Genomic DNA, 61,433 nt, shown 5'->3' with positions numbered 1-61,433 from the left:
AAAAGAACTAAAAAAAATTCAATCAAGTAAGTTTGCAGATCTAATTGGCTTTCTTCAGTGATTCATGAATGGGGCCGCACCCCATCCGGCAACTAAAGGGATTTGCAAAATGGAAGGTTTTTATAGGAGGGGGGGGTGGCGGCAAGGGCTCTTAAGGTTTAATTTTAGGCAAGGACTTCTGACGTTGGGGGTGGGGAAGAGAGTGGCAATGGTTTTATCATGTAGATACCTCTTCTTCCTCTGGGGATTGGAGAGGGCCCAGGGGACAGACGATGACCTCACTGGTGCTGACCAGAACATTCCAGAGCAGCGGATTAAGATTGCATTTCTGAGAAAGGTTGAAACTGCGATTAGGTCAAACTGAGTCTAGGTTTGGTATCATGGGATTTAGCACAAATGACACCATATTGGGCCTGTGGATTTCTCTTTAAAAGACCCTGGTCTTTGGAGAAACAGCATCCTGGTCCCCTCTCTTTAGAGACTCTGACCCCCTCCTCCTGTGCGCTATGCTCCCCTGCCCAGGGACACTGAATCTGCCACCCCCCTCCTTATGGTTTTATCTGGATGCCCTCCCACCACTCCCAACTTGCATTAAGCTCAGGCTTCCCTCTCCACAGCTGGGATTGGTGAACTTTTTCTTTTTCTCTCTTTCTCTTTTTTTTTTTGGTGAACTTTTTCTGTAGAGGCTCAGATAACAAGTATTTTAGGCTTTGTGAGCCAAGAGGCACACTTTGTGGATATTATGTGGGTAGTTAATATAATGAGAGGAAATACATGTTCACAAATGCTTTATTGTTTATTGACAAATTCTAAAATAATAATAATTGGGTAGTTTTGTTTTCTGTTTTTTTTTTTTTAGTAACACAGGTCTACCAATGTACAGAATGAAATATGAAATTCCTTGGGGGAGGGAACATGCTGCTTACCTGAGGTTCAAATATAAAAACTACTCTTTTTTTTTTTTTTGGCTGTGCCCACAGCGTGTAAAAGTTTCTGGGGCAGGGATCAAACCCAAGCCACAACATTGACTGCTGTGACAATGCTGGATCTTTAACCCACTAAGCCACCAGGGAACTCCTTTTTTACTCTGATTTATTTATATATGTATGTATGTATTTTTCAACTGCACCCAAGGCATATGGAAGTTCCTAGGCTGGGGATCAAATCCAAGCCAGAGCTGCCACCTATATCACAGCTACAGCAATGCCGTATTCTTAACCCACAACACCGCAGTAGGAACTCCTTACACTATTTTATTTTATTTTATTTTATTTATTTATTTATTTATTGTCTTTTTAGGGCCACACTTGCGTTATATGGAAGTTCCCAGGCCAGGGGTCAAATCGGAGCTGTTGCTGCCGGCCTATGCCAGAGTCACAGCAACCCCAGATCCCAGCCATGTCTGTGACCTACACCACAGTTCATGGCAACACCAGATCCTTAACCCACTGAGCAAGGGCAGGGACCGAACCCGCAACCTCATTGTTCCTCATTCATTTCCTCTGAGCCACGACGGGAACTCCTCCTTCCACTATTTTAAATATAGTAGTTTGTATCTGCCAGCCCCACTGGCAGTTCTATTTTGCCCCCGCCCCACCCCTTTCCCTTTGGTAATCATGAATCTGTTTTTAAAAAAAAGCTTTTTTTGGAGTTCCTGTCGTGGCGCAGTGGTTAACGAATCCGACTAGGAACCATGAGGTTGCGGGTTCGGTCCCTGCCCTTGCTCAGTGGGTTAAGGATCCGGCATTGCCGTGAGCCGTGGTGTAGGTTGCAGACACGGCTCAGATCCCGTGTTGCTGTGGCTCTGGCGTAGGCTGGCGGCTACAGCTCCGATTCGACCCCTAGCCTGGGAACCTCCATATGCTGCAGGAGCGGCCCAAAGAAATAGCAAAAAGACAAAAAATAAATAAATAAATAAATTTTAAAAAGCTTTTTTTTCTTTTTTTTCTTTTTAGGACCCCACCCATAGTATATGGAGGTTACCAGGCTAGGGGTCGAATTGGAGCCATAGCCCTTGGCCTACACCACAGCCACAGCAACGCCAGAGCCAAGCCGCATCCAAGACCTACATACACCGCAGGTTGTGGCAACACCAGATCCTTTAACCCACTGAGCAAGGCCCATGGTTGAACGTGCATCCTCATGGATACCAGTTGGATTCTTAACCTGCTGAGCCTGGAAACTCCTAAAAAACATTCTTAACGCCCAGGCTGAATTTGGTCTCTCTTGCTCTCTCTTCTTTTTCTGAGGGTACATTTATCACAAACTCCTTCCTGTCACGTGTTATTTGCTGGATCTTGGAGAAGGAGAACTGCCAGGATGGTTCATGCAGCTGTTTTCCTGATTAGCTTTAGCATCTTGAGCATTACTCTGCTCACTTTCCTGAGCAACTACTAGGTTCTGGAAGCTGTGCTTGGACACAGAAGTGAGCGAGGCAAGCCTGAGCCCTCTCTCCCCAAGCTTCGAAGGTCTAGTGGATAGAAGTTAAAAGGCAAGCCACAATTTCCCCTTCTATAAAGTGGGCGTAATAATCTGTGCCCCATGCCTTCGCCAGTTTGTTGAGACGCAAGAGAGAAGACCAACATGCTTTGCGAATTTGTTTGTTTGTTTTTCGGCTGCACCCCCGGCATGTGAAAGTTCCCAGTCCAGGGATCAAAGCTCCATCACAGGAGCAACCCCAGTCTCTGAAGTGGCAATGCCGGATCCTTAACCTTCTGTGCCACAAGAGAACTCCATGTTTTGCGAACTTTAATGCATCCTACTGATGTGAGCAGGGACCTTCCACCTGTACTATTTTTAGCTGCTTTTTCTTCTGTAAAACATTTTGACAAGTGACCTTCAAGGTCGACCTTCAACTGGTAAGGGTGGCAGTGAGGGGGTAGAGAGAGCCCCTAGTTACCAGGGGAGTTCTGGGAGTCTGGGCAGCTCCTGATAGGAAGTTAATCCCCAGATGCATCTACTTGTATTGGGGCGGGGTGGGGCGGGGCGGGGGGAAGTGGTGCAGGGGGAAGTGTTCTGCAGGCCCCTTCAGCCTCAGACCTGGGGCCTCTTTTTTTCTTTCTTTCTTTTTCTTTTTTTTTTTTTTTTTTTTTTTGTGGCCACACCCCGCGGCCTGCGGAAGTTCCTGGGCCAGGGATCAAACTGGAGCCACAGCAATGACAACACTGTGGCTGCTGAGACAATGCTGGATCCTTACCCTCCTGCACCAGCAGGGGAACTCCGCAACTGAGACCTTGAGTGGCTGCCATTCTTTCCCAACATCAAAGAGCCGGTGGGTGGGGGCAAGTATTTAAATTCTGATTATGAAGCCCCACTTCCAAATCCTCCAGGCTGGGTCTTCACCCTTGATCTCCACCCCCTCACCTAAGCTGCCAGCTCTTAATTGCTCCTCAGAAAGGGGCTACCTGCCTCCCTGCAGGCCCAGGCTCCAGGCCAGAGATGCCATTTATCCACTAATTCTCCCAGTCAGAGAACCTGCTCCTTCTGGAGAAATAAGCTGCAGCTGGTGAGAAGAGGGTTCCAGAGAAGGCCTGGGACCCAGGAATCCCTCTACTGGGGGATTTTCATAGAGCACCTCTTGTATCACCGAAGGCTAATTCGCTTAGAACTAACGAATGAGATATTTAGAGCCAGGGGAACATTGGTATCTTCTAGTTCAACCATTTTCGAACTATGTAAGCAGTATAATTTTTTCTTCAAGTAAAATCCTGCAAGGAGGAGTTCCCGTCGTGGCTCAGTGGTTAACAAACCCAACTAGGAACCATGAGGTTGCGAGTTCGATCCCTGGCCTCGCTCAGTGGGTTAAGGATCTGGCGTTGCTGTGAGCTGTGGTGTAGGTCACAGACGCAGCTCAGATCTGGCGGTGCTGTGGCTCTGGCATAGGCTGGCGGCTACATCTCCGATTAGACCCCTAGCCTGGGAACTTCCGTATGCCATGGGTGCGGCCCTAGAAAAGACAAAAAAAAAGAAAAAGAAAAAAAAAAAATCCTGCAAGGAACATGGATACATAAAGACCGGAGGTGGCAGTGTCGTGGCTTTATGTCCAACCTCAAAAGAGGAGGGATAGACTTTTCAACAAATGGTGCTGCAGCAATTACACAGCAACACTAAAAATGAATTTGACCTTGGAGTTCCCTGATGGCTCAGCAGGCTAAGGATCTGGCTTTGTCACCACTGTGGCACAGGTTCAGTCCCTGGCCTGGGAATTTCTGCATGCCACAAGTGTGGCCAAAGAAAGCAAGTGTTCTTTTCCATTTATATAACACTATCGAAATGACAAAATTACACAGATGGAGAACGGATTAGTGGTTGCAGGGATCAAGGCTGGCAGGTGGGGGGCGGTCTTGGGTATGTCGATAAAGGGTCATCACGAAACAGTCTTCTGTCTTTTTATTTTTGGCCACACCCATGGCATATGGAAGTTCCTGGGCTGGGGATCGAACCTGAGCCACAGCAGTGACAACACCACCAGATCCTTAACCCACTGAGCCACCAGGGAAGTGCCAGTTTTCTATCTTGATTTCTGTGATGGTTCACAACTCTGCCCTTGTTACATAAGCTGGCACAGAACTATACAATGCTTGTCTATACCAATGTCAGTTTCCTGGTTTGTTTGTTTGTTTTTGTCTTTTCATCTTTTCTAGGGCCACACTTGCAGCATATGGAGGTTCCCAGGCTAGGGGTCTAATCAGAGCTGTAGCCACTGGCCTGCACCAGAGCCACAGCAACGCGGGATCTGAGCCTCATCTGTGACCTACACCACAGCTCACGGCAATGGCAGATCCTTAACCCACTGAGTGAGGCCAGGGATCGAACCTGTGACCCCATGGTTCCTAGTCGGGTTTGTTAACCACTGCGCCAAGACGGGAACTCTGGTTTCCTGGTTTTGATATTATACCTTAGCTGTGTGAGATGTAAGCATTGGGGAAAACTGGGTGTAAGGGTACAAAGAACCACTCTATACTCTCCTTTTTATTTTATTTTTTGTCTTCTTAGGGCCGTACTCTCTGCATATGGAGGTTCCCAGGCTAGAGGTCTAATTGAAGCTGTTGCCGCTGGCCTCTGCCACAGCCACAGCATCGCCAGATCCAAGCTGCATCTGTGACCTACACCACAGCTCACGGCAATGCCAGATCCTTAACCCCCTGAGTGAGGCCAGGGATCAAGAACCCGCAACCTCATGGTTCCTAGTCGGATTTGTTTCTACTGGGCCATGACAGGAACGCCAAGAACCACTATACTCTCGATGCAACTTCCTATGACGCTAGAAGCAAATCCACCTATCAATCAATAATCAGGCTCAGAGATTACTCAGAATTGAGTTTTTAAATTTTTACTTATTTATTTATTTATTTTTGTCTTTTGTCTTTTTAGGGCTGCACCTGCAGCATATGGATGTTCCCAGGCTAGGGGTCCAATTGGAGCTGTAGCTGCGGGCCTATGCCACAGCCCCAGCAACACCGGATCCTTAACTCACTGAGCGAGGCCAGGGATTGAGTCCGAGTCCTCATGGATACTGGGTGAAGGGTACAAAGAACCACTCTATACTCTCGATGCAACTTCCTGTGAGGCTATAATGAGTTCACAATGAAAAGCAAATCCATCGATCAATCAATCAATAATCAGGCTCAGAGATTACTCAGGATTGAGTTCTTTATTTTTGTTTATTTATTTTTGTCTTTTGTCTTTTTAGGGCCACACCCGCGGTACATGGAGATTCCCAGGCTAGGGGTTGAATTGGAGCTGCGGCTGAGAGCCTACACCACAGCTCACAGCAACACTGGATCCTTAACCCACTGAGCAAGGCCAGGGATCAAACCCACGTCCTCGTGGATACTAGTTGGGTTTGTTAACCATTGAACCATGATGGGAACAGAAATGAGTTTAAATCCCAGCTCCACCATGAACTCGCTGTGTGACCTCAGGCAGGCTGCACCCCCTCTCTGTGCTTCACGGGGAACTAGCTCAGGAGTATGTAAGGGTTAACTGCATGCATGTAAAGCACCTGCCGCTTAGTCAGGACCCAACAGATGTTTGTTGTTATTATAAAAAGGAATGTGCCCTCCTTGGAGTGAGGCTGGGGGAGCTGGGGTACAGGTGCCTCCGAGGAATCCCCCACCACCGCCCCGATGGAAGACCTCTCCTTTTGGTACCTTGGGTGCAGCTGGGGACCTGGAAGACGCCCAGGGTCATCAAGAGCCCATGGCACTGGGAGCCTCAGACCTGGTGCCCCTGGCTCCTGACCTGGGCTCTTCCCACTTTACTGCCCAGCCACGTAGCCAGAGCCAGTCACTCCTGAGGGTCATCTGAGCACTCCTAGTGTGAGGCCCACAAGAGTCCAGGGATCAGTGGACAGGAGTCTTAGCTCACGCAATTCCTCTTTCTTGGGAGCTCCCTCTGCGCCAAGCTCTGGGTTTGAGTCCTTGACTCCTAAGAACAATCCTAGGAATTAGGCTCCGTCATCCCCCTGATCTTACACATGAGATAACTGAGGTCCAGAGATGTTCGGCAAGTGGCCCAAGGTCATGGTGCCAGTAGGGCTGGAGCTTTGGCTCTGAGTATCCAGGGGCCACCCTCCAAAGGTCTAGGTTAAGAGCAACTCAATAGCCCTTGCTCCCTGCTAGCATCATCCTAAGACTAGCTCACTTAGGTCACAGAATGGGGCTCCAAGGTAGCTTCTGTTGTCCTCGTTCCCACTTACAGAGGAGGGACAAGAGGCACAGAGAGGCTATTTAACTCGTCCAAGATCACACAGCAAGGGGCAGAGCTGGAGTTTGAAGCCGGACAGTTCCAGGGTCTGAACTCTCCATTTCCTGCCCATGCTGTCTCTCACCCCAGGCCCCTCTTTTTCAGCCTCCCCCAGAAGGCCCTGCCTGTGTTCCTGGGGTCACCTGTGCTCACTGCTGTCTTCAGGGTCACTGGAAACCCCCTTCCTGTCAGACTGGCCGCCCAGAGGTCCCCAGCGCCCTATTTTGGACACAGCGTTAGGTAATGAGGACGTGGGAGGGGAATGCTTCTGTGTCCAGCCAAATTCCTTCCTTGCCTCCGAGGCAGAGAAGGGGACCCAGCCCAAGACTCGGGCAACTTAATGAGGTTTGGTAATAAATGTACTCTTTTGAGAAACGTGCCCCTAATGATAGTCATTTAAACTACCCAGAAGATAAAAGTAATGAGTGGTTTAGGTATCAGGATGGCTCCTGGCGGAGCAGTGAGGAGTCCAGGCAGGGTCCTTCATCCCGCTCAGACTCCAGGCAGCTCAGCTCCCCTGGGTCTTCGTTTTCTCATCCCTCAAGGGAGGGGACTAGATTCCAGCTGATAGTTTCCAGAGCAACCCGGCGAACACAGAAATGACAGTATTTCCTACCTACACACTAGACAGGACAGGTGGCCATCAGGCTCCCACCCATGAGGTTCTCACCCTCCTTGGTGCCAGCTTCCTGCTTCCTAAGCCCCATAATCACACTGGTATTTGATGGCAGGTTGCACACCTGGTCGCATGTTCAAAGCCAAGAGGTTTTCCATGGATCGGGCCCAGACCTGTGTGATCCCATGTGTTCTTTTAAATAGGCCTACTTTATTTTTCTTTTTTCTTTTTCTTTCTTTTTCTTTTCTCTCTTTCTCTTTTTTTGGGGGGGAGCTGCACTCGCGGCATGTGGAGGTTCCCAGGCTAGGAGTCAGATCAGAGCCGCAGCTTCTGGCCTATACCACAGCCACAGCAATGTGGGATCTGAGCCGCCTATGTGACCTATACCACAGCTCACGGCAATGCCAGGTCCTTAACCCACTAAGCGAGGCCAGGGATCAAACCTTCATCCTCATGGATGCTAATCAGATTCATTTCCACCGAGCCACAACGGGAACTCCTGCCTTTTTTTTTAGGGCCGCATAGTGGCACAGGGGAAACGAATCCAACTAGTATCCATGAGGATTCGGGTTTATTCCTTGGCCTTGCTCAGTGGGTCAGGGATCTGGCGTTGCCATGAACTGTGGCAGCTGTGGCTGTGGCTTAGGCTGGCAGCTGCAGCTCCCATTCAACCCCTAGCCTGGGAACCTCCATATTCCGAGGGTTCGGTACTAAAAAGACAAGCAAAAAAAGAGGGAATTAAAAGAAGGGGTCAGAGAAAGAGGGTGTATTTAAGAAATGAAGGGGTGGGGGACAACAGCAAGGCAAGGGCTTGTCGGGGACCATGGGGTAAGTGCAGGAATAGGTCCAGTGCAGGCCCTGAGGTCAGCCTCTTTGAAAATAGACAGAAGTTATGGAAATATTATATCATTATTCCTTATATTACTATAGTTTATATTTGCAGTGTTATATCTCATCTTGAATCCTAGTGAACAATAAAGCATTAAGTAACTGTCAACTCACTAGAAGATACTCTGCTTATAAAACAAGGTCCTAGAGTTCCCTGGTGCACAGAGAATTAAGGATCCAGTGTTGTCACTGCTGAGGTTTGGGTTCGATCCCTGGCCCACGAACTTCTGCATGCTGTGAGTATGGCCAAAACAAATTTTTTTCCTCCCTCCACAACCTTTTTTTTTCAAATGGCCGCACCTGCAGCATATGGAGGTTCCCAGGCTGGGGGTCAAATCAGCGCTGGAGCTGCCAGTCTCTGCCACAGCCATAGCAACACCGGATCCCAGCTGCATCTGTGACCCATACTGTAGCCAGCAGTAACACGGGATCCTTAACACATCGAGCAAGGCCAGGGATTGAACCCTCATCCTCATGGATAGTAGTCTGGTTCTTACCCAATAAGCCACAATGGGAACTCCGCCCAAAAATTCTTTAAATAAAAGAAAAGTAAGAAAATAAAAACCAAGCTCCTGCGTATAGCACAGGGAACCATTTTCAATACCCTGTAATAATCTATAATGGAAATAATCTGAAAAAAAATATGTATATATACAACTGGATCACTTTGCTGTACACCAGAAACTAATAGAACATTATAAATAAACTATATATATATATATATATATATATATATATATATTTTTTTTTTTTTTTTGCTTTTTAGGGCCACACCAGCAACATGCAACATATGGAAGTTTTCAGGCTAGGGATCGAATCAGAGCTACAACTGCCAGCCTGAGCCACAGCCACAGCATCACAAGATCCAAGCCACACCTGCAACCTACACCACAGCTCATGCAACGCCAGATCTTCCACCCACTGAGCAAGGCCAGGGATCAAACCCACATCCTCATGGATACTAGTAGGATTCGTTTCCACTGCGCCACAACAGGAACTCCCTATACTTCAATTTTTTTAAAAAAAAGAAAGTACTCAGCTACAATGTTCTAATAACTGTGCATTAGGGAAACGAAGGCAGGAAGAGGTGGGCTCTGCCTGGCTCTGTGGACACTTGAGCAGATGACTTCCTGGTTGGGCCTCACCAGGGAGGGTCCAAGGGGAAACAGATGGTTTTAGATGCTGCGCTAACCTGTTGCCAGGGTTTCCTTACCTGGGAACACCCCTTTACAGTTTAAGAAGCCCTCTCACAGTGCCTTCCATGTGCCACATCTGGGAGCAGGCAAGGCAGGAATGGCTGGCCCCCCTGAGAGCCTAGGAGCCCAGGCCCCAGAGAGGTGAGTGGGAAGGGCCCGGATCAACTTCTCCACACACTCTCTGTGCCAGGGGGCATGGGCTTGCGGGATCTACAGCCATGAGTGGAACTCTCTCTCCTTTGGTGAGGTGGCTGTTCCCATATCCATTTTCTTGTGATAAGAATCTTTTTTTTTTTTTTTTTTTTTTTTTCCTGGGCTGTGCCGGCAGCATGTAGAAGTTCCCAGGCAGGGATCCAACTTGTTTCACAGCAGCAGCAACCTGAGCTGCCACAGTGACAATGCTGGACCTTTAACTGCTGTGCCACGAGGGAGCTCTCTAAATAGGCTTTTCTTTGCAGAGCACATGACTCAGTCTCTGGCACACCATAGGTGCTCAATAAATGCCAGAGCTTGTTTCATTTGAAGACTTCTTTTCCTTCATCTGGCTGACTCAGTCCATTCAGTGAAAGTGAAAATCAGACAGCCTAGGTAGTTGGCACCGTGGGGGCCTCGCTTAGTTTGGTTTGTTCATTTTCCAAAGGGCTGTTAGAGTTTTGGATGACATGACATGACCTGAAATGCAGTGCTTCCCAGCCATCAGGGCCACCTGACACATTAAACAGGCAGAACTCCTTCTTGCTTTCTCACTCACCTCCCAGGCACATGACCTAATTCTGTAGCTGAGCCCAAAGCCTTGTTTTTTCTTGTCCATTCAAACTCCATCTCTTGACCTCACTGGAAGGTGGCCTGGCTCCTCGGCTCCATTACACAGTCAATGCTGGGCAGATGTGCAATGTCTGTACATCTCTGATCTCAAAACCATATATCCATCTTGCCCACAGCCACAGGAAAATGGAATCTCTGCAATAGATGGCTTTTCTTTGCAAACTTGGATGAGGGATAGTCTTAAAAAATGACTAGAGGAGTTCGCTTGTGGCGAAGTGGGTTAAGGATCTGGCATGGTCACTGCAGTGGCCCGGGGTGCTGCTGTGGTGCGGGTTCAATCCCTGGCCTGGGAACTTCCACGTGCCAAGGGCACGGCCAACAAAAAGACTAGAGAAGTATTGACTAGAGATCAATTCTGCCAGCTGGGGTTCTATCCCAGGCCAGGACAGCGCTATGAATCGCAAACACCGGTACAGAAGCAGAGATGGGAGAGTCTGGTGGATACAAACGACATACAGACATTGATGAAATTGATTTTGATCCTGTTTTTCCTTGGTCTAAATAATTAGATTGAACTCCCAAGGTGTGCCTGTTTTCCTTTCACATTTCTCCTGAATGCTCTCTTGTGTAAGAGCAGGAATAGGGGGGCCGGCTGGTGGGGAGGGGGCAAAACTTGTGAAGGGCTGCTTGCTCCCTGTGGTACAGGTGGCTGGGAGTCCGCAAAAGTGTGAGCCCCTCAAGGTCTCAGGAAGAGAAGTTGGGGCACTAGCTCCAGGAATTGGGCAAATTCTTGGCTTTATTCTTGCAACTTTCCCTAAGTCTGAAATTATTATTTTTGGGGTGGCTGCGCCTATGGCATAAGAAGTTCCTGGGCCAGGGATCGAACTCTTCTGTGTTTCTAACAAACATCAAGTGATGCAGCTGCTGCTGGCCCAGGGAACACATCAAGGGTTTCCCCAACTGGTTCAAGGGGCTTATGGTTTTCCCGGCTCTCCTATCAGCTAGCTGTGTGGCCCTAGGTAGTTTCAGTGCCTCTCTGGGCTTTGGTTCTTTTTTGGGGGGTGGGCGGTTTTGGTTCTTTGTCTGGGTATTATACAGGTCAACAAACTATATTGACAGCTGACTACATGCCAGGCTGCCTGAGTGGCTGCTAGAAAAACAAAGATGAATGAAATCCCAGCCCACGAGGGACTTACAGACGAGGGAGTTTAAAGATTCAACAATAATATTTAAAGATCATTTGGGTTCTAAACTTTCATGGCTCACTGGTTGAAAGGGCTTAAAAGGTCTTGTTCTCCTAGAAAACATCTTTCCAAACACAATGACAGGGATTCCTTGCCAACTACAACTCTTAGAATCAGGGAATATTCAAATGTTCAATCAAGTACCCCCACCCACAAACTTAGCCCAAATTCTTTTTTTTTTTCCTTCATTTTAATTTTTTTTTTTTTTTTTTTTTTTTTTTTTTTTCTTTTGCCATGTCTTGGGCCGCTCCCGCGGCATATGGAGGTTCCCAGGCTAGGGGTCGAATCGGAGCTGTAGCCACCAGCCTATGCCAGAGCCACAGCAACGCGGGATCCGAGCCATGTCTGCAACCTACACCACAGCTCACGGCAACGCCGGATCCTTAACCCACTGAGCAAGGCCAGGGATCGAACCCGCAAGCTCATGGTTCCCAGTCGGATTCGTTAACCACTGCGCCACGACGGGAACTCCTCTTCATTTTTAAAAAGTTTTTTGAAGTATAGTTGATTTACAATATTAGGATCATTTCTGCTGTCCAGACTCTATAATGTCATTTAGCTGACGGGGGAAAGAAGAGAACAGAGGCAGAAGGTGTTGGGTCCAGAGCAAATTACTGCTTTCTAGCTATGCTTTTGGAGGTTGTACTCTCCAATAGAAATAAAATGTGAACCACAAAATTTTAAATACATAATTAAAAAACCTGTGCTGGCCGCATCGAAAAGGTTAAAAGGAAACAGGTGATACTCATTTTAATACGACACTTACCTAATATGTCAAAAATATTGTCATTTCAACATGTGATCAACATAAGAGGGGTTTTTTTGGTTTGTTTTGCTTTTTGGGGGGCCAAGCCCACTGCATGCAAAGTTCCCAGGCCAGGAATCAAACCTGAGCCACGACAGTGACAATGTCAGATCTTTAACCTGCTAGGCCACATGGAACTCCATAGAATTTTTAAATTTTTATTGAGGTATAGTTAATTTACAATGTGCTATTAGTTTCAAAGGTACAGCAAGGTGATTCGGTTATACATACATACATTCTTTTTCATATTATTTTCCATTATAGGTTCTTACAAGCGATTAAGTCTAATTCTCTGTGCTTACAGTAGGTCCTTGCTGTTTGCCTATTCTTTAAATACAACGTGTGTAATGTTAATCCCAAACTCCTAATTTACCTCCCCCCCATAAAAGTATGAATGACAGAGTTCCCTTGTGGCACAGTGATTAGGGATCTGATGTTGTTCCTGCAGCAGCCTGGGTCACTGCTATGGCGTGGGAACTTCCACATGCGCGGGTGTGGCAGAAAAAATTATGAGTTATTCCATCCTCTTTTTTTATGGCACTAAGACTTAAAAGTCCAGTGCAATTATACTGACAATACATCTCAATTGACACTGGCCATATTTCCAGCATGGCTACCATGTTGGATGGTGAAGATCCAAGTTGCATCATCCTACCCTAATCCAAATGTACAAACACAGGCCCATTTTCCACTGGGCAGGAGCATCATTCCCCTGATGAGTGATGATTTTTTATAGAGCCTGGACCAGAAAATTCATCTTCCGACAGGAGGGGGAGCTTTCTGTGACTAAGTTGAATGAATTGCATTTCTGGGAGGGACCTTAAAAGTAGCCTAATCTAACTTGACATATGACTTTATGAACACGAGGGGAGGAGGCAAAACAGCCTGCTGTGAGTCTTGGTGATGGCAGGCTGGCTGTTGGAACCCCCACCGCCGCAGTTCTGTGCCAGCCATGCAGCAAGTACCCGAGAAACCTCAGCCACCTTCTTTCCCTTCTCCTCTTCAGTTTTGCACCAAACTGCTCTGTCCTAGAGAAGTCGTTCCATTCAAGTGAGATACAACTCAGAGTACCATCTTGGAGGCAGAAGTGCTGCTTCCAGCCTGCCTGGTAGGTGCATCTCCCTAGGTGACATTCATTACATAAGCTGCAGCATGACACACCCAACGGATCAGTGTCGGAAGCACACCCATTTCAGCCAGGAAAGCCACACCGGCTTTCCCCAGGAGTGGAATTGAGGCATGTAGTTGCAAAAATTACTTGTGCCATCTGACAAGTAGGGCCAGTTCTCGGGTGTTCTACCCAAAGCGCTTTTCTACGGCAGCACGACCTGGAGAAAAACCAGTTTCAGGGGCACCACACCTAGGATCATATGATGCAATCTGATATTAGCGTCTCATTGCATCAGTGTTTCTGACGCATGTGTCTTTTGCGCCGGGAAAAAGCTTTATAATGGGGAAGAAGAAAAAAAAAGAAAAAGACGCGCAGGCTGACATCTAAAGGTCTTGTCAGTACTGCTAATTGGCCACACAGGGTGTTTGGAGAATCAACACCCACCCAAGCACAGGCAGCCTGACAAGCATCAGCATGTCATTTCCTGGAGGGGACTTGATGGCATATTGAGGCGAAATTCTTGTCTGGTTGGCTCCTCTTATGTTTTATATAAAAATATCAAGGTTTAAACTCCTAAATCTTTTTTAATGCAGGATTATTAAGAAGAGCCTTTCCGAGGGTGCTCCTATTTCCTGTCTTGACCTTTCTGAAAATCTCTGAAATGTACCCGCTGATTTCTCATTTCTAAAGTTCTTTTACATAAGTGCCCTTGGCTCCCTGGACACACAGATTTTGGCTCTGATCAAATACCTTAGATTTAGGTCTCTTGGTTTCTTTGTCTTTCTTGAAACATTTGTTTCAATCCTGCCTCTTGCTCTAATGGTTAAGGAATGAATTGATTGCAAAAATCCTAGAACTTGTAAAATGATCTTCAGGAAGCTGCCTGAAGAAGGCACTTCTTTGTGAAGAATGCCTAAAGGAAAAGGAACCAGGTAAACATCCTTGGTAGGAGACCAAGTGATGTTGAGATCATAACGTGGACGGGGAGACCAGTAGGAAGAAAGCCCCCATCCCGATCCCTGCTTTTTTTCCAGGACCAGCCAACAAGATCTTCTAGCAAAGAGCAATCTTAACTCTTGCCTGCCTCTTCGGCCATAGCGCTCTTCTTCCCAACCCCACGGGGCACATCTCCCAGGAAGAATGTCTCTCGAGATCCCTGGACTTTTGTGTGTACTGTTCCCTCCACCCGCCCCGGAATAGTCTTCTCAACCCTGCTATCTGGTGAGTCTTGCCCACCCTGTCAGTTAGTTAGCTCTGCTCAGTTGATCTTTCAACGGGGATGAGTTCCCTGACCCCAGAACAGGATGAAGTCCCTTGCCATGACAGCCCTACATAGGTCTTTCTTTGCAAAGCTTAGGTAGGGGAGAAAAAAAGCTTCCCCCCTCCACGTTCTCTCTTGGCTCAGCCGGTTAAGGATGTGGCATTGTCACTGCTGTGGCTCTGGTTACAGCTATAGCACATAGCACCAGTTCAATCCCTGGCTGGGAAACTTCCATATGGCACGGAAGTGGCAAAAAACCCCCCAAAAAACAAAAAACCAAACTTTACCTCAAGCCTCTTTTCTGGCTGTGTTTGAAAGTTATGCTGACAATGACTTTTTTTTTTTTGGCCACACCCACAGCAATAAGTTTCTGGGGCCAGGGATCAAGCCCGCACCACAGCAGTGATACCAGGTCCTTAACCCACTAGGCCACCAGGGAACTCCTTAAACAGATTAACAGGAGCAAAGCATACACATTTATTTTAACCTAAGCTTTACAAGACAAAGGCAACTTCATAAGGAAATGAAGACCCAAAGAAAGAGATCTGTGTATTTGTCTGCTAGGTCTGATAAAAGAGTGGACAGTCTAGCTGACTCGGAGAGGTTAAGGAGCTTGAGGTGAATTGTAATAGACTGGAGGAAACGTAGCAAGGCTTGTTTATCAGGATTCTTCCTGGTGTTCCTTTGTCTTCAAAGATAAAGGTGTTTCTGTCCTCCTGGTATGGGGAGGGCACCTCTCACCTGAGGGTTTTAGGACTGGTTTGGGGAAGAAGGGTGGGGGGAGGGGGAGGTTAGAGTGTCCTTCCTGCTCCTGCGGGTTTTGCCAGCACTCTTTCAGTTGAAAATATTCAATATGCCAAGGTGGCGTACTTTGGGGTAGGATGTCTTGAACCCCATCACTTACCACACTTGGAATTACTTGTTTAATTATCTCCCTTTCCCATTAGACTGTGCATGCCACTAGGACAGAAATCTTATTCTCAAGCTTTGTGTCCCCAGACCTAGCACTGTGTACCTTGCATGTACTGAGGGCTCAGTAAATATGTGTCCAAAAATGAAGAATTTCCATCAAGACTAGCCTCCTGTGCCTCCCTGGCCTCCAAATTAATTACTAATAATTCACTAACATATGTAACTCTATACCATGTAACAGAACCTTGCTACATACTGGGACACATCCATAGCCAAATAAAATACAGCTTTTCTCTGCACAGGAGAAAATTATTCAAATTGCATTCATCTTTCACTCCAATCACTCAATCAGGGCACGTCCCTTGTTGGCGGCTTTAGTGAGCAAAGTAACTATTTTCCAGCGACTGTCCTCAGGTGACCTGTCTAGACACGTCCGGGGAAAAACAATCTAACATTCTCCTAACCCCAAAGAAATCTCTGACGCGCAGGACGCGCTGCGTAGAAGGCCCAAGGCGAGCTGGGCCGCCTGCGAAATGCCTGCGAAACGCGCAGGACCGGGGAGTGAAGTCTGGCGGCGTGGCGCCCGGCGCAGGCTCCGGTGGGCCGGGCTGCCCCGCGGGCGCGGGCGGGGGCCGGGCCGCCGCGGGGTCCGCCCGCCAGCAGGGGGCGCGCGCGCCCCGGGCCCCGCGCCGCCCGCCCCGCCGCGCGCTCGCTTGCCTCCCGGCCGCACATGTGTTTCTGTTTTGTGTTGTAGCATTTGTTCTGGAAGCTCGTATTTACATTTTAAGTGTATCTGGTGAGTGGGCTGGAGCCCTCGTCTGGGCTGGGGGGGAAAAAAAGCCGTTTGGTTCGTCTTTTAGCCGCTCTTTCTTTTTCTCTCCGGTTTCGCATCACTCCAACCAGGTAGGAGCTGAAAATGAAAATCCACAATGATCAGTTTGCGGGGTCTGGGAAAGTTTTTTTTTTTCCCCTTTTTTTTTTCTTAAGAGGGGAAAGGTAGGAGGAAAAAAACTGGGGAAGGGGGGTTGGGAGGAATTGAATGAATAAAAAGGGGAAGGAAGGCGGACCCACGTGGTTTAATCGGAGACAGACAGAGATCCCATTGTTCAAAATCAATTAAAAAAAAAAGAAAAGCAGACAGGGCGAAGACGCAGGGACGCTGGGGGAAAGTAGCGGTGGAGCGGGGCACTTTGCAGCCGGAATCGCAGGGACCCGCTGAGCTGCACGCTCCGGGAGGGGCCGGGAGAGAGTTGGGCACCATTAAAGTTTAATTTTTGTGTCTGTGCGAGCAGGTGTTTTGGGCTGGGGGCCCGCTTTATTCGCGCCACCTCCCCACTGACCCGCGGGGGGCAGCCCACCCGGAGGGATTCGGCTAATTAGAGCCCTAGGTCGGAACCCCCAGTCTGAGGCGGAATTGGGGGCTCACGCGGGGGTTCGATAGAATTGCATTTGAGTGGGCTTGGGGGGGGGTGCGGAGACAAAAGCAGCAGGTGGGGCAACCGGGGAGGGGGGAGTTCCTTCACCACCCGAGGAGCCAAAAGGGGATCTTTGAAGTGTCCCGAAGCCTCCTCTAATTAAAACCCAGGAGATCAGAGACTCCCTCTTGCTTTCCCTTCACTTTTTTGGGAACCTGGCTGCAACTGTGATGCGATGTAGGCAAACATAACTTGAGGATGGGCCGGGGGCTCTCCATTTTTTTTCTTTCCTTGAGCGGATTGCAGTCGGGGACCTGGGCTCCCGTGCGGGATTCCCCAGAGGAGGCGCGCCGGGGCCCGGGAGGGGTGCGATTTCCTCCCGGCTCGCCCCCTCTCCGCCCACCCCGCGGCCGCCACTTTGGGGAGGGCAGGGGAGGAAGTGGAGGCCGGTGGCTCGGCTGGCTCCCCTCCCCCCGCGCAGTTTATAACCCGTCCATTGTGCGCCGCTGCCCCGTGTCTCCTCCAGCGCGACCATGCCCAGGAAGAAGGCGGCGGCGGCCTGGGAGGAGCCGAGCTCGGGCAACGGCACGGCCCGCGCCGGGCCCAGGAAGCGCGGCGGCCCGGCCGGCAGGAAGCGCGAGCGGCCCGAGCGCTGCAGTAGCAGCAGCGGCGGCGGTAGTAGCGGCGACGAAGATGGCCTGGAGCTCGACGGGGCCCCCGGTGGGGGCAAGCGCGCCGCGCGGCCGGCGACGACCAAGGCGGGCGGCGCGGCAGTGGTTATCACCGAGCCGGAGCACACCAAGGAGCGCGTGGTGAGTGCGGGGCCGGGGGCGGGGGTTGGGGGAGGCGAGGGCCGCGGCGCGTCACCGCGCGCGTCCTGACCGGGGGCGGCGGGCCCCGCGCAGGCCGCGGGCTGAATCATCGCCGCCGCCGCCGCACAACAAAAGGGCGCGGGGCAGGCGCGGGCCGGGGCCTACCCGACCCCCGCTGCCTCCCGCCCGCGCGGCCGTTGGCCGTTGGGGCGCGCGCCCCGGGCCCCCCGCCGGGGGAGGGGCGGCCGGAGCCCGCGCCCGCCCGCGCGAGGGGGTCATGGCCCCGCCCCCGGCGCCGCTCGATCCGACTCCCTCCGCCTCCCCTCCCCCTCCCGCCCCGGGAAGGGAGACTTTTGCAAGTTGTCTCCGGCCGGAGGCGGGGAGGCGCGCACCGAGCGCGGGGCGCGGCGCTGCGTGCCCTCGGCTGCCCCGGACCCCCCAGAACAGCCAGTGGGCCTGGGCGCCCCGGGGGAGGGGGCCGCCGGCGGGCTGCGGGGAGCGACGGTTCATGCCGGGGCTTTGAGGTTCCCGCCGCCTCGGCTCCGGCGCTCCCGGGGGGCGGGGCCTGGCGGCCGCCGCGCATGCCCCATGCGGCCCTGCGCCGACTCGCGCTGCCGGGGAGGAGGGGGAGGCGGGGGTGGCGGGCGCTGGGGCAGGGTGCGAGGGCGCATGCTCCGGAGAGGCTCCCCCTGGAGGTCGGGCAGCCCCCCCCCACCCGCAGGGGGGTTTGGGCTTTGTTCGACTCTTGCGGTCCGAGCGTGCGGATGCTTGATATGGGCTCTGTGCGGTACTCCCCCGAGGCAAGAAGCATCTCCGTGGTCTGAATGAGTTTCAGTTTGCTCATTAGAGTTGGTCTTCAAATGTTAATTAAGATCGTGGCCAACTTATGTACCTGCAAAACCTTGCGGAGCCAGAGCTCTTAACCTGGGATCAGATGCTCAAAAGCCACAGGTTTAGTGTGGAACGTGTCTTTAGGGAGAGGGCCACAGCTTTCCCCAGATGCTCCAATAACTTCAAAAGAGTAAGAACTTCTGCTAAGGGTCTAGAGTCTGACAGCCTCAAGAGGTCTTTTTCTCAATACCTTTTCTCGGTGCTTTCCTCCCGAGGATCTCAGGCAGTGTTTAAATGGTTAAAAATACTGTGCTTCTAGGTCCACTTTGTAGATGAGAAAACTGGGGCACAGAGCATAAGGGCCTAGCTGAAGATCACATGGGGCTAGATTTCCACCGGGCTCAGGTTTTCTCTGATGTCATCCTTAACGCCTCTGCAAATTCATGTGAAAATGCCTTACAACTGTCCTCTCAGTGGAAAGGATCAGATGATGGAGGAGGGTGACGTGAAGGAGAGCCTCTATCACTGAAATGTCTTACCCAGGGTTGGGGACCCAGGCCAGTGCCAGGGCAATGGCCACAGTATTGCGAAAACAGCACAGGAAGTGTTTCCTCTTAACAAATGTGGGGGGCCTCAGGGGCCTCAGACATTTGCCCTCCAATCACAGTGTTAAGAGGGAACTGAAAAGAAAGGCCAGCTGGGGCTCTGCCTCTGCTGTATTGTCTGGGTGTTTCTAGTCCACCTGTTAGAGCAGTGATTTTAGTTGTCAGGAAGTAAAAAATTCTTACTCTGCTGCTGAGATTCACCGAAGAAGATAGTCACAGAGAGAGTGCAGTGCACTGGCCAGCATGCCATCCTAGGCTCAAGGAAGGTGGGAGACAGGTCCCAACAAAGGATGCTTCTCTGTGTCTCATGGAAAGCACACACCTCAAGCTTCAAGTTCTTCTTAGCGTCCATTGGTCCAGGCTCAAGGCCAGGCCCATGCTGCCCTATCGCCTTCTCATTGCCTCGTCCTAGGTGGGCATGGCCTGTGGTCCTGGGTGTATCCCTGGCTCAGGTTCCTGGACTCCAAGGGAAGCGCCTGGTAAGCAGTCATGGGAATCCTGTCTGCTGCCACAGGCCAACAGCCGTCCCTAGCTTATTCCAGAAAGAGGCTTTTTACTGAGAATTTTGCAAGCCTTGCCACTTGTTGAGGGCTGTTGGAAGGAGGTTTGCGTGAGAGCAGCTGCCAGGAGTCGTCTGAGCTGCGTTGCCTTCAGTCAGCGCTGTAGGTGTTGGGCTTGTGAAAGGTGACCCCCAGTTGCTGGGATGGATGAGGGAGAAAGTTGCCTCAAGGAAGAGATGTGTGTTTTTATGAAACATTCTTGGGATTTCAGTCTTGGAAAATGCTCTCTCCAAGGACCTCACGTTTCTCTGTAGTTACATCCGATGAGCATTTTTATGATCCTCTGGGGTTGATGCAGCCTGAATTCCCTGTGAACTTAATAAACCCGTAGGTAAGACAAGCAGCCTTGGCTGAATCCTAGAAGATAGGTGAGCAGTCGAAAACTGTCCAGGTCTTTGTAGTTCTTCAGTGTTGGGTTGCTCGGGTTTTGTGAATCCTGCGACAACCCAGTCTTTTCCAAAAGGACCAAATAAATACAACTAAAAACTGAGCATGAAGCCTGTTTGAGTTGATAGCCCACTGGGGAATCATTGTTGCTGGCATGATTCTGAATGGTCTTCCTTCCACCGAGAGCAGCCTTCTTAAATGGATATATGGTAAAGGTTGACTCTGGCCTCACAAACATGCTTCTTGCACTTGGGCAATAATTCAGAAATCACTTTGGTCCAGAAACCCCATTTTGTTGATGGAAGACGCTCATCGCCCGTTTCTGCCCAGGCTGTTGGTCTCAGCCAGCTTCCGTGACCAGGTTGTTGCAGGCAGCCAGGTGAAATGAAGTTCCCTCATCCTGTTGGGAGACGGGTTTTCTCAGCTTTTCTGCCACGTGTCTTGCAGACACAGGTGGTATGGCTGCTGCCTTCATCCCTAAAACAATCTCGGCCCATCTGCAAAGGCCCTGTTCCACCTGGGGGTCCCACGTCCTCTGGCTCTCACGGCCCTGGCAGCTGCCCCTGGAGTCCTCTGGGTGGAGCCACCACACACCTGGGTGTGTTCAGGTCTGTAACAGAGAGGGACAGGGGCTGTGATTTTAAGAGGTGTCAGGAGTTCCAGTCCTTCCTTGAATTTTAAATTTCATAGAAGGTGGACGGAAGAATTAAGTTAGAGAGAAATAAAGGTAAGCAGCCTACAGTCACAAGGTACATAGGTAAGAGCATCTAACGTGTGAGGAAGTGAGGCCCAGGACATAAAAACCCAAGTAAGGAACCTTTTGCCACCCTCCTGGGACTCAGACCTCTGTTGCTGGGTTAGACCCGGTTTCCCACACACGCTTTGTATCAGAAACAGAAAGCTCGGCGTTTCGTGTAAATGCCCAGCTGGCTGATGGGCCAGTACCCACGAGCCCGTGACCTCCTGGGCAGAGGCTGGCATCTGCAAGTCACAGGGAAGACGTTAAACCCTGCTCATGCCCAGGGTGCTGGAGGCAGTTCTGGCAGGCTAGGTGTGGAGGGTGTCACAGTCGTAGCAAGTGCTGTGACAGCATAGGGGTCCCCTGCCCGCCGGGGGACCAGTGGGGTCAGCCTGGCCTGAGGTTGACATCATTCTGCTGCTTTTCCCCACCCATCTCTGGCCTGGCAGCTCATCCCCTGGTGCATGAGTTCCCTCCTGAGTCTCTGCTGCCCCTGCATGTGGACCTGCGGGGTAGTGGAGAGTAACTCAGTGATGGGGGCTGAGACCCAGGCGCGCCTTCCGCCCGGAACCTGACAGTCCTCTGATGCTTTGTCCCCGACGCTAGACCTACCTGTAGAATGTTCCCGCCAGGCCCGCCAGTTAAACCAAGAAGGGGAGATAACCGGGGGAAACTCGGCTCCCATTCCAGTAACCCGAGGCTGTGGGTGCTGGGGCTTGGCCTACCCTGACTAAGGTCATTTTCTGAATAATTAACGCAGCGAAGTCACTCTCCAGCCCTGGCTGCTTTGTCACCCCTTTGCGAGCTGACTGTGGGTGTGCCCGGTGGATGGATGCATCCCCCAGCCCTGCCCACGTGGCCGAGCATGGTGGGGCCGGTCCAGGGCTGGGGTGGTTTACAGAGTCCCCTAAGACGTGGAATTCCCCCCCCTCTCCCGGGAAGATGTGTTCCTCTCACCCACCGCACTGGGAGTCGTCACCACCCAGAGGTTAGACCTGGATTTGCAGCCCTTGGGTCTGTTTTTTTCTTGGTGCCTTCCAGGAACGCTTTGGTGAATGGAAGGAAAAACCCCTTCTTTGCTTTTCTTGTCCTGGGAGGATGAGGTGTAGAGGGTGAAAGCAGAACAGGAAGTTAGGCTTCCCCTGCCTGGGTGGAACTGAGTGGGGACTTCAGAATTGAACCTGTGACTCAAAGTTGACCTTAAAAAGTGTCCCAGGCATCTTAAGAACCAAGGGAAGGCTGAGAACAGAGTGAGTGCTGCCTGGAATTGGACTGTGGCTTCTTAAAGTGGCACGTGTTCCCTGTGACAGTGAACGCTTGTAGCCCTAGTGACGGAGGATGGAGGCCGAGGGATGCCAGTGGGGCCACTCACCATTGGTCCTCTGTCCCTCAGCCAGCAGCGAGACTGAGCCTCTCAGAGGCTACCCTGGTCAGACCGGTGCAGCCCCACCCAGGTCCTCCTCCCTCTGGTGGAAATGAGCTCCAGGCTCTCGAGTCCCTGTCCCCGCCAAGGCTCCTGGCCATGCGGGCAGCACACAGGGAGGATGGGTGTGTCGTCGCCAGGCAGAGAAGCCATGGGGCCCTCAAGGCTTCAAGTCCACGTGCGGCCTGCTGTGCTTGCAGCCTTGGCCCCGAGGGTGATGGTTTTCCCACTCACTCCCTGTGTGACACGGTGGCCTCTTGGAAATACCTGTGTGAGGCAGTTGGCAGCGTGGCGGGGAGGAAGGCCCCTTGGCTTCCTTTGTGGTGCTTTGCCAAAGATGTTTTAAGAGAGAACCCAAAGGATAAAAACGAACGTGGGCTTAACCAAGGAGCTGCCGGGGCATCTCAGGTTCCGCACGTTCAAGCGGCTGCCGAGGTGAAGATGAGGCCGGGCCCCTCCGTCCACGGGTGAAAGCAGGAATGACGACTGCCTTTTCTTTGTTTCCTGCAGTCGTTGGACAGGTTTGGGAAGCTAGAAGAGCATCGCGAGCTAATTCTTTTTCCCTCTCTCTCTGTCTCTGTAGAAACTTGAAGGGTCTAAGTGCAAAGGGCAGCTTTTGATTTTTGGGGCAACCAACTGGGACTTGATTGGTCGGAAAGAAGTGCCTAAACAACAAGGTATGAGCCACGGTTTCTAAACCCATCCGATGCTGCTACTGATTGTTTCCTGTGTGTTAGGTGTGTGGTGTGGCTCTGGTGACCACCGCCAGGTAGGTATTCTCAGCTTTTACAGCAGTGTTCAGCTAGGCTGAGTGACGTGCCCAAGGCCACACAGCCAGTCTGGTCGTGGGGCTGTGTTCGAACCCAGGTCTTTGGCAAGACTTTCACTCGACAGCTCTGCTCTTGAAAGAAGGTTGGGATTAAATTGAAGGATATAAGTCGTAGCCTCAAATGAGCACCAACACATTTTTTTCCTTCTTGTGTCATTTATTTCCATTAAAACGAAGAGGCTGGTGTTGTGGGGATGTCAGACTCCCCTCAGTATTTGTCATGTGTCAGATGGTAAGCTTGTTGGACGTTTCGGAAGAGTCCCTGTTCCTTTGCACACTGTGAAATTGCTGTGGGAACTGGTTTGACGGAGCAGGTAACAGGTTGGGGGAGCAGAGACGTCCCAAGAAGTAACTTAGTCCCCAAAGGCTTTAAGAAAATGTGTGTCTTTCCTCGGGGGAATACCAGCCCATCCAGGAGAAGGGAGGCTGGCCCTTTGCCACGTTTTATGGCTTCTTGATCTCATTTGGAAGGATTCCTGAAGTACTTTCCAGCATCGCCCGGTGAACCAGTGTTTGCACACTGACACTCCCCAGGGCCTCAGGGTGGGCCGCGGAGATCCTCTTGTTCTGTGGAAACATCAGGCGGGGTTTCAGCGGCGCTCAGGGTCCAGCTGAGACAGAAGCAGGCTCGAGCTGTTGTCTGCTGTCATGGAAAGTGTCCGGTCTTCAGGACCAAGCTCTTGGCCGAGCTGCCTGCCTGGTATCACCTGGAACCCTCCCGGGAGCCGTCACCTCAGTCTCCCTCCCAGTCCCTGCACATGTGTCCCGTTGTTGCCTCGAGCTGATCTGTAACTGAGTGGCCCACCTGCAGTTGGAGACACTGCAGAGGGGGAGGTAGGTGCCACGGGGAGAGCAGGGCTGCGTCTATTATTATATAAGTAAACCAAAAAGAAAAAAGTGTTTTTAACAGCCACACCCCTAGCATGTGAAAGTTCCCAGGTCAGGGATTGAATCTGAGCTGCAACTGTGACCCACAACACAGATGCAGCAATGCTGGATCCTTTAACCCACTGCTCCAGGCTGGGGAGCCAACCTGTGCCTCTGCAGCAACCCAAGCCATTGCAGTTGGATTCTTAACTCACTGCCACAGCAGGAATTCCTAAACAAGATTTTTTAAGAAGTGTTTTTCAGGCATTCCCGCCGTGGCTCAGTGGTTAATGAATCTGACTAGGAACCATGAGGTTGCAGGTTTGATCCCTGGCCTTGCTCAGTGGGTTAAGGATCCCACGTTACCATGAGCTGTGTAGGTCGCAGACGCGGCTCGGATCCCGCATTGCTGTGGCTCTGGCATAGGCTGGCAGCTACAGCTCCGATTAGACCCCTAGCCTGGGAACCTCCATGTGCCACGGAGTGGCCCAAGAAATGGCAAGAAGACAAAAAAAAATTTTCCAGCATCCTTCAGCTCTCAGGGCCCTTGAAGCCAGACACGAAGGGAGGGAGAATTGGTTTTCCACTGGTGCCAAACATGAGGGAAGAGGATTTTTCCTTCCCACCCTGGTCTTCCCCAGTCCCTCCCAGCCTTGAAGTGTGCCTTCCTTCCTAGAGGGCCCGTAGCCTTTGGGTGCCTAGCACTGAGGACCGTGTAAAAGCAGCACCACCGCACCTGAGGCGTCCTTTGGTTTCAAGATGGCTGTGATTTGTGCTCCACCTCTGACGAGGACCAGGCCAGGGACTGCCGCTGTGTGTTTAGTTTGACTTGGATCCCTGCGCGGGTTCCTAGGGCGGCCCTGAGAATTCCTGCCTCTCACCAGCTGATGGCATCTTGGGCGTTGACGTTCCTGGAGCTCATGCAGGGGGCAAACGAGAGCATCTTCCCACGTGTGAGATGGGTCCACGTAGCCACGCTGGGTCAGCCAGCGTGTCCCTGGCCCCTTTGCCCACAGACATGGTACATGGCATCTATGCCACCATGACAGTTTGCCTCCAAGATGAACAGCCCTTAGCACAGGTGTGAAGGCTCTCGTTTCTCATTCGCTCTTTCTTTCCCAGGACATTGCCAGGTCTTCTTTCACCTTTTGGTAGTTAGAGGGGTGTCTTCAGGTGGAGAAGCTCAGGGCTGTCCCCAGTGGCAGGGAACTTCCCTCCTCTGCCTGACCTTCCCTGTAACGAAGAGAGGCCTCGCCTGGTGCCCTCTGCTGGTGAGGTGCCAGCAGGGCGGGCACAGTTTGATAGACTTTCCCACGGAGCCAGGTACTTGATAGAGAAACAGTGGCCTTTCAGTCCATTCCTGCATCCAGATCAATCTGACACAGTTGACTTGGCAGCAGCGAGCATTTCATAATAGTCATCACAGACCTAGAAACAGGCTCGTTTTTCTGTTCTTGAGAGTCCCAAGCTGAGAATATTCAGCCAAAAATTGGCTATGTCTTGTTCACTAATAAGGTGCAGAGGAGGTGGCTGTGTCTTTTGCCACTCCTCCCGGGCCGAGTGCCTGCTTTGCTCCAGGCACAGGGAGGCCCCCGCCCTTGGGTTGCAGGAAGGCCCTGGGAATTCAGTAGGATAAGTAGTGTGACGGGATTCACAGGGCCTGGGGTGACGAGTTAAAAGGTGGGAGTGGGCGGGCAGGGCTTCTCTAGCGGGGGCTGGATCTGAGGTCTGAAGGACAAGCAGGGGGCAAGGAAGGGCTTCTGGGGAAGCAAATTCTTGGGCAGAGCTAGGGGTCATGATCTGGCCGGCACAACGGGACCCCTGAGAAAGATGGGGATGGAGATGTGCTGGCGTTGGGCAGAGGGCCCGATAGCTGGGTGCGGGGGTTGGGGAGGGGCGGGCCCTTTGGAGGGTGGGGACACTTGGGTTGGCCCCCAGAGAGCCTTCTGGCTGCAGGACCCCCCACCTTCAGGTGGAGGCCTGGGAGGGAGCTGCCGTGACAGGGGAGGGAGACTCAGGTCTGATGCCTGCTTTTCTGGGTCGGTCCCATCCCGAGGGGCTGTGGGTGGGAGGCACCTGCCTTTTGGCTGCCAGTATGCAGCCATTGCCCGTGGGTCTGGGCCAGAGACAGAGGTGGAACAGGGTCTTTGGCGGCTGACAGGTCCCCTCTGGGCCCCAGGCACTCCTGAGGGGGTACCTTACACGGGGCTGGGCCTTTCCGGCTGGGGACGGTCAGGGCAGGTCTTTGCTCACGCCAGGTGTCTGATGTTTTCTCTTCCCAGCTGCTTACCGCAACCTGGGTCAGAACTTGTGGGGGCCCCACAGGTATGGGTGCCTGTCGGGGGTCCGGGTGCGGACGGTGGTTTCGGGGTCGTGCGCTGCCCACAGCCTGCTCATCACCACGGAAGGGAAGCTGTGGAGCTGGGGTAAGTGACTTGCGGCCAGGGACCGGGGGACTCACGGAGCGGGGCCCCTCAGGGTGGGCATCCTTCCTTGGTCCCCTGGCCCCAGCTCCTCTGCCCCGTGAGCACACCCCCCTCACTCCTCTGCCACGTTTTGGTCCAAATCCTCTTTAAACAACCTTTTCCTGAATGAATCTGGATCTTTGCGATACCAAGGTGTCTAGAATTGAGTTCCTATTTTGGGCACTTTGTCCCCCAGCGCACAGCACCCCCCGCCCGCGGCACAGTGTGACGTAGACCTCTGTTCTTGTCACTTTAAATGCCACCAGCTTTTCTCTCTGCCACGTCGTGACATCAGCCCGAGTCTCTGCAGTCTTGTTCCTGTTTCTTCTTCCGTTTCCCCAGACAGTGGAGTACTTTTTCCACAGATGATCAGCTGGCCCCCCTGCTGGCCCCCCTGGCCTGGGTGCAGGGGCTTGCCCTTCAGCTTCCCTGCCTTCATGGTCCCTGCAGAGGCTTCCTTGCCTCGTGTCCAGTTTCTCTTCCTGATCAGTCCCTCTGGTCCTGTCCTGGCTGAAGCTGTTTCCCCCACACCCTCTGGTGGCTCCTGGACTCTTCTTCACCCGGAGGGTGTTGGCATTTGTCCTCACCCTTTGTTTCTGGTCCTTTGGCTGGTTCTGCGTCCATATGACTGCATTTTTATTTCGGGCTGTTTGAACCATTTTTTGCAATCTCATGAGCGGCTGTACCAAAGTCCAAATATATTAACATCTGCTGTCTTCCCTGCACTCTGCTAATTTTGTAATTCTCTTGAAAAAAAAAAGCTAACAAGTGTGTCTGGCCCAAATTTAAACTTTGTAGTTTCTTGGTGACACGCTGACATTGCCACGATTTTCCTTTTCTCCCAGTTGGAGTTGTGTCCCTCCCCCAATGCCCCCCCCCCCCCCCCGCAGAATGCTGCCTTCTGTGTCAGAGTTTCCAGCTTCCTGTGTCTTTCCTTTCCCTTTTTTTTTTTTGTCTTTTTAGGGCCACACCCACAGTATATAGAAGTTCCCAGGCTAGGGGTTGAATTGAAGCTACAGTTGCCGGCCGACACCACAGCCACAGCAACACCACGTCCGAGCCAAGTCTGTGACCTACACCACAGCTCACGGCAATGCCCCATCCTTCACCCACTGAGTGAGGCCAGGGTTCGAACCCAGGTCCTCATGGATACTAGTTGGGTTCATTAACTGCTAAGCCACAAAGGAAACTCCCTTTCTTTTTTTTTTTTTTTTCTTTTGCTTTTTTTAGGGCCACATCTGAGGCATATGGAGGTTCTCAGGCTAGGGGTCAAATCAGCTGCAGCTGTCAGCCTACACCACAGCCACAGCAACACCACATCTGAGCTGAGTCTGTGACCTACACCACAGCTCATGGCAATGCCAGATTCTTAACCCACTGAGGGAGGTCAGGGATCAACCCTGCATCCTCATGGATACTAGTCAGGGTCTGTTACTGCTGAGCCCCGACAGAAACTCAGCGCTGTCTTATTTCTGATCTCCGCTGAATTTCTCTTAATATGGTGCTTCTGAAAACGTCCCCTGGGCTTCCCTGTGGGCAGGGAATGATTCGAAAACCTGTGATCTCACCTGGCTCCAGAGGAAAGATATGCCCATGAGCAGGCTTGCCACATTAGGGGGCACCAGCCAGCGGGGCTGTCCCTAGTCCATGGTGAGTCTCTGGAAGGTACAGTACCCAGGACAACTCGTGGTTTGTAAGTCAGGAGGTCTACACCTGCTGGCCACTTGGCCTCTCACATTTGCCAAAAGCTCATGGTTGGTGCTTCTTTAAGGTGCCTTTCACCGTGAACTTGGGCAGTTTCCGTTAAAAGGTGGTGTCTGGGAATTCCTGTCGTGGCTCAGTGGTTAACAAACCCAACTAGTATCCATGAGGATGCGGGTTCGATCCCTGGCCTCACTCAGTGGGTGAAGGATGGGGTGTTGCCGTGAACTGTGGTGTAGGTCGCAGACCCCACTTGGGTCCTGAGATGCTGTGGCTGTGGCCTAGGCCGGCAGCTGTAGCTGATTTAACTCCTAGCCCGGGAACCTCCGTGTGCTGCGGGTGCGGCCCTGAAGAGCAGACTCCGTAGCTAAAATAAAAGCTGGCGCCTGCCGTCCCCCCAGAGCTCCACCATCAAGGTTGAAAGACGATCTTCCTCTTGACAGCCGGTCACACCTTCTTAAGCCTTGTCCACCACAGTCGGGGCTCATCTTTGGGGCTCTGCCCCCCCTCTTTCCTGAATGCAGGGTCAAAGGTCTCATTGTTGGGGAGGCTGCGGAAACACCCCCTCCCCTTCCCGAATTACCTGACTTTCTGGCCCGGTGTAATCTCCCAAAATGTTCAGTGGCAAGTGTGCTTCCTCTCTTGGTTATAGAGGGACCAGGGGGAGGCCCAGCCCACGGGAGGGTCTCGTCTGGGGACTCTTGTAGGCTGTGATGAAAACCAGGGGAGGTTCAGGGATGCTCAGCCTGCTTCTGGTCCCCCAGCTCCCCACGTCTGCTTTGGGCTGAATGGGGGTGAGGGTGGGGGCTGGCCGGCTGGGCTCCCGGGGCCTCCTGCCCCGATTTTGCACCAGCACAGCCCCAGAAGCAGAGGCAGGCCTGCCACAGGAAGGGCCTGTATTCAGAGCAGGCTGGCCTTTGACACCCCCCCCCTGCAGTCCATGGCCAGGTGGGCTTAGAAGGAGAGACGAGAAAGGGTCCGTGGTGGGTGCTCAGAGCCCTGGGGGAGCCAGACTCCTACTCGGCAGGTGTCACGGTCTTAAAATACCTCTCGGAGTGAAGCGGATGAGGGGGTCGGTGTCTGGCAGGTGTGGTGAGAAGTGAGAGCTGTGAGTTTCCATGAGCCCGTCTGCTTGTGGTATGTTGCACCCAGGCCTGTCCTGGCTTCTCTGCCTTTTCCCGAGGGGGCAGAGAGCTGGTGGAAGTGCTGCGTGGGTGCCAGCCGCTGCCCCCGAGGAGAGGGTCAGAGCGGGTGCAGGTGAGGTGGTGGCTGGCAGCTGCCCTCAGAGGTGACTGTGGGGACAGCCCTACCCATCTTCCAGGTTACCCGACCCTGCTTGGCAGCCTCGAAAGGCTGGCACTGCCTGAGGAGTTGGCTCTCTCACCTGGTTTGGGTATGGGTTTGCAGGGCGCCTTCTGGGGGCCCAGACTCAGCCCTGCGGCTGCCCTGGCCGCCCACCCTCCTCCCCATGCAACCCTGTTCCTCACCCACAGGGCGAAACGAGAAGGGGCAGCTGGGCCATGGTGACACCAAGAGAGTTGAAGCCCCCAGACTCCTCGAGGGTCTCAGCCACGAGGTGATCGTGTCCGCGGCGTGTGGACGGAACCACACCTTGGCCTTGACAGGTAAGGAATGGCCGGTTCCCTGAAAAGCCATCAGAGGCCAGACGTCCACCTGGGGTGGGGGTGGGGGGAGGTGGGGCTGCCCCCCCACTGGATCAGAAGGTCTGACTCTCCAGGAGCCTCACCCACAGGTGCAGGAGGCCCGGGGCCGAGGATGGGTGTCTGCTGGGAAATGGTTCTGCCCTGAGCGGCCCGCCCCACGCCCTTTTGGGAGAGTCTCCCTAGCATTCTTTCTGGCAGAGGAGCTGTTTTTATTATGCTTGAGCTTTTGATTCCAAATGTAGTTCAGAACGCCCAGCATTATTTTCCCTTTTGTCATGAATGTCATTCTTTTCCTTCCAGAAACAGGCTCCGTGTTTGCGTTTGGGGAGAACAAGATGGGGCAGCTGGGCCTTGGCAACCAGACAGATGCTGTTCCCAGCCCTGCGCAGGTACCCGCCCTCCTCCCCCCTTCGGGGCCTCTGTTTCTCTTTTGTGTTAGGTTTTCTGGGGGGAGATCAGCCAATTGCCATTATTTGAGTTACTGAAACCCTTGTAAAAGCAGCTCTCAATGCTTTGAATGGAGCAGGTTTAATATATGGTCACAATTGAAGAACGTCCTCAAAATAGTTTTTTGTTCCGACTGAAATAATTGGTTCCAGAGGCCTATTTTAAGCCTGTTTTATTCCACAGAAAGTGGAAATCGTTACGTGGATGTGATTTGTCCCTACTTGCAGGTACTTTGAGTGTTGACCTGTAAGAAGTCACCTGCTAAGTGCTTAGAACGCAGGAGGTAGGGAGTTCCCTAATGGCTCAGCTGAGTCAGGTTCTGTGTGGCTGGGGTTCGATCTCTGGCCTGGGAACTTCCACATGCCATGGGCGTGGCCGGGGGGGGGCAGCAAATGGCAGGTGGGTCGTCTCTTATTCCTGAGAAACTGCAGAGTAAGTTAAAGGGGTGGGATTTATGTTTAAAAAACCAACTACTGATAGGAGGCAGCAGGAGGCCAGTGAGTCTGATGAGGGGAGGGACTCAGATTTCTTGATCTTGAAAAGGGACCGTGGCCAAGTGTACTTGCGGTTTCTTGGGAGGATCTTTTTTGCTTTTTAGGGCTGCACATGCAGCATGTGGAAGTTCCAAGGCTAGGGGTCGAATCAGAGCTAGAGTTGGCGGCCTACACCACAGCTCACAGCAACACTGGATCCTTAATCCATTGAGCAAGGCCAGGAATCGAACCCACATCCTTATAGATACTAGTCGGTTTGTTACCCTGAGCCACAGCGGGAACTCCCTTGGGAGAATCTTTGAGTGATGCTGTTTTGTCAGCTCAGTAGGGAAATGTGACGGTTGCCAGGGTGAGCAGGGCCCAGGACGAGCCTTGGACCCAGCGCCCCATCTCCAGTCTCATCACCTTCCCTGATTTGCCTTGTGGTTCGTGCCCTCCAGTTCCCCCAGCTGGGCTTTCCCAGACTGACTAGTTGCAACATTGAGTCTTCAAGTACTTTCTCAGATTTGTTTCCAAATCCCATGTGAAATTACTCAGGGCCTTTGCTGTCTTCTTCTGTCTTCTTGTTTCAAACCATTATATTTCTTATTCACACCTTCAATTAGACTCATTAGCAGGCAGCTCTTACAGTAGCAAAGAGAGTGTAAAACAGTTCATCTTACTGGTGGGCAAAAATGCTTGTAAAAGCTTTTTTTTCAAGTTGCCTGACATAAGCACTGGTGACTGAAGTGCGCCTTGGAGGCTAAATGTGACTGTTTTCTGTTTTCTTTGCCCTCGTACCCACGCCGGTCAGTTGAATTTCACATTCACTGGGCACCAGAACATGCGAGGCCTGGTGTTGGGCATTTTAAGGGTTACAAAGACTCAGGGACATCATTTGCCTGCCTTTGAACTTGACTGGGAGGTGTTTTCTTTATGTTCTCAGCTTTTGCCTTCAGCGTTGTTGGGCCCATTACAAATCCTTTGTAGCCTAGTAATTGTTTCACACCAACCTATGGGGAGGTAGAGACTTGATCAATCCTTTAAAAAAAAAAAAAAAAAAAAAAAACTGAAAGTCTCCTGTCTTTTCTTTGCAGATAATGTACAACGGCCAGCCAATTACCAAAATGGCCTGTGGGGCTGAATTCAGTATGATAATGGACTGCAAAGGAAACCTCTATTCCTTTGGGTGCCCTGAATATGGTCAGCTGGGTATGGAAGAACCTTTTTTAAAAGCTCTGTAATCTAACTGTATGTCTAGAACCAGAAGGCGGTGTGGGGCTGCACACACATGATAGAAATGTGGGTAATTGATCGCAGATAATGGCCTCGGTCCATTAAGTGCATGTCTCGTTGAGTGGCCCAGCGTGTCGTGGAGTCTTCCAGTGACTTCATGAAAATCAAGGCTTGTGTCTGACAAAAGATTTTTTTTTTTCCTGACATGGGAACTCATTTTTATATGAAATGATTTAAAAAAAATTTTTTTTAATCAAATCACCTTCATTCATTTTCATATTTAAAGATTTGCCTTCATTGAAAGTGAGAAAATGACACCAGAGTAAGGATGTTCTGAAAACTTGGGCCTTGGCCGTTATTCCAGGGTCGCCGTGACGGAGCCGGGACCCCATCACAGTGGGATTCCCTTCCCAATTTGTGTCCCGAAGCAGAATACACTCCTCCAAAACACATTTATTTGTATTTCATCGAATAGAAAAGAAAAGCCGAGAAAGCACTTCCCGGTACTTGTTACTGAGTACTCCGCTCTCTGGAAGTCGAAAGTGCTTTTCGGTCCTGGTTCTACAAGGTCTCCATTTTTTTTTCCCCATCTGATACCCAAGTGTTGTTTCCTCTGGTGTCTTCCCACCTCCCGGCTCCTTCCAAGTGGGAGGTGAGGAGTGGGCGCCCTCTGCTGGCTCCTTAGCGGCGTGCCACTCCGGATCCTCGGCAGCCCCCGGATCTGGGTTGCCTGGGTCTCCGCGTCATTAAGAGCAGGCAGATGGAAGTCGGTATAAATAGAACGAGGAGCATCTCACTGGCCTTTAGACTTCAGGGAACAGTGACTTGGTGAAACTAAATATACTTAAGTCAGAGTGAATAAGAAAGAACAGCCCCTCTGCACATCCAGTGTTGGTTGCCAGGGAGTTGCCAGAGACTGTTGGCGAAACCGTTTCCATGGCCACAGGCCCTGGAGCTTTCCCCAGCCCCGGGCAAAACACCGGAAGCGAGTTTCTGGTCTACTTCCGGAACCGTGTGCAGCCCCCCTGCTGCCTGCGGCTGCCCCAGATCTGCGGACAGGCAGCTCGACATGACAGGTAGATTGTCCTTCAGGGACACGAAATGACCTTGGTGATGATGCTGATGGCTGGCGTTTATGAGCAGTTACCGTGAGCCAGTTCCCCTTTAAGCACTTGGTACAGACTCATTTGCTTGGTTTACACTCAGTTGTAATAGGTATTTCATGAAATTGGTTTGATTTCTATATGTAGAGTCAGTTATTCTTCCCAGCTTATTTTAAAAGGGATTTTCAGGCCTTCTCTTGTGGCGTAACGGGTTAAGGATCTGGTGTTGTCATGGCAGTGACTTGGGTTAGCGGTGGCCTAAGCCACTGCAGTGGCACAGGTTTGATCCGTGGCCTGGGAACTTAAACATTCCAGTGGTGCGGCCAAAGGAAAAAGATGGCTTTCAGTCTCATTGTCCAAACCCAGAGAGGTCCTTTCAGAGTTAGAACGTGACCTTGGTGCAGTGCGCCCAGCACCCGCTCAGCCCCACTCTGGCTGTCCTGTGCTTACTGGGTCTGGCAAGGCAGAGACGAGGTGGTTTTGACAACCACGGCGATCTGTCAGGTTACTGGTAATTCATACTAACACAAGTCTGGGAAATAGTGCTGAACATTTTGGTCCATTCTTGGCCCATCCGGTACTCCTCAAGCCCCCCCACCACATGGGGCTCAGGAGGCCATTCCTTTGGATCTGCAGCCTCCTGCTGTGGGCTGCGGCCCGGCCCCAACATAGACACACATGCAGAGAATTGTTACAAAATTCCTCTGTTTCAGAAAGCGTCCTGGGGTGTTTCTTAGTCTGTTCTATTTGGTTTTTTAAAAATAGCTGGTTTCAACCCATAATATGGATTCCTTGCCCCACTAATTGGGTCATTGCCTCAGACTGGAGGACACTGCCTTGGTCGACTGGGGTCTCCGGGAGCCCCCGACTGGCCCACTGGGCAGGTGCTGATGATTGGCTCTGTGGTGGCTGCAGGACACAACTCGGACGGGAAGTTCATCGCCCGGGCGCAGCGGATAGAGTACGACTGCGAGCTGGTGCCCCGGCGGGTGGCCATCTTCATCGAGAAGACGAAGGACGGCCAGATCCTGCCCGTCCCAAACGTCGTCGTTCGGGATGTGGCCTGCGGCGCTAACCACACGGTAAGGTGTCAGTGCTCCTGGCTTTTCTTCTGGCTTCCTGGGCATCCTGCCCCGCCCCCAGGGCTTTGCACCCTCAGTTGTCTGGGGGCGTTATTCTCACCAGACGTCTACAGACAGAGCTAAACTCCAGGGTGCTAAGGGTTGGGATCGAGCTGTGAACAGTGTTTCTGCTTTTGTCTTCTGTCTGATAGAACCTGCGGACATCCTGTGGCAGAAAGACTATGGGGGGGCTTGAATGGGCTTAATCATTGAGGGTGTTTTCTTAAAAGATCCCTCTAGACAAATGGCAAGAGGGTTTTTGCATATGCATCTTTTTATCTTAGTTCCCTCTCTGTAGTTGTGTGGCCTGGAAGTGCCTGAGGGTCAGACTTGTTTTTCCTTCTCTCTTGAAGTGCGGTGGGGTGGGAGTCCAGAGACAGGTTGGTCTCCTGTGTGCAGCTCAGCAGCTGAGTGACCTCAGGGCTGGGACATCGCAGTCTCCCCCAGGCCAGCAATGGCTGCTCACACGTGCAGTGAGGGCAGGAGAAATAGATCTTATTTAGGCCTCTGGTGTCAAACTGTGTTAACAGATTGTACATTCACACAGTGCAAACATGAGACATTTTATTGTTATATTATTTAGTCTTTTTAGGGCTGCGCTGGCGGCCTATGGAAGTACCCAGGCTAGGGGTCGGATCAGAGCAATGGCTGCTGGCCACAGCCACGCTGGATCCAAGCCGTGTCTGCGACCTACACCACATCTCATGGCAACACTGGATCCTTAACCCACCGAGCAAGGCCGGGGATCAAATCTGCATCCTCATGGATACTAGTCAGGTTCGTTACTGCCGAGCCACAGTGAGAACTCCTGTTACGTGTTATTCTTAGTTGAAGTATAGTCGTGTTTGTTTTGGTGTCCTGCAAAGTGATTCAGTTTTATAAATATATATTCATGTGCTTTTTCAGGTTCTTGTTCTTTATAATTTATTAAAGGATACTGAGTGCTCGTGCTCTTCCGTAGGTCCTTGTTGTTTATCTGTTTTATTTGTAGTAGTGTGTAGCTGCTAATCCCAAACTCCAAACTTCAACCTCCCTCTTCCTCTTTGGTAACCATCGGTTAGTCTTCTATGTCTGCGAGTCTGTTCCTGTTTTGTAAGTTCACCTGTGTCGTGTTTTAGATTCCACCTATACTGATACCATATGGTCTTTCTCTTATTTCTTTTCTGTTATTGAAGTGTAGTTGACTTACAGTATGTTAATTTCTGCTGTACAGCAAAGTGACTCAGTTATACATAGATACACAGACCCATTCTTTTCCACATTTCTCCATTTTCTCCATTTTATTGAGGTAGGAGTGATTTACCATGTTGTGACGGTTTTCGCTTGATGGCACAGTGACTCGGTTCCGCATGGACACAGTCCTTTCCGGATTCTTTTCCCACATAGACCTTCACCGACTGTTGGGTAGAGTTCCCTGTGCTAACAGTAGGACCCTGCTGTTGATGCATTCTGTGCATTCTCTGACTTCCTTCACTTAGGATGGTAGCCTCTGGGTCCGTTTATGTTGCTGCAAATGGCATTATTTCATTCTTGTAAATGGCTGAGTAGTATTCCATTGTATGTCTTATCTGTCAGTGGACACTTGGGGCGCTCTGTGTCTTGGCTGTTGTGAATAGTGCTGCTGTGAACATAGGGGCGCATGTAAGAAGATGGATTTTATTTTATTTTTGTTTTTATTTTTTTTTTTAGGGCCGCACCCACAGCATATGGAGGTTTCCAGGCCAGGGGTCTAATCGGATCTACAGCTGCTGGCCTACTCCACAGCCACGGCAACGCCGGATCCTTAACCCACTGAGAGAGGCCAGGGATCAAACCCGCAACCTCATGGTCGGATTGATTTCTGCTGCGCCACAACGGGAGCTCCCAGAATATGGATTTTGAATTGTTGGCATGTTGAAATGCGCACAGCACCTGTGACTGGGTGGAGGTGACCTGGGTGGACCCATCTGCAGGTGGACCCGAGGCGGGTGGGGCTTTTCTTCTGGACTCTGCCTGCGGGTTAGTCAGGATCGAAGTAGGAAGTGGAGCACGTCGGCCTGCTCTGGAGACAGAGCCCTCGTGCTGCTGATGGGGGGCAGGGGAAGGCTCATGACGGGACGATGGCAGGAACGGGAAATAGCAAACATCCTCTCGAGGCCGCGCCGGCTGCCGGCGCCTCCCCCATCAGAGGAGGCTCATCTTGGTTGTTTCTGCCCTTGGTCCTCAGCCACTGGCACAGGCTCTCGGGACAGCGGAGATGCCGCTGATTCCCTGTTGCAGCCCTGCGTTTTCTGTCTCCTGCAGCTGGTCCTGGACTCCCAGAAGCGCGTCTTCTCCTGGGGCTTCGGTGGCTATGGCCGGCTGGGCCACGCCGAGCAAAAGGACGAGATGGTCCCCCGCCTGGTGAAGCTGTTCGACTTCCCCGGGCGCGGGGCATCCCAGATCTACGCCGGCTACACCTGCTCCTTTGCCGTCAGTGAAGTGGGTCAGTGATTCCCCGGCTGGGCCTCTGGAGGACGAGTCCAGAACAGACTCGCGGTTTCCCGCCCTGGCCCCTTGCTCCGTGGCGAGTCCCGTAGCCCTGTCCTACTCAAGACAGCGGGACTGTGGCTTCCTCGACGTCTCGGGTTCTTTGGACCGAGTGCTCCTTGTCACGTGTGCCAGGCATTGTGCCCGGCGGGTCTCCTCCTTACCTTTCTCCTGGGTGTTGCTGAGAGGAGAATCCTGCCCTGGAGGTGATGGTCTCAGTGGGGACCTGTTTGTCTTTCCCAGGTGGTCTGTTCTTCTGGGGGGCCACCAACACGTCCCGGGAGTCCACCATGTACCCCAAGGCCGTGCAGGACCTCTGCGGCTGGAGAATCCGGAGCCTGGCTTGCGGGTGCGTGAGTGGGATGTCTGTCCTGCCTCCCTCCCGGGTGCGGTGGACACACTTGGGCCCCCCCTGTCGGGGCGTCGGCCCCGGATTCCAGAGTCAGGAGGGGCAGGAGGGCTGTGCTCACCTCGCCATGGCCTCCGCAGAAAGTCACCTAGAGTGTTCCCGGCCTGGCGTGTGCGCTCTCGCTTCGGGTTCAGAATTGCTGTTAGTTAGGAGGGAGTCGGTTACTGCAACACGTGGGGAAGAAGGAAGTGTCCCAAGTCAGTTCTCAGTTTGTTTGGGGGACGCCTGTGGCGCTGTCTGGCACTTCCCGGTGAGGAGTTTGCTGATCCAGACCACCTGCCAGGTCGTGCGGGAATGACAGGGTGGTCGTTGCGAGGATTGATGTGGCTTTTGCCACCTTTAGCCCCGCCCAAGTTACTGGCCGTCACATTCCACCTGCTTTAGAATGAACTCTGCTTTCATCCTGATTCGGTGTCTCCTTTCCCAGTGTGTGTGTGCCTCCAAAAGTGACCCCCCTCCAGGAGCCCCAGAACCCGAGTGGGGGTGTGGCGGAAAGGTCTGGGGTCCTGTGGTTCCTGGGGCCCAGGGCTCTGCAGCTTGGGCCTGTGGGGGACAGCGTTTGGGGTTTGAGCCCGTGCCGTGTTGTTTGGAAATGGAGTTTTTAATGGGACTTGCTGGATTTTAACACCAGTAGGTCACAGCCTGCACTCAGGCCGGGAGCCCACAGGCTGTGGCCCGGGCCACCGGGTGGGTGCAGCGCTGACGGGCTCTGCCTCTGCAGGAAGAGCAGCATCATCGTGGCCGCAGACGAGAGCACCATCAGCTGGGGACCATCGCCCACTTTTGGGGAACTGGTAAGCTGGTCCCTGCCAGGCAGAGGCAGAGGCAGAACCCGGCCTGGGCTCCCTGAACCGCTTCCTGAAAATACGCAGAAGGAAAGCGGTCATGGGGGGTGGTGGTTCCCTTGTCTCTTGAGGGTCCGCAGTATATCCCCTGACGTTTGGGCCCCTCCAGCTGTCAGTTACTCTCTGCCCATCATGTAGTCGGGAAAGTCTCTCCTGTCCTCGGTGTTAAGCGGAAGGCGGGGTGGGGGGGGCATCTCGACCCCCTGCATTTTGTCAGCTGTAGTCGTGGGGTGGCGTCGAAAGGAAAGAGGGCAGTTTCTTGTCCCTGCAGGAGGGTCTTGGTCACCAGGAACAGCGTGTCCTTTTAAACCGCATGGCCAGTACTGACCGCGTGTCCCGGCTTCCTGGTTTCTAGCTTCTTAGGTCATTTGCGGACATTCCTCCGTCATTTTTCTCAAATGAGTTTGTCTGTGTTCCCTGCTTTTGAGCTCAGCGGCCTGAGTGATTAGAACCCACGGCCCTCGGTTTTCCGCCCTCACTTGGCCTTCTCGACCAAGGGCCTGCTTCTTAGCCTCTGGGCCGTGGTGAGTCCTCACCGATCAGCAGCTTCATCGAGAACAGGTGGGCTCTGGAGCGCATCCCGACGGCCTGCCGCCTCTAATGGCAGTTTGAGCGTCAGCCTGGCTCTTTTAGTTCCGCTGGGAGCAGGTCTTATTCCTTCCCCTCTGCTTTCGTGGATGGGAGCTGACGGGGAGCTGCTCCTCGACCCCCGCCCCGTCTCAGGGCTGGAGGCCAAGGGTGCCATTTGCTCAGGGCTGTGCGCACAGGTGCAGTCTGGTGGCTGCCTGGGGCTGGGCCCCCGGGGCCTCCAAGCCCCTGGAGGACCAGGCACATGGTGGCCATGGTTCCCTTTCCAACTGGTGACCCCAGTTCCCTGAGCATCCCCTGTTCACCTTGCCAGGGCTACGGGGATCACAAGCCCAAGTCTTCCACCGCGGCTCAGGAGGTGAAGACGCTGGATGGCATTTTCACGGAGCAGGTGAGCGCGGTGCCCAGGCATGGGCGAGGCCAGGGTGCCAGAGCAGAGTTGGGTGTGCTGCTCAGTCAACTCGCTTTTGGCCTCTGGTTATCGTGGCCCTTTTGAGCCTAATCTGACACCTCCTTGTGCTGCTTTCCTGTCCCTGTGCTAAAGTTTTCTGGTGGTGGTGGGTGACAGGGAGGGCATAGAGGCCAGCTGCCCAGGCCCTGTCACTGCTCACCCTGAGGGCCATCTGCCAGGGTCCAGCCACAGCAGGTTTGTTTCAGGCCACGCATCAGCCACGTCTGCTTTGCACCTTCACCCTGAACTCTCTGCACCATTAGGCTGCGGGGCGAGGCCCCTGGCTGTTAGCCCGCCAGGCTGCCAGCCCTTGTCACGGAAGCACAGGTGGGGCTTGTGCCCTCCTCATACTGGGCAGGATTGTGGTCCAGAAAGGCAGAGGGAGTGGGGGCATGGTCCCTGAGCCCCCAACAGCCTCTGCCAGCAGTCGGTGTCCAAACCCTGCCTGCTGGGCGTCTTTCCATCCCGTCCCCTGTGGCAGCCTGGAAGCAGGCTGGCAGGGTGTCAGTGGCAGGTCACCTTATCACTGGTGGTCCTCCACTGAGGGCTTTTTTGAGCTTTTTTAGGGTGCCTCCGTTTTGATCCCCATACCGACCCCATTGGCCAGCGCAGCTGCTGGGGTCCACGGCATGTCTTGTGCTGGTTACCCCGAGCGTGGTGCGGGTGGAGCTGGAGCGCCCTTGCCCACCCACACTGGTTGGTCCCCAGGTCGCCATGGGCTACTCACACTCCTTGGTGATAGCGAGAGACGAAAGTGAGACCGAGAAGGAGAAGATCAAGAAACTGCCAGAGTACAACCCCCGGACCCTCTGATCTCGCGGAGTCTCTCGGCTCCACCTCTCGCGGCAGCTGTCATTTCCATGTGCACTGGGACGAGAAGTCGAACGAGGAATTTGTAAAAAAGCAAAGGTTGACCGAAGGTGCATTTTTGTTAGACTCCCTGAAGTTCCGTTTTATAAGTGATTCAACGTCAACTACCTTTTCTGTATGCTTTCCAAAGTGTTTTTTTTTTTTTCCCTCTTACTGTTTAATTAAAATATTTGCTCATAGTTGACTTACCATTCCTACAAAAGAGGCAGAAACTTTGAGCAATCTAGGTTTTTTTCGGTTTGTTTTTTAAGTTGTTTTTCCTTTTGTCCCTTCTTCTCTCAATACATTTCTCAAAACTCCCCTCTCCGGTTGTGATGAGCGATGTGATCCGAGCGGAGTCACCACGTGCTCAGAACAAAGTGTCCCTTGGGGGAGCCGGCAGCACCTGAGGCAGAGACGTCCCCGGTGGTGGATCTCCATCCAAAATCACACCCGCGTGCTGGGAAGCATCTGGGTCACTTCTTTCCTGCTTTTCCTTCTAGACCGGCTGAGGCCGCGTGTGTTCCGCTTCTCCCCTTGGCTGCTTGTAAGCCCCACCGCCTTTTGGCTGCGACATTAATAGAACCTGCCATTTCCCCCCTGGCGGGGGTCTCGGATCTGTGTTTAGCCATCTGTGTTGACTTTAGCTGTCAAAGAAGTCCAAGTGGAAATCAGGTGATCGTGGAACCAATGGGGACTTGGGCGAGGGTGGGCAGACATGGGGACCATGTATCTGGTTCGAGATCCGACCTGAGGGCTCCTCGGAGCTGGGGCTGCGTTGCCAGCAGTTGCCGTTAGAGATGGACCAGCCAGCGGTAAACAGTGCGTTCCGGAGTGAGTCCTTGCAGAGAAGGATCAGCCCTTTGGGTGACCAGCCTTTTACTCCCCCCTCCGCTGGATCCTGCTGGAACGACTTGGTCTGTTTCGGAGGCTCGGGTCCCTGTTCCGTTATCCCAACTCTCTTGTCACGTTGGCTTGGCTGTGCTACCAAATAGTTGGGATTACAGAAGACGTCCCCCTTCCCCGCGTCGGTGCAGAGGCTGTGACCGCCACCCCAGCTCCCCCGCCAAGCGCCCTCTGCCCGAGCCCGTCACCGGCGCTGCGCTGCTCTGCGCGAGTTACGAGGTGCCTTTCCCGGAACCCTCCTCTCGCTTGGACCCGAGAGAGGCGACAGCTCTGGCTGGGCTCTCGCTTTCGAGAGGGTCTGGACTGGTTTGGGTGCTTTAAAATAGATTTTTAGTTCAGTGGTGCTTCTGGGGGAGATGGGGGTAGAACTTCAGTGTGAGACTTGGGTGGATGGGAAAGTTAAATATTGGTCTTTTATTATTTTTCTTTTTGCTTTGCTATCGTTACCACTTGTCATTGTCTTGATGTTAAAATGCCAAAAATGACCTAGTCGTCGTTGCTTTTCCCCACTCGTATCCTCCCCCTCCTTGCGCTTCCTGACAGTGGCTTCTGCCTTTGAAGGCCGTGTCGCAGTATCTGTCCTGGCCAGTCCCAAGGCCTCGCGGGAGGAGGCCGGCCTGCGTCTGAGATTTGTCTGGCTTCATGCTCGTCTCCACTGTCCTGTGTGTATAGTCCAGGGGAGGAGCTTCTGCAACTTCAGAGCTTCTGCTAAACTAACCTGATTTGTCCAAATCACCCAGAATTCCCATCTCTGATTGAAGCTTCCTTGCATAGAACCCCTCGGTTTCCCCGGACAGACCTCTTTCCTGGTTCAGGCTTAGACGCATATGCTCCTTGTCCCCTCGCAGCCTCCCTTGGGTTGCACGGTCACTAGGAGAGTCAAGGGAGCAGTCACCCAGGTCCTGGCCTTGCAGGAGCTGTCCTTAACCAAGCGGGGCTTTGACCTTCAAGCAGACTTGTCTGAAACCCACCAATGGCTCTAGGACCCCTTGTCTGGGACCAGAGCAGAGAAGCATCTTCCAAGTGGAGATGGCCCTCTCCTCTCTCACAGTCACTCTTTTGGGCTTATTAGAATTTTAAAACGAGCTGCCTAGTGGGGAAGATCCTTTAGAACAAGGAGTTGGGGTCTGGGGAGAGGTGCGCTCCCAGAGGAGGTGGCACAGCGGCCTGGGCTGGGGGGTGCACATGGTGTCGACCCCTGGGGCACCTGAGTCTTCCAGCTCAGGAAGGAGACAGGGCCAGGAGGCTTGGAGTGAAGGGGAGAACCCAAGAAGAGCTTGTGATTTGGTCGAAGGTGCCTGGTTTAGTGCTGTAATTGTCTTTTTATATATATATTTCTTGGAGTAAACATTTTAAATAAACAGCATCATTGTTTACTCTGTTCGGCTTTTGCACTTCTTTTTCATCGGAACAAACAACACAGCACAGCTTCCTGCGCGCACCTCCTGCCCGGGGCCCCAGGGGAGCCAGTCGCTTCTAGGCTTCAACTTCTTGGCTTAAGCCGCGCTGGGGTTGGGCGGCTCTGTCCCCTGAAAGGTGCCCCCTTGGAGGAGAGGCTTCAGCGTGCCAGTGGCCCAACTCAAAGCAGTTGTTCCTTCTTGTCACACAGGGCTGTGAGAGGATGAGACGAGGCACGGAACACCTGCGTAGTGCCCTCAAACGTGATCCGCTCCACTTCTGCCCACCCTGTCTTCCTAAGGGGAGCCTTGTTGGCCCTAAAGCGCTTGTCACAAGTGGCACCCTACGGGCAATTTGGCAAGCTGTCCAGCAGGGGGCCCCAAGAAACCAATCCAGGCGTTTTCTGTTCAGCCCATGTTGACGGCCTTTGCTCCAGGCTTCTCCAGGCCATCAGCCACCAACATTCCAACACCGGTCCCCGTTTGTGGCGCCTCTGGGACCCGGCTGCTTTGTTAGAGCAGCCCCTCCTGTCAGACTTCCCTTTTCCACCTGGGGGCTGCCCGAAGCTTCCCATGGGCAGGAGAAGGGGAGGGGCGGGAGCGTCTGTCATTAAACCTCAGGGTTATTTGCCTTAACGGCCACTTTGTGCCATTAACGCGGGGATGGGCAGAGGTAGAAATGGGCAGCTCAAGGTCCTGGCGTGGGCATTTCCTCTCCCCTTGGCCTTAACGAGGGTCCCCTTAAGGAGAGGCTATACCTGCAAACCAAGGAGGCCAGAGCCTGGCCCTGCTCAAGCCCACTGTCCTCGGGGGCCCAGGATCCACTCTCCCATGGGGCCTGCCTCCTGCAGCTCCGTCCCTCAGCCTAGATCTTGTCACATCAGCGCAAGCATCCACAAAACCCACTTGTCGGGTGTCTAAATTGCAGGATCTCCGTGATCCCAACCTGTTTCCCACTGTAGGCAGAGACATTCAAGATGAAGGGGTAGCAGCAACTGCGCTGTGAGTGGCCGTCTTTCCAGCCCCGCTGCCCTCTCCCCCTTCCCCTTCCCCGCCAGTGGAGCCACCTGACAGAGGGGTTCCAGCCGCTCCACTTGCCTCCACTTGCCGTCTTTAGCTGTGACTCACCCCTGCCCCCAAACAGGCCACAGCCCAAGTGCAGTCAGAATGGCTAGAGCTTTAATGAACAATTAGTGACTTTTCAGCTGGAGACATTTCCATCTTTTTCCAAGAGGCTCAAGCTGCCAGCTTTGCCAACCCGCTGCATGCTGCGTGACAGGTGAACGGGGTCCTGACTCCGGGGTCCCGAGCAGGGGAAGGGTCAGACACTGAGGGCTGACAGTGGGCCATTCATGCTGGGGCAGGGTTGGCAGCGCTGAGATGGGTCTAGGGCACCATCTTCCACCATTTGAAGGCAAAGGGCACCCGGCGGATGTTGGCACAGGAGCAGAAGTCTCCGATTTCCGTCAGGTAGCAGTCAAAGTCGTTAATGAAGGTGCATTGGAAGCCCAGGGGCTCCAGCAACTCGTAGATCTTTTCCTCCAGGCAGCAGGCGCCGTTGATCTGGGGCCCGAAGGGCTTGGGGATGCCCAGGTTCTGGCCCATCACGATTATCTGCAGCTGCCAGGCGGTTAGGAGGCCGGGGGTCAGAGCCGGGGAAGCAGTCCCGTCCCTCCTCTAGGTGAGGCAAGCCCTCGGCTGCAGCACCAGGGAACACCCAGCTACCCGTCGGGGTTGAGCTGGACCAGGAAGAACAAGCACAGGGTGCCCTTCTCTGGGCCGGGGCTCAGACACAGTGCTGGGCAATATGAGCAAACTTCCAACCCACTTCTGTGAAAGCTTCTCAACAGCAAGAATCAAAATCCTGCCTGGCCAAGAACCAGCTTTGCCAGCTTCCCCAGTTCCTTCTTCCACTGCACTTCTCTTGCCCAGGCCTTTTAATTTTTAGTTATTATTTGTTAGGCCCACACCTGTGGCATATGGAGGTTCCTAGACTAGGGGTTGAATCGGAGCTACAGCTGCCCGCTGACGCCACAGCCAGGCCTTTTAGTCTTATTTGGGCCGTAGTCTTGCCAACCTCTCCTGGCTTCCTGGCTTTGTCATTGGACTCCTGTCTGTTTCTCGCATCTTAATTCTAGCATCTCTTCCTTAAAGGCACTTCTCCCACCACTGCCCACACCTACTGCCCGGACCTCCACAAGGCTCCTATTCATGTCCAGAAGGTCTCATCGGTCTTAAAAAAGATAAACCCTGTGTGATTGCTGGATGCAGGGCCTTTGTCCCTGGGGTTCAGAGAAATGGTCTGCCAAGGGTTAAGGAGCTAATGAGCCCAAATGTCTCTGTGACGAGTCACAGTTGTGGGAGGTCAGATAGAGGCCAAGGTTGGCATAGGTTTGGCATAGCAGGGGTCTGTCATAGACCCCACACCCCTAGACTCTCGACAGGAAATGTTTAAGTACCTCTGAGTTCCAGATGCTGCTGCCCAGATGCAGGGACAGGAAGTCCCTGTCGGGGAGCTTTCTGTGGTCTCATAGCCAGCAGATGGCTTAGTCCCCTCAACTCTGATAGGGCGCAGCATCCCTGTGTGTGTGACATGGGCCACCTGGTTCCTTAAGGTTGGGGATTAGTCCAAGGCCCGATTCCTGGTCACTGCTTGGCGAGTCACTCACCTGCTCCCTGTGTGTGTTGGGGGAGACGTCATCCCTACCCTTGCACCCCTCTTCCTCTCAGGCACCCCCCCACCTCCCTCGCCTAGCCGGGCAGCCCCCTCCCCCTCGCCCCCTCACCAGGTTAGGGAAGTAGGGCCTTGCGTAGAGCTTCCCGGTCAGCTCGTTGGAGGGGACGTTGACAATCTGCTCCAGGCAGAAGAGCTGCGGAATGTCAATGATGTCCTTCTCCGCCAGGCCCAGCTCTCGCTTCAGGATGGCCCGGTTCAGGTCGATGCACCTCTGCGGGGCAGGAAGGGCAGGGCGCTCACGGTACCGGCTGGGAGCATGGGGGCAGGGCTCAGCAAAGGCCGGGATCCCTCAGCCCCGGGCAGTTCCTGGTCCTAATCCCATGAACACATGGGGCCCCTTGGTCCTCTGTCACAGCCAGAGTCGGGGGGGCCTGGGCGGGGGCAAGAGTGAGTCCTCCAGCCCAGGTACCCGCTTTCTTCCTTCAGGAGGGGACACAAGCAGGACCCCTGGGCACTTCTCTGCCCAGACCAGCCAACACCCGACACCTGAGCATCTCTGAGGTCTCGATGTGGGGCTCACGGCCGCACACCAAAGATGCGTTTCACCAGGGCTCAGAGATGCTGTTTGAACCCCACATCTGACTGCTGCCCACCCTGCTGCGCTGGGAGGCCTCCTGTTTCAGCCAAAGTCAGGGCACAGCGCATGCCTTGGCCAGGAGCCAGGAGGACTCAGTGGGCCAAGTGGTTTTGTGCTGACGGGTAACCTTGGGCTCATCCTTGCCCTGCTCTGGGCCGTGGCTTCCCCGCTAGAAGTTGTTTAATTTCTGAGGGATCTGTTTCTCACAGCTTGTGATTCACGTTTTAAGAGATCTGCCATGCTGGATGATTCTGACTCTGGGCTGAAGGGCTGCTTCAGCCAGCAGGGTTGAGAAGGCCCCAGGGTGTTCAAATCTCCCCAGCTCAGAGCTTCCTGAGTCGGGGTTGGGGGGCCCTCTGCTGGAAGCAAGCAGAACTACAGCACCAGCAATTTGGGACTCAAACCCGAATTGGCTTAGGCTGGTGGCTTTTTCTGAGCCTCCCTACCCTCCAAGACAAGATGGGTTTACATTCTCGGGTTATTTTGACGATTAGAGTAAGTTATTGTGTGTGATGTCTGGTCACACTTATTGCTCAGCTAGGGACCCACTGCCCAGGTGGTCAGTGCCTTTTGGTCCACGTACCTCCACATAGTCGTTCTGTTTCTTCATGTTTTCATCGGCCAGAAGTTGATTGATGGTAAGGGCCTCCCTCCCTGCAGGAAGGAGGAGAGGGCAGGCAGCCCCGTGGGCCACGGACTGGGCAGCATGGTCCGGGGGTGCTGGACGGACTCTGGCCCTGGGTATAGCTGACTGGGGGTCATCTCTGGCCATTGACTATGGAGGCTGGCCTGGTTAGTCTCCAGGGACCCAACTAGGTCAAATATCACATCTGGGGACTCAGCGGGGTCCATGAGAACCCAGAGAGTACTTCCACTGCCCCGACCCACCCCTCGGTCCTGGGTTGCTTTGAGGGAGGCAGCTTGGGAGGCTCACAGGGGCATCAGCCCCCACTCACCCCTCTCCCTGGCACCTCCATGCCTCCCGACCATACGCATGGCCTGGTGCCTTCCACCTCTGATCTCCACCAGCTTATTCAGCTTTATTCCTCAGTTGTCCAACTCAGCCATCAGCTGGGGTGACACAAGGTCTTTGGCATGTGGTGGGTGACAGGTGCTTCATGCTCAGGATCACATTCCATAAGCCCTCCTAAGGCCATAAGGTCCTGGGCCCCCCTCCAAGGTGGAGCTGAAATTCTGCCATTTCTAACAAGCTCCCATGTGATGCTGAAGCTGTTCTTCCTCAGGCTGTAGAATCTCAAAAGCCCCCTCACTCCCTTTCTAGGCTCCTCAAATGTTTTGAACAGAACCGCAGAGGCAGGAGACCCTGAAGTCCCAATTCCCAAGGTCCTTATCCCAACCTACCCGGAAGAGATCCAGACACTAGCGTGGGTGGCATGCGGTGGGCCCACCAACCACATGGAGCCATCCATTTGCTGGCTAAGTTCCCCTTTGCCGGTATTCTAGCCGCCTCCCCGCTATCCCAGAATTTCTGCCTGATCTGCCTGTACTGCCCTGGTACCATCAGAATTGCCTTAAAATAGAACAAGATATTTTAATATGTCACCCCTTATGCTTTTCTGCTTTCCTGGGATCTTTTTGACCGGGAGGAACAAAGTGGAAAGGACTCTCTAGAAAGGACCTCTGGGACAGAGGGGCTGACCTCTCTTGTGAAGGGTGGGAGGGTCCCTTACCATTAGAAAGCAGCTGTTCTTTCCTAATCTCTCCAAACAGAGCTGCATCTCCATAGCCCTGCTTCTGTTTCTCCGTGAACAGCTTATAGCAGGTGCTGGGGCTGGCCAGGAGCAGCCGGAAGTCCTAGGAAACAAGGAACTGGGGTCAGATGCCAGCTTCCCCCCTAGAAACTTCCAGGAGTCTCCAACAGAGGCGGGGGGGAGAGAGACATTCTCTCTCCAGCCCCAACACCAACCTTTTTGCCCTCCACTTTGAACTGTGTGGGGATGAAGCACATGAACTCATAGATGTGGCCGATCATCAGCCAGTCGGAGAAGAGTTCCACTGGGGCCTGGACTTGCTGGGCGTAGAGGAAGTCCCGGAGGGCCTTACTCATGTCCCGGCCATCCTTGCTAAGGAGGAGATGGAAGGAATGAATAGCCTTTGAGCTGGCATGGCCCAGGTTGGCTGCCAGCTCCTCGGTGGGTACCAGGCTACCTTCAGGTAATGGGCTGCTCTAATCATTGGCTGGTCCATAGGGGGTGGGCGTGGTCGTTAAGAATCCCTTACCCTGGCTCCACTCAGGACTGGACCCCAGGACACTGGTCCCCGGCCCCTACATCTATGTCCTGGATTTAGATGAATGGCCACCAAGAACTCTAGCCAGACGTTTTGTGGTAATAACATCCTGCTGGGTCCGTAGGCCCACCAAATTCAGCCCCTTCAGCTTAAACCCTGGAAGCACCACCTGGCTCCTTTTCCTCCCTTTAGTCTCCTTCGTGAATCGAAGACTCAGGGGTCCTGACTTGACAGTTCAGGGTCCAGAGCCGATGACTGGGACTCAGGTGGATCCAGCCGAACCACGAGGGTCCCTCCCTCTGGAGTTAAGACTCGGGCCCCCACCTACGCCAGCCTCTCGCCTCACCTGGGGTAAAAGCTGCTGCCAATGAGGATCCTGCCTAGAGGGTACTCTTTCCCCTTGACCTTGACAGGCGGGGACACCATCAGGTTCCCGATGGAGTCTATACTGGCCACGGTGTGGTCCAGGGTGTTCAGGGTCACGTAGCCGATCCCAGGGCTCTGGAAGGACATCCAGCCGGGGCAGCGTGTTAGGACGGATGAGCTTGAAGCCTCAAGACTCTCGGGAGATCCCCCCCCACCCCCCCCCCAAGGACCATCTGGGCCCCTCCCCTGGCACCCATCCCCTCCCAGGCAGGCGCCAGGCCTGAGAGGTTGGCCTGCGTTCAGATCCGTCAAATGGAGCCCCCACCAGTGAGTATCTCATGGGGAAGTCCTCGAGCTTGGTGACCCGAGGGGTGTCCAGGACCAAGGCAGTGGTCTTGTGGGGAGCCTGGGTGTAGCAGAAGGCCATCTCATCCTGCAGGACAGGGAAACAAGCCGTGAGTTCCTCTCGCTCCATCAGCTGCTTTCTTGCGTCCTGGCTCCTCGTACACGGGCCACCTCCGGAGACTGCGGGCAGGGGAAAAAACCCCTTCATCCTGCCAACTCCTGCTCAGCCCTCAAAACCCTGCTCAGGCAGCCTCCCTTTTTTTTTTTTTTTTTTAAATTGCAGTATAGTTGATTTATAATGGGTTAGTTTCAGATGTACAAAGTGATTCGGTTTTACATGTTATTTACATATACACATATATGTACATATACACTGAAAAAGATGTTTAAGATTCTTTTTCATTAGAGGTTACTTCCTTTCCTTGGGGCCGCTCCCTGACCTGTTCTTCCATTTGTCAGATTTAAAACCTGATGGTGGAGCTTCCGTCGTGACTCAGCGGTAATGAACCCGACTCGTATCCATGAGGATGTGGGTTCAACCCCTGGCCTTGCTCAGTGGGTTAAGGCTCTGGTGTTGCTGTGAGCTGTGGTGTAGGCCGGCAGCTCTAGCTCCAATTCAACCCCTAGCCAGGGAACTTCCATATGCCACAGGTGCAGCACCCCCCACACACACCCCACCCTCTGCCAAAAAAACAGACTGGGTTGAGCTGGACCCTGGGGAGATCCTCCTGGCTCTGCCAACCTGTTGCTATTGGCGTCAGACCCTCAGATGCCTGGGGCTTAGGGCTAGGTGTTCTGTGTTCTTAAACACATCTATTCTGGAAATGGGAGGAGGTGAGACTCTGAGCTTTATCCCTTAGTAGCCAGGACTTGGGTAAGTATTTCATCTCAGCAACCCCCAAGGTCCTAAGAACAAAGATGCCCCTGGTGGCTCTTCGCTTCGCTGGAAGGTTGAGATTTGTCACATGTGCCCCATGGGCATCTCCCCCCCCGCCCCTCCCCCGCAGATGGGGCGTTACCTGGAGCCACCTGCCCAAGCGGTTGGGGTCTTCATAGACGGATGCCACCTGGCTGTTACTCCTCTCGCTCAGCTCCGTCACCGCATTCACAAAGCCCTGGACCTGCAGCTCTCTGCCATGGGAGATAAGCCAGCTCTGGGAAGGGCTCCAAGTCTCCCCCAAGGGTTGTGATCTCACTAGACCAGGGCAAGGGGGCATCACCTCCTGGTCAGGAGAGATCATGTGCCATTTCCCCAACCCCACCCCCCCAACCCCAGCCAGGAAAGCCGAGCTGCTGCTGTTCCCCCACCTCATGGAACGCCAGCCAATGGCTCAGGGCTTGCCTGACCTGGCATGGCTCAGTTTATGGCAGAGTGAGGTCAAGAATTGCTGGTGTCATTGAGTTCCTGCTGTGGTGCCGCAGCAGAAATGAATCTGACTAGTATCCGTGAAGTTGCAGCTTTGATCCCTGGCCTTGCTCAGTGGGTTAAGGATCTGGCATTGCCATGAGCTATGGTGTAGGTCACAGATGCAGCTCAGATCCTGCGTTGCTATGGCTCAGATCCCGAATTGCTGTGGCTGTGGTGTAGGCCAGCAGCTATAGCTCCGATGGGACCCCTAGCCTGGGAACCTCCATATGCTGCAGGGGCGGCCCTAACCCCCCCCCAAATTGCTAGTATCAGCCTCTGCTCTTGCGGCCTAGGTCCCCACCTATGCCTACCCTGCAGTGCCATTCTATCTGCTGCCCCAGTGACCTAGAACTGCCTCTCCTGCCTCAGTTTACCCAGAACACTGACTCTTCTCTCCCCAAGGGGGCTGAATCTTCCTCCCAGGATGCCAAGAAGCCGAGCACCCCCTTAAGATGGGCAGTGAAGTTGTCATGTTCATATGGGTGCTAGGGGTGGGTCTTGAGCCCTGAAGTCTTAGTGCTGCGTGTACAGCACCTGGCTTATAGGTCCACGATGAACATCCATTCCTTGGAGAGAAACAGTGGTATCTGAGGCCGATGTAAGATCACCCATTTTATAAACAGGTCCCCACATGTGGGATGCCAGCGAGGTCATCATTGGGAAGCATCAACATTTGGATTCTATTCCAGTTCCAGGTCCAGAACTTGAATTGCTATTCTATGCTACTGTTCCAAAAGAATCTATTTCTTGAGTCCACGCAGACAAGACTACAGGGATCTGACTAGCTTGGCAAGGCCTGGAACAGTCCAAGATGTGTAATGAGGGAGAAAGTGGAGTCCCAGTCTCCTGCACCATCTGTGGCAAAGCTGGGTCAAGCCATGCCTGAATACCACCCCATGGCAGAGTCTTAGAAGATCAGGGTTCAGCAGATACCTCCTGTGAGTGAACTTCTGCCTTCAGATATGAAAGCCAGAGAAAGATCTGGTACCTAGATATCTGCAAAATCCCTTAAGCTCTTCCCATTTATCTTCACATCCTGAAGCCTGGCATTCCTCCATAGACCCTCCTCCCTAGCCGACCTCCCTGTGGAAGCGCTATTTTCTTCCATCCTTCCACGGGGTCTGCAGGAGGGATGAAGTCCTCCTTGCCCTGGGGGTCTGTTACAGCCTCGGAGGCTAAGCCCTAACACGCAGAGCCCACGAGGCCCTGGGGCCCCTTCTCCTCCTCTCTCTGGCTCGCTCCTGGCTCTGCCCACCTGCTTGCTGTCCCCAGAGCACAGGCTCATCCTTACCCCTGCATCCTTTTCCCCGGCCTCAGAGCCCTTGATCCTGCCTGAAACCACACCGTCTCCCCAGAAGAGCAGAGCGAGACTTGTGTTCACTGCTCCAGCCCCAGCCTTGCAGGTATTCAAATAAGCATCGGATGACTCTCTGGGGGAGGGACCAGCTGTCTTGGGAAGAAGGACCTCACGTTCCCAGGGAGACGTCTAGTCACCTTTCCCTGCCCCCGCTCAACGCTAGACCGGAGAGCGTGTCAGTTACTGACACGGTGAGGCCCGGGCAGCCTGCGGGCTTCTCACCTGCAGACGTACATCTCCAGGGGCATCTGCGTGCTGGGGGTAAAGATGCAGGGGGCCACCCGGAACACCACCGTGTCCTTGTACACCAGGATCTCTGGAATCACCTGCAGGAGGGGACGAGGTCCTGCGAGTGACCTGGCTCCCGGCTACCTTCTCCCCACTCCCCACCAGGCCTCCAGCCGCTCAGCCCAGCTTCCCCACCCCCCCGCCCCCCTGCAGCCCTCTCCCCCATGGCCGCTGCAGGGCTTTTCTCCCAAAGGTGGGGTGACACCCTCGCTCCACCCTTCACGGCCCCCTTTGCTGCCCAGCTGAGGGGGGGCCCCCCGTCCTACCCAGTCCCTGCTCCGTGGGCTGCCAGCTACCTGAGGTCCTATCCCGTCTTTAGACTCTTCCACCAGGGAGACCGAGTAGGAAATCAGGCCTGGGAAGCTGCCGGACGGGAACTGCAGGGCTTCCACGTAGAAGGTCTCCTTCAAGTCGCTTTCGAGGGGACCCAAGGCATAGGCGTGCTGCCCTGGGCCCAGCACCAACTCGAATGTGCTGGAACTGTCCTCTAGGAAGGAGAGAGGGACAGACCCACTGCTGAAGGAGCCCAGTGGCTGCCACCACACCTGAGGGCACCTTCCTTTTTTGGGTCAAGAGCCAGGCGGGAGCTCTGGCGAGCGGGGGCCAAGCTGGCTTTTTGGCCCCTATGTTTCTGGGGTTGAGGGCTCAGAGGACAGTCAGGTGTTTGTTCGTGAATGGGGGCCAGTGACTGACCACTCTTCAAAGACCAGTAGGGAGTGGGGACACAGATAAAAACGTCTGCCTTCGAAGGACAAAGATGCATGGCAGTTCTAGGCATTGACCAGATTTGGGCAGAGGGCCATAGGTTTTAAAGGTGAGAAACAAAGTTCGGCTTGACAGCCTCGTTTGAAAAGCCCAACACAAGCTGGGCCCTGGCCCGGTGCACGGCCTTCCTCTCTGGGTTGCAACACAGCCGAGCCCTCCCAGAGCAGCGACCTCAGCCTGGAATTGGGGTTTGCTGAGAGACAAGGTCACCACCTCGGCTAACACCCATCTCTCCTCGTCCAGCTATGAAAGCCCCGTAGGAGAGGTGCACCCCAGGGACACAAGCCATAACAGACCCCGACCTGCAGCCCAAGGTCCCCTGGCAGCCTTCTGATGGGGACTCTGCCAGGAGCAGGTCCGCCCCTTGCCCGGGCACGTGGACAAACCCTCACTTTGTGGCCGGTAGACTCTCGCCTTGTCCGACTCTTCCTTGGAGGTGTGGAGCAGCAGCCGGTGTTTCTTTAAAATGCAGCTGGGCCCCTGAACTCTCAGCACCATCGGGGACAGATTCCTTATATCTGAGCCAAAGACAAGGCAAAGGTTCAGCGGCTTCTGGAGGCCAGCACCCCAGGGGTGGAGGGAGCAGTAGGGCCAGGGAGGGGGGGGCCTGTTTGTTGAAGCACAGAGGACCCTCTGCTTCCCACTCTGCCCAGGTCTGTATCACGTCTCTGCTGCTTGCTCCCCGCATGGCCGCAGGCAGCTTGCCAGCACCGGGTGCCCGAACCTCAGCTCACTCCAGAATCACCTGGAAGGCATGTTTACGCAGCAGTGCTGCCTTTTCCTGCCCTAGATCTTGAAAACCTTAAAAGGCAGGTGGGTAGCCTGAAGTATGGCTCTGAGAATGGCATTTACCCCAGTAGTTGCTCATAAGGGATAGATGGTCCCTATGACACCCACGACGGGGCCTGGCACAGGGCAGGGGGGTGACACTCCAGCCTTGGTGGGAACCGGGGCATCTGGTCTACTGCTGAGACCTGGAACGTACATCCAACCACAAGTCAGGGCCCATCCACGTGGGCTTTTGCTAAGACAGTCAGGTGCTCAACCCTAGGCTACGAGAGGGTTTTTAGGAAGGGTCTCAGCGACCCTTTTTGTGTCTTTAGTCTTCTCAGCCAACTTTGGGGCCCACATTCTATCATCCCCACTTCAAATGCCAAAACAGGATCAGGGAAGTTAATATACATGAGTTCACAGGCAGGAAGTAACAGTTTGTAACCTGACATCAGAGCCTGTGCTCCTGCCACGGGGCCACGTGACTTCAAGCCATCAAACCATTGACAAGAGACTTGATGGGCCCAGAGCAGGGAGCTCAGCCTGGAATTGGGGTTTACTAAGGGTCGACAGTGAAGCCCCCAGAGGAGGCAGAGCCCAGGGAGGAAGGGGAGAGAGTGTCCGTGGCGAGTGGCAGGTTCTCACCCTCCGCAGAGAACACCTTTGTGATCTTCCCGTCCTTAATCTGGCCCCGGTTGGTCAGGGCGCAGTTCACAAGCAGGATGGCGCCCCAGCCATCGGGGCCCCAGACCCAGTTTTTCTGTAAAGAAGACAGGAGTGTTGGTTCAGAAGCCACGTAAAGTCCTCGGCTTCCCAGATGCTACCCCACATCGGGGACAGAGTCAAGGCTCTCTCTAGGGTGACAGGGACCTTTAGATCAATCCGGTGCCTACGGGAACAGGACAGCGGCATCAGGTAAGTGGGCTGTGACACAGGAGAGGAGCTAGTGGGTCACCAGTTTCCAACCTTGTCTCAAGGTCAGGGGAGGTCCCGAAGGGGACAGCTGACCCTCCAGCCTAGCTGGCTGCACGGCCAGGCAAGGAAGGGAGACAAGTGCCGCCAGACATTCCAGTTTTTTCTTTTTTTGTCTTCTTTTAGGGCCGCACCCACAGCATATGGAGGTTCCCAGGCTAAGGGTCTAATCAGAGCTGCAGCCGCCAGCCTATACCACAGCCATAGCCACGCTGGATCCGAACCTCATCTGTGACCTACACCACAGCTTGTGGCAACACGGGATCCTTATCCCACTGAGCAAGGCCAGGGATCGAGCCCACATCCTCATAGACATGGTGTCAGGTTCTTAACCTTCTGAGCCATAATAGGAACTCCAAGACATTCTAGTTTTTTGAAGCTGGAAATTAACAACACCAGCTCCGATTTGGTGCAGCAACTGGACGTGAGAGACACTATGACGGCTGAATAGTGTCTATGAGATAGATCTGGCTCCCGCACCCCTGGACTGCCTCACCTTAGCCTGTTTGTCATTTGCCATCTCGACGTCCCCATTGCGGTAGATATCCACGTCCAGAGAGACTTCTGCAACAGGAGGGAAAGGCTTCAGCCACCTAGACCGGCTGAATGCAGCCCTGGAGCTGTGGGCAAGGCGCCAGGGCGGCCCAAGGCTGGTATCCGGGCTCTCTGGCCCTTGGCGTGTGCTGCTGGCTTAGCAGAAGAAAGTTCCTCAGAAGCCTGGAGAGGCCCAAGTATTTCTGAATCTCCCCCAACCTCCTGGGGGCCACAGAGCAAGCCCGCGTGGCCATGATGCCACCTGTGCCTCTTTATCCCAGATGATGCCCCACCTGGAAGGCTCCCCTCCCTCGCCTTCAGGAAAGCTCATGGCACGCTAAGACACAGCGAAGGCCCAATGTGTGCCAATTCCAAACCCCTTTAGAGCTCAAGATCCAGGCTTCTGCCCAAGGATTGCCATAGGGTTTCCTCCTGGGGTCTCTACATCCCACCTTCCACCCGGCCCCTTCCACACTGAGCAGCCTATGGCTTTACCCTGGTTTTATTCCTGTTCATAGTTCTTGACAGTGAATGTGCCGCTGCTCAACTGGAATGTCAGGGCCAAGGGAACAGACCTCTTTGGCTGCTGTCCACTCGGCACCTGGCACGGATGCTCAGGGATGCCCATCCCTATCCAGGTACTGTTCTAGGTCCTAGAGATACAACGGTGGGCAAGACAGGCCCCATCTTCATTGAACTTAGGGACGTGTGTGCTTGTACATGCACACATGGCGGTGGCAAGGGATGAAGAAATAAGTACATCAAGTCCAATGGTAAAATGCCACAGGGAACAAAGGGATGGAGGGGGTGTCTCCGTTTTAGATCAGAGATGTCTAAGTGTGAACAGAGACCTGCAGGAGGCAAGAAAGTGACTCCTGTTAGTATCTGGGGTGAAAGAAGTTAGACTAGGAAGAGGGAGAGTTCCTGCTGTGGCTCAGCAGTTAATGAACCTGACTAGTATCCATGAGGACGAGGGTTCAATCCCTGGCTTCACTTAGTGGGTTAAGGATCTGACATTGCCGTGAGCTGTGGTGTAGGTCGCAGACGTGGCTCAGATCCTGCATTGCTGTGGCTGTGGTGTAGGCTGGTGGCTGCAGCTCCAATTCCACCCCTGGCCTGGGAACCTCCATATGCTACAGGTGCAGCCCTAAAAAGACAAAGAATACGAAGAGCATGGTAGCAAGTTCAAGGGTCAGAGAGGCCAGTGTGCCTAATGCAGAAATGAACAAAGAAGAGTGGCCACAGGTTAGAAGTAGCGTGGGGCCAGTTTGGAAAGATTTTGTGAACGGCAATGCTTGCTTTAATCCAAGTATGTGCGAGCGGTGGGAAGCTTTGCATTGAGGATTATGTTACCTGATAACCTTTTAAAGGATGCCTCTCTCAGACCAAAATGAGATTGGACCTATAGGTCAAGGATGGGGCCAGAAACCCTACTGGGGACCTGTCAGCGATCAGGCAACAGATGATGGTGGCTCATGGCTAGATTTGAGCTAGACTTAAAGCCACCCTGACAAGATTCATGATCAATACAGGCTAAGAGAAAAGGGTAACACCCTAAAATAGGCATTTGAGGGTAGAGGGAATCAGTTCAATTTGGGATATATTAAGTTTGAGACATCGCTCAGTAGACAGACACCCAAGTGTACGGGGGATGTGAGGCTAGAGAGTCGAGAGTCATCTGTGGTCTACAGAGCAGCTTCCTGAGCCCTGCAGCACCTCACTGATGGGGGTGGGGGATGGGGGGGCAGAAGGGCAAAAAGGATCCAGCCCAGGGATCCGAGAAGGAACAGCCTGCTGGGGAGGGGGAGAAAGCTGCGCGTGCGGGGCCCTTGAAGTATCTCAGGTCAGAGGCTCAAGAAAAGGACCACCAGCTGCCATGAACACTGTGGGCAGGTCCAGGGAGAAGAACAAGGTAGACGCAACCTATGGAAGCAGAGGGAGCTCGGGTCCTCCAGGAGGGAATGTTGGGGGTGGGTGTCTGGTTTGAGCAGGTTCAAGGCAGAGGAGCAGAAAGTGAGGATGCAAAGATGGCGAAGGAGCAGGGAGGAGGGGAATGAGTGGAGGTTGAAAACAATCAAAAAAAAAAAAAAAAAGAAAAAAGAAAACACAGAAGCAGGTCTAAGAATAGATGTTACAGCTGGTTCCTTAGGAGAATAGGCGTAATAGCTTGTTCCTACTAAGGGACTATAGTTTGTTCTGGAACAATCTAAAGAGGAGGGGGAGGGGCAGCGGCTTCCTACACCAGTTAAGAGCTGCTGAAGGAATGTTCTTGAATGGGGGGGGAGGGGATCTGGTGTGATGAGGTTAACTTGGGACCAGACACTTCCTCGTCCTCCATCCTCCGTTGTAGCAGAGGGAGCAGAGGTCTGACCCAGGCACGGGATGGGTGTGGGCGGGGAACATGTGGACCCTTGTCTATTCTGTTGAGAGAATGAGGCAGGCAGCGAGCAAGGGCGGCAGAGAAGCCGCTGAGCTTGGAGGGACCAGGGGCATGGGTAGCAAGTGAATCCATCTGGGACCCACGGGGGACATCTTGTTATGGGGAGAGCCCCCCCTCCCCCCGCTCAGCTCCTTGAGCCTCTGCAAACCCACCCTCCTCTCCAGGGCTGGGGGGGGACTCACCTATGCCAGTGAGATAGAGTATAGCTGTGGCTACAGGGACATCCTCATGGGGCAGGAAGTAGGAGACCAAAACCTGCAGAGACAGCACCCAGGACCTGTGGGAATGTTGGAGGGCCAGGGGCTGGCACAGGGCCCCAGGCCACATACCAGCACCTGCTTTGACCTTGGGCTCCCATTACAGCTTCTGAGCTTCTGCTGTCCTGCTGTGAGTCAGGATGGGGCCACTGCATCGTAAGAGCCCCCGTTTATAACATGCCAGGACCCTCCAAGCCCTTCCACAAGGCAGCTTCCAACAACCCATCCAGGTGGGCTTTGTCCTCAAGGCCAGAGATCAAAGGACTGAATCCTTTGGCCAGAAAGGGGGCGAGGTGCAGAATTGAAGATCTGGGCTGTCCAGCTCTAGAGATCAAGCTTTACATTATGCTATATATTCTCCCCACCGTACCTGCCCTCCTGGGGTCCCACCTGTGGCCCCATGAGATGGACAGTGATGACATGGGGCCTCTAATGGGGTAAGCGGCTCTCCCCTCAAAAGTGGGATATCTGGGGAGTTCCCTTCATGGCTCAGTGGTTAATGAACCCGACTAGGATCCATGAGGACGCACGTTCTATCCTTGGCTTTGCTCAGTGGGTTAAGGATCTGGCATTGCTGTGAGCTGTGGTGTAGGTCGCAGATGCAGCTCAGATCTCTTGTTGCTGTGGCCGTGGCATAGGCCAGCAGCTGTGGCTCTGATTCGACCCCTAGCCTGGGAACTTCCATATGCTGTGGGTGTCCCGCCCCCACCAACAAAAAGATAAAGTGGGATATCTTAGAGGGTTCTGAAATTAGAAGTCATTCTTTCCTGTGTCCCATAATAACCCCTGCTTCCAGAGGAGCCTATTCATATTTTATACACACACACCATTTTTTGGCAGGGGGCTGTGCCTGTGGCATACATAAATTCCCAGGCCAGGGACTGAACCTGAGCCACAGCAGTGACAAGCCACAACGGTGATTAACACTGAATCCTTAACCACCAGGAACTCCACAGAGACAATGATTTGCCCTTGAGCCACTGGCCTTGACCACAGGCCTTCATCATGAAGCAGAACCAGCCATTATCTAAGGCCACAATTACCTGCTGTGACTGTCTCCCCACAACCACCTGATCCTAAACGGAGGCTTTGATCCCAGGTCAAGCATCCCATTCCCGATGGTGCTGAAGGCTAAGCCCTGGGTGTAGAAGGTTTCTCAGGTCCTCAGGGCTCAGCTGGCACCCATCACAGCCTCAGTCCTGCTCTGTGAAACCCTCAGTCTTATATCTCAGTGTACTTCCTTCCTCTTAGGGAGTTGCCTGCCCTGGGCACAGGGTGTAGAGTGGGCTGTGTCTGCCCCTCCGTCATCTCAGCTTAGCCTTCTGCTAACTACCAGCCTCTGCTGACTACCCCCCTTCAGAAGATTCTGCCAACTCGGGTCCCCTGGTCCTGACCATCCTGCCTCAGCTGTTCTCACCCTTGGCTTCACATTGGAGTCACCTGGGGAGCCAGGAACTTCAGCAGCCCAAGTCCCACCCCCAGAGATTGATTTGATTGGTGTCGGGCAGGGTGGCCTGGGTGTTGATGGGTTCTAACACCTCAGAACCACCCCTGCCCGACTCTGACTGGATGAGCCTGTTCTACAAGGTCGAAGCTCGCCTCCCTGCCACAGGTGCCCCCTTAGGGTGACAGCTTGCCCAGAAGGACGGGCACAGACTTGGGCTCAGAGCCCCAATCTGCGTCACACTAGTTATGCTATGAGGTGTAGAGGTCTGTGTGTCCTCCCGTGTAAAGGGAGGTAGAACCAGCCTCTTGAAACCTGACTCTCGCGATACCCGATACCCGATCCTCGGTGTCAAACATGTGGCAGCTCCATTAAAAGCCCCACACCTGGGAGACCAGCCTCAGCCAAAGAGCCCATAGGAGTTCAGCCGTGGAGACCTTTTAAGTTAGGCTTCCAAAGCAGGCAATGCGGAAGCTGGTGTCATGGTCACAACACACACAAACGAGACAGACATCCTTGAGCTCGAATCCCTGTGCCGCGGATGACTGGCCTGGGTAGGGCATGTCCCTTCTTCAGTGCCTTAGTTTCTTGGTCTGTAAAATGGGCCCACTTCCCAGGTTTATTGCAAGCACAGAGTAAGGTCAGACGTGCCAAACATTTGGCAGGGACGTTTTCACGGACTCAGGGCCCAGGAAACGCCACCTGTCAGGAGGGAGACTAATACTCCAGGGACTGTATTAGCTCCTTCTCCTCAACGTCCCCCAAGACTCACCTTGTCCCCGTTGACATCGGAGCTCGGGGATGTCATCTTCACCAGCACATCCATGGGATGTGACAGGGGCCACTGGGTCAGGGCAGCCTCCTGCGTGACCTTCCCAGACGCAACGTTGTAGATATCAACCAGGACCCCCGGAGAGCTAGCGATGGTGAAGGACTCGCACTTCTGTGGGGCACACCTGGTTTGCCCAACAAGACAGAATTTAGGGCACAAGAGCCTTACCACTCAGCCTAGTGCAGCAGGCACGGTGGGGGACGGTCCCTACCCACCATCCTCGCAGGCGCGGAGGCACCCTAACTTAGGGTCAGGGCAAGTTTTTGGGTCCTAACACAACTTCATCTTTCCTCTTACCACGCCCCCCTCCAAGGACCCCCGGGTCTTCCCTCCGACAAGCTCCAGCTCAGACCCCATCATCTCACTGATGTTCTAGAAGTTACCAAGATACAGCTTATTTATAAAGGCCAACTCCCGAGGAGGGGAGAGCCATTTGTCTGAGCCGCAAGGGACCCCAGTAGAGGAAAACATGGCTGGGGTTTGGGAGGTCTGTGCTGTGACCTGGGAGGGAAGCTGGCCTTGCGAGCGAGTCACCTCCCCACGGAGGCTCCAACTTAATCCTCACGGCTGCCTCGAGAGCTGGCCTTGACCTCGCCCTGTTTTACAGGTGAGGGGACCCAGAGGGAGCGAGGCCCTCGCTTCTAAGGCCCCATAGCCCCCCAAAGGGCAGAAGCAGGATTTAGGTCCAAATCTGGCAGCAGCATCAGGACTGTGAGGCCCCTAAACACCCAAATTAGGCTCCCCGTGATGAGCTGGGAAGAAGGGGCAGAGAAGGGAGGTAACCCCCAATGCCTGCTTCACCTAGGGACAGCCCCCGGCAGGAAGCCAGGCCACCAACATCCCCCCTAGCCCCGGCCGCATCTCCTCACCCACTGAGATCTAAGCAGATTTCCATTCCCAACATGCAAGTGGAATGGACAGGGCTGTCCAGGGACAGATGGATGATGCTCTGAAACGACATGGCCAGGCCCTCTGGACGGACCGCCCCCAGGCCTGCGCACCAAGCCTTGCTTGGCACAGCAGCCTCAGATAACCCCAGGACGCCCCCTCGCCCTCCCCTCTTATGGGCTCAGGGCCTCTCCAGCCCGCCCCCTCATTAAGGAGGCTTCAGCAGCAGCCCAGGCGTAACTGATTTTCGGGAGAAGGAGGAGGAACAGCTGGGTCAGAGCTCGTGCACCACTAATTTATTAAGCAGCTCGTGCCTACGGACTCAAGGAGGCTGAGGCTGGCTGCCTAGGTCTCTGGCCCTCTGGGAGTGAGAGGGTCCCTTGTGGACACTGTGGGGGACCACCTGACCCCCCTTCAGGATGGAGGCCCTTATTCCCCAGCTGCTGAGCGTGTTGGCTTCTAGCTTCTGACAGCGAGCTCCTCTCCTGGAATCATCCACCGCTGATTCCCAAGGCGACAGCAGATACGTCCAATATGGGGCGACAAATGGCAGTCTGCTTGTCTTAAATCAGGACAATGCAGAGGGCCCAACCCAGCCCCAGAGCATCCCAAGGCATTACCCCCAAATTTTGTGATCACCGCATCCCAGTTCATCACCTCCCACTGCCTGCCTCTCCCCTCAACTCCCTCCCAGGTGTGGTTCCTAAGAGCACCTCCCACCATCCCACCCCTACCCCCACCCCCCATCCAAATTTCCATCTTAGAATCAGTTTCCGGGAAACAAGCCATAAAAGCCACCAAATAATCTCCATGCACAAGTTCGAAAGTTGCACAAAAGAACCCCCCCAACTTGCTTTTATTAAGGTAAATCTGCCCCCACAAAAAGGGAATGATAAGGGTGACTTTTTATATGTCCTTCTGGTCCCAAGACTATGGCCAGAGGGATATGAAGGTCACCAAGGAGAATTTGGAGGTTGCCAAGGACTTGTTTTAAAACGGTTTCAAGTCTGATCGAGAACTCGGACA

At 53.5% G+C, this 61,433-nt stretch overlaps 2 protein-coding genes across 4 annotated transcripts; one reads left to right on the top strand and one right to left on the bottom strand.

Annotated features, from left to right (window-relative positions):
* The first annotated feature begins 16,271 nt into the window (after nt 1–16,271).
* Nucleotides 16,272–42,160, top strand: RCC2 (regulator of chromosome condensation 2). Of its 3 annotated transcripts, none has more exons than XM_021095430.2 (13): nt 16,272–16,341; nt 17,487–17,772; nt 22,901–22,994; nt 26,296–26,439; nt 29,673–29,804; nt 30,144–30,232; nt 31,861–31,975; nt 34,018–34,184; nt 36,507–36,687; nt 36,975–37,080; nt 37,862–37,934; nt 38,887–38,964; nt 39,733–42,160. In XM_021095430.2, exons 2-13 carry the CDS (start codon nt 17,494–17,496, stop codon nt 39,835–39,837), a joined length of 1,563 nt encoding a protein of 520 aa, XP_020951089.2. In that variant the 5' UTR covers nt 16,272–16,341; nt 17,487–17,493; the 3' UTR covers nt 39,838–42,160. The 3 variants fall into 3 exon arrangements, with proteins under 3 accessions (XP_020951089.2, XP_020951088.2, XP_084819137.1); XM_021095429.2 differs by having other exon boundaries at nt 16,272–16,448; XM_084963011.1 differs by lacking the exon at nt 16,272–16,341 and having other exon boundaries at nt 17,376–17,772.
* A 1,173-nt stretch (nt 42,161–43,333) lies between these two features.
* PADI6 (peptidyl arginine deiminase 6) lies at nt 43,334–60,554 on the bottom strand. Its single transcript, XM_013999025.3, has 16 exons — nt 60,389–60,554; nt 59,460–59,643; nt 57,169–57,241; nt 54,509–54,576; nt 53,686–53,800; nt 52,662–52,787; nt 51,801–51,991; nt 51,439–51,542; nt 49,471–49,582; nt 48,432–48,539; nt 48,087–48,241; nt 47,418–47,574; nt 47,182–47,305; nt 46,074–46,144; nt 44,963–45,124; nt 43,334–43,796 (listed from the first exon to the last, which is right to left on the bottom strand). The coding sequence occupies exons 1-16, from the start codon at nt 60,478–60,480 to the stop codon at nt 43,563–43,565; spliced, it is 2,076 nt and encodes a 691-aa protein (XP_013854479.1). The 5' UTR covers nt 60,481–60,554; the 3' UTR covers nt 43,334–43,562.
* Nucleotides 60,555–61,433: the final 879 nt, after the last annotated feature.

Source organism: Sus scrofa, chromosome 6, assembly GCF_054392235.1.
Source record: "Sus scrofa isolate SSC_HxYL_T2T_F1_AM1 chromosome 6, Sscrofa_HxYL_maternal_Yorkshire_Landrace_v2.0, whole genome shotgun sequence".
In the NCBI taxonomy this organism is placed as follows: Eukaryota; Metazoa; Chordata; class Mammalia; order Artiodactyla; family Suidae; genus Sus; species Sus scrofa.
The sequence above is the reverse complement of the archived record's forward strand: the minus strand, read 5'-3'. Positions and strand labels throughout refer to the sequence as shown.

Coding starts and splice junctions, on each gene's coding strand:
- RCC2 (XM_021095430.2), top strand. CDS start 17,494: ATGCCCAGGAAGAAGGCGGCGGCGGCCTGGGAGGAGCCGAGCTCGGGC. Junction 37,935..38,886: donor CGCCCACTTTTGGGGAACTG/GTAAGCTGGTCC, acceptor TCACCTTGCCAG/GGCTACGGGGATCACAAGCC. Junction 38,965..39,732: donor ATGGCATTTTCACGGAGCAG/GTGAGCGCGGTG, acceptor GTTGGTCCCCAG/GTCGCCATGGGCTACTCACA.
- PADI6 (XM_013999025.3), bottom strand. CDS start 60,480: ATGTCGTTTCAGAGCATCATCCATCTGTCCCTGGACAGCCCTGTCCAT. Junction 54,577..57,168: donor ACTCTATCTCACTGGCATAG/GTGAGTCCCCCC, acceptor CTCCTGTTGCAG/AAGTCTCTCTGGACGTGGAT. Junction 47,575..48,086: donor GGCAGCAGCTTTTACCCCAG/GTGAGGCGAGAG, acceptor TCTCCTCCTTAG/CAAGGATGGCCGGGACATGA.